The following is a 50606-nucleotide window of genomic DNA, read 5'->3' on the forward strand; positions in this document are numbered from 1 at the left end:
ACCTCGGAATAAGGAGCTCATAATCCCAGGGGAAAAATATCTGAGCAGCTACCTTCTGCGATGGTCTCTCTCTCTCTGGATGACCAAAATGAGGATGTTTGAATACAAAAAAGGAACATGTGACGTGTAATCCAATACAGAAAAAATGGTGGAGAATCAGATTTCCATTGGCCATTCAGTAAAGTGGATTTTCAATGAGAATCCAGAATTGTGGAGAGTAAAACAGTCACCTGGCTATAAATACCTTGAGCAGTTAAAAATGTAGTGGAATGACTCCACTAAATGTTGCATTTTTCAGGCAATAACTTTATAACCCCCCCCCCACACACACACACACACACACACACACCTATACTTAACTGTGATTCCGTGGGGAACCCAGGCTCCCTCAAACCCACAGTCTTACAACCTTTCCTTCGACATTTGAGGCTCTGTCACATTTATAGGTTGCGCTTCATATCCTCCCTATGGAAATGATTACCTATGATGACATGCGGGACCAGTTTTGTTTGTCACATTTCACTGTGTCGCCCAAACTCTTAACTCAGGAGAATTCTTTACAACTATTTATTATCAACATTGCCATATGGTTCTGCTATAGATTGTACACGTGACTACACACAAACATAAGCAGCGGTTTTCGCACGCAAAGGACCACACATTGGTAGCTACACAGCTTTACAGCTTTAATTGGTACATTTGATTATATTTCAAGTTTAAACTATAGAAGCAGTTTTAACGTTTCGCTCTGAGATTTATTTTGTGGACCAGACCATTCTTTCATATTTTTGTGCTTTGCAAACTCACTCCAGGCCCCACTTGCAACATACAGGACAGGATAGGATTGCTAACATCTTGACTCCAGATACATCGGCACACCTACAGAGGTCTGCTGGAGTTCACGCTTCAACAGTTCAGGGCCATTTGTGCAGCAAAAAGGGGAACCAACACAATGTTAGGTATGCGGTCGTCATGTATATAGCACTTTTAGTGAAAACTCAAAGAGCTCCTAACTCTGAATTTTAAAACAGAGGAAGAAAATCAAAAACTGTTGACTTTATTGTATGTCAGTGGTGAAGTCTTTGGGATCACTGAGGTTTGTCTATGACATGATTACGTCCCTACATGCACAAAAGCAGCTGATGATATGGGATGCATATCTCTGAAAGACTCAACACATCACATTATTCTGAGTGAATTATGAAGGCTGCATAGATCCAGTTTTCCTCTCTTCTTTATTCCCCATATGTGTGCTTGTTTTTATTTTTGTTGTGTTTGCGTTTTTGTAGTGAAGGAAGATGTATAGCAGCATAGAGGTTATTTAAATGTGTAACGGCCAGCCCATTTCCTCTTGTCAGGACGGCTGTGCTAAATCATGCAGGCTGAGCGTCACTTGAAATGAGTGTGAGACGGAAAGACAGCAGAGACAGCAGAGTCTAGAGTCTGAAAACACCAGTGTCCATTCAAAGCAGCTGGGTTTCTGTTATTATAAACACAGAGAGGGAAATGAGGCGAGGGCTTTAATTTTATATTCCATCTCCTCCCAAAACACTGAACGAGGGTAAACCAAGGGTCTGGCTGTGTGTCTGTACAAGGTCATGTGCTGTGCTCAGTTTTTAAAGAAACAGACCTTGTTTAAGGTAGGAAGCACATTTTAAGCATCCCTGTAGTGTCATCATATGCAGAAGGGGTTTTGCTTTTCCCTTTTGCACAGATGATACCCAGATATCGCTCCCCATAAAGCCCAATAACACTTCCTATCCTAAAATGTGGAGCAGATGTGAAAGACTGGATGTTTAGTTGAATTCTGAGCAAAGAGATGACCTTGTCATTGATCCAAAAACACTACATGTGCAGACTGGACATTATCTTGTTTCGTGTGGTAAAAGTAAAATTATACTGGTGTTATGATCTAGTGATATAACAAAGTCAGAAGGAATCTCTTTCTTTTTGACTTTATAAACAAATGGCTGGGGTTTTTTTTATTGTTGTGAAACTTTTAGGACTCATCCTCACAGCTGTCAGCCATATGGGGAAAGGACAGAATAAGGCCTGTTTTACCCAATGAGAAAAGGCAAAGCGAGAAAACCCACCAATCCACAACAAGCCACCATCATGTTGCTGCTGTCTTCTTAAGATTTTCTCCTGAATAGTGTAGGGCCTTTACTTTGCACGTAAAGCACCATGAGACAGCTGTTGTTGTGATTTGGTGCTATATAAATAAACCAGAACTGAATCAAAGCTAGAGACAAAAATGTACCAATTTTCAACTTAATGGCAAAGAAACTTTGGCCCACTCTTAAACATATTTCTGGAGTTGTTCATAAGATTCTTTTATTTATATGAAACCACATAAAATTGTGTAATGCCTTGATTTACACTTCTGAGGAACAATTTATCAGTATTTCTTACCAGTACTTTAATGAGAAGAAAGTTTACATTGCAACTGTCATAAACAGACCTTGACAACAGACAGCAAGTTCACTGGAACATCAGCGTGTCAAAAAATAAAATGCAGACAAAAATGTTCTCCAAATGTTCTCCAGCTGGTCGCTGCAGACTAATCCTCCTTATTTGGCTGCAGCTTCTCTTAAAACTTCATAAAAACACATGGTTATAATAAAAAAATGGGGGAAAAATCATGTTCCTTTGCAGCTATGCAGAGCAAACAAACTTATAATACTTTAATTTCATTTCTGGATTAAATGTAAGGTTACTTATTGAAATAACTTGACTTGAGGGTGTCTGCAGGAAGCTGGATTTTTAGCCGAGCCATTTCTCCTCCGGGGGAGTAAAAGTCTTAGAAAGTGGATTAAGAGCTGGGCGAATGTTCAAGGTAAACAGGTGTGTAACATGAAAATTGAAGTCTGTGTTTTCGAGTGAGTTCTTTGTTCTTTGTTCATTTCTTTATCATTACTACATAATTATTTATAATTATTTACATAACTATACCATGATAATCAATCCAATATATCATTACTTTCCTTCCATCTAATAAACATACATTTACAAACTAAAGAGACCTTAAACAAAGTTAACAGATAGCCATAAATAAAGAAACATCACCATCACAAAGATTTCTCTGTAAACACTGTCTTCTAGGAATTACATGTTCAAATATGGGTGTGTTTATGTATTTGATAAGTTGCAAATATTGGAGTGAAACATTTAGTTGTAGAAAATGCAGGATTAAACTTTATGAGGTTATCTTTAGAGCAGAGGTGGCACTTCATAATAGTCACAGTCTCCTTCATGGTTCTTTCGTTCAAGTGTTGCCTCTTCCAGGCACAGCAATGCAGATATACATTTAGCTGTATAGTAACAATCTTGGTGTCATGGTTGTGGGTGAGTCACAGTACATTTCCACAGTCTTTGCTCTCCTCCTCTGGGCGGAGCCCTCATGGCTCCTCCTGGGAATCCCACCTGATGGAAATCAGGCCAACAACATTCTCAACCAGTCTCCACCAGAATGTCAGCTAATGCATGTTAGTGTGTGACCGCTCGCCAAACCCTGCTAATCACAGAATTTGTACTTACCTTGCTTTCCTGTCTTGTAGTCGGTTCACGGAAGCGATCATTGCAACCATGCCATGGCCTTGCTTGCCTGGATGCTGGTCTCATTCATGCTGCTGCTGCTGGTAAAACCTCTCTGTTACTCACCACTCTCACCTGCCTGCCTCCCTATTCTACTGCTTGGAATTTTGGACTCACCCAGACCTCTGTCTCTCGGCTTCCCCTCCTACTTCTCTCCACCTCCAGACAATGCCTTGGCCTGTCACATTTTGCCTCGTCAAGTTCCCGCACCCAGCCGTCATAGTGTCCCCTTGCAGTTCATGTTATTTGCCCCTTCCCTCTTGGCTATGAGTTTCTAGTTCATGTTCATAGTTCGTGCTCAGTTCATAGCTTTAGCTCTGTTTACCATGTGCACTTCATCACTGTTAAATAAAGTTCTTTGCTTATCACTTCCTGAGTCTTTGGTTGAATCTTTGTTTGAGTCCATCTCTCATCTTGAGCCTCTGAGCCTTGAAACTTGGCAGAAGTTGTGTCACAGACCTTTCCAGTTTTCTCCTTAGTCTTTACATGGTGATTCACTTGGTGAATCTTACCTTAATGTAACCATAGTGTATTTAACAACTGTATTGCAGTTCCATATTTCACACACACATATATGTCTGTCTGTCTATCTGTCTGTCTATCTATCTATCTATCTATCTATCTATCTATCTACACATATACATGCATATATATATATGTATTTGAATTTATATATGTATATATTTGTGTGTGTGTGGATACATGAAATATGTATATACACACACATATTGTGTTTTAATATAAATTATGTGAACATAGAACATTTCTGTGAATTCTCCTAAAGTCAGAGTTTAACCCTTTTAAAGCCTGAACCATGAAATTATGACCAGATAAATCTCAGTTTTTTCAAACATGAGTGTTATTATCAGTGTTTATGTGTGACTCCTCCCACCAGAGGATGGCTGTGGGTTTTTTCCTTTTCTTTCTTAGGGTGTGGGCACCTGGGCATGCCTGCTGAGTTGTTGGGTGGAGTTTGTTCCTGTCCTGGGATTGTGTTTATTGAACCTTCTGACAAATAATTAAAATATATATTGTATATTCTACAGGGATGGAGGAAGTATAGATGTAACTTCAATTTCTTAGCAATTGTTTGTATTTGGGCAACGAAACAACAAATCACATCAGTCAACGCAATGCATGTTTTTGGGCTAGTAGGCACTGTGTCAGGTTTCTGGCAGTCAAGTGTGTTGGTGGACATCTGAGGCAATAAAGAGAACTGTACACTGGGTGGATGTGAAGGAGCTGAGGTGAAACTACTCTAACTGGGCCTCTAACTTGCCTCAAAATGTCTTTACCACATCACTGGTGACGATTTTGTGTGTGTGTGTGTTTTCCAAGTGTAAGCCAGTATGTGTTTATTTAACAGTGACTTGTTAATCACACATTGCAGCAGGTGTGATATCTGTCCTCTCTCTCACACACACAAACATAGTATGAGTTACCTGAGCCACAGGGAAAAGCAGAGTGTTTTTACAGCTGTCTATGTAATGAATTCTTTGGGGGCCTGTCAAATCAACAGTTAGCTAACGTCTCAAATGTTGTGGTATATGTGCGTGCATGTATGTGTGTCTTGACGAAGGTTAGGTAATGTCTCTGTATGCTACCTCCCACTTCTGGCAGGTTTAATGTCAATATGCTTAAAATTACACAACCCGAGTTGTCATACAGACAGAAAGCTAAAAGACCCGCCCCACCCCTCAAACAGACTTCTTAATGGAGAATTTTATCTTAAAGAGACAAGTGAAGATTGAAAAGTAAGTTATCTAATTTATAAAGCTTTTATACTTACAGAGGTAAATAGTTTCACTGCTTGAGGTGCCAATCTTAATAAAAAGGTAAGCATGTTTAAATTAAACATGGCCATTAAAGAATTACTTATGGCTGCAATATATCACCTGAGAAATGGGAGGGCAAAGAGGGCTGAAAAGACAACTAACCCTAACCCTATAATGTGAATTACAGATGTTCAGGGCTTTTTTTCTACATTACACAGTTCAGCCATGTGCAGGCATGACATCACATCACAATCAGCAGAACACATTGGTCCTGTGGGTTTTTGGTAATAAACTGTTGCCCACATACAGCCTTTTACGACTACTGAACCTTCTTTATCACCAGCCAGTTGTGGTGTGGAGGGAGGGAAGAAGTGTTACATCCCCCCATTAATGATTTTCAGGAAAATTTTGAAGTTGGAGCTTTTACTCTGTAAAGTGAAGTTTAATTCACTCTGAAGTGAAAGCAAATCTGGTGGGTTGATTTATACTGGTCAGTAAGCACAACATGCCTTGGTTTGAACATTTTCTCATAGCAGACAGCTCCTTATTTATGTTACAGCGTCACTGAGTGTTGTAATCTGAAAAAAAAAATATACAACTTTCAAGTGAATCAAAACTTTTCTACATCTACTAGATAAACTATAAGTAGCAAAAAAATCAGTTAGCTTTACTTGGGCACCAAAAAGACAACAGTAGAGTATTTTCACTGGTAAACATGATGAATATTTGTTGCTCTTTTGGCTATGTGTTATTCTGACAGGAGTCTGGGGTTAGAGATGCTGAGCCTTCATAATATGTAAAGAAACTGTAATTAAAATCCCCCCTCCAGTGACCTCTGCAAGTTTTAGGTTTAAGGTTCTCAAATATACCTTCCAAGTTAGCGTGTGGTGCAAAGTGCAAACTGAAATTAGCAAATAATTCCTGCCATTGGATACAGAGTGTGTCCAAGCACTTGATGATCCTGCAACTGACATCAAGGGTGGGCGGTAGTAAGATCGGAACATTGTGAACAAGGTAGGCTATAATTAAATGATAATTGTTTAAATAAAAAAGCACAATGAGGGATGCGTATGTAAAGTATTTAAAACAAATAAAAATGTAGCATAGTTGCACAATTGTTTGCATGTCTGTTAATAGCTGTTTGTGGTGATATCTTTAATACTCTGCCCTGCAAATTCCCCATCCATCAGTTTAGCATCACTGCTAATGATTTATGGCTCTACATATGGGAAGAGTTTAGACATGTCTGTTTTAGGGCTTCCCAACTACAAAATAGAAAGACAAGAAATGGTTTGAATTATGGTGAAGAATTTCTAAATGATTTAAAAATGACAGAAATTCACACTTTTGCTTCAGCTTTATAGGAAGGAAACGCTTTATGCTTATAACTTCTCAAGAGACTGAAGGAATAAGGGATTTTTGGTGGCTTTCTGAAGGACGTTTTTGTTGGAGGTCAGGTTTCTTTAACATCCCACAAGGGATGTGATGTTCCAGCACAGGGAAAAAGAGGGCAAGGCTGTGAAAATATAATTCAGCAGGAGATCAGGGCAGCCACAGTCTTCTGCAGGGAGGTTTTCATCTGGTTTCGTCCACAGCTGCACAAGCCTTTCTCAGATATCAGTGCAGATTGTTGATCGTAGTCACATCTAACAGTCTGATTTACAGTGCTTTGTGGTTGCATAAAATAGGTGATATTTAACATTCCAAAAGTATTTTTTGTTGTTGACTCATTTGTGCACAGCTTTGTACTGCACTAATTGCACTATAGACTTTAAATTTATAAATTATCTGTGTTTTAGATAATACATACTCATGTTAAAATACCAGGCTATATACAGACAATTGAATCAGGCTTAAAAATCTAATGGGGAAGGGTTGTGACATGTCTTTTGATGCAGGGATGAAACCAGTCTCCCTTCTTTACATAATCTTTGGAAGTTCAACAGGATAGTGACACGGTAGAAACTCTACAATAAGCATTTATTGAAGTTCAATGCAAGCCAGTCGCATTTCATTACATCATCCAGATTTACAGACATTTTATGATATTCTTTTTGTTAAACTTTCGCTTTGACATATCAGTGATTATTTGTGTTTCTTAAGACCCAAACACCATTAAAAAAACATATATCTATCATCAAAGTGTAAAGAAAAATTATCCCTAATTTTGGTGTTTTTATTTTTAATACTTGATAAATTTATATAAACTTCTTTAATTCTGTGACCTGTCAGGCATCATACGTCTTAAAATATTAGTAGCGCATAAAGTGAAATGAGCTTATTTGCTTTCTTTCTAGATGTGAGAAAAATAAAGCTCTCTCAGTGTCAACATATACGAGGTGATGCACTTATGCTTCTTTTGCACTAGTAACAACTCAGTTCCGCTCAACTCTACTTGACTCGGTTTTTCGGGGTTTTCCATTAGGTGGTGGTACCTGGTACTAGGTGCTTTAAGTACCTGCTCGGCCAACGTTCCAAATGAGCTAAGTCGATCTGAAAATGTGACATCAACAGACTGCATGCCACTGATTGGCCAATGGTGTGATTTGATAAGTCATGAGAGTGACTCCATCACAGAAAGGACAAAAAGCCGTAGACAGAGAAGCAGGTAAACCATCACCTAAGCGTCCTCCATTGGTGTGTTGGGCTTGTTGCACATACAAATCAAGTCACTGGACTTTCGGCCGCATCGCTATCACGACCCCATGTACATTGAGGTGGTGTTCAAAATGACTGACACTAGAATAGTGAATAGAGTTGAGTCAAGCTGAGTGGATATTAGTGGAAAATAGCATTAATTTAATCTCCAAAGATCAAAAAGCACATCTGAATCTGTTTTTTTCCATATTGTATCTTGGAAAGACTTGAGCTAGCTTTCCTCTATGTCCCCAGTCTTTATGCTAAACTAGATTTATCACCACTTTAAGCTCTATGCTGTAAGATATAGGAGTGATATCAAGCTTCCTATCTTACACTAAGAATTATCACAATTATGATCTCTAATGTCAGCAGCAGTTGTTTTAGCTTTCATTTTTACTATTTTCAACTAACAACTTTACCACAAAAAAAAAATCACTGCATGTAAGAGACATTCACATGAAAAATAAACCCACAACAAAACAATTCATCACCTTTGAACCCACTAAAGGAAAAAAGGTTCTCAGAGTACCCGCTCTGAACCTCCAATGAAAACTGATTTTGGTTTTAATTGTGACACTTTAATAACAGTGCCCCCCATTGGCAAGGTTATGTCAGCAATGCGTACATAATCTCAGAACGAGTGGATATTTTTCCATAGAGTCGTGAATGACAATGTAAACCTTTGGCTAGTCTGGATGGAAAACCCCACTACTTAAGTCCAAATCTGTGGTTAACAACCCTTCCATTTATTATGCCCCAAGAGGTTTTAGCGGCTTGACAACAACCTCAAACACATTCTTTGCTTCTGCTACATTAAACAGGCAAGACTTCATGTTTAGTAATGGATGTTTTTTTTTCTTTTTTTATATTCCTACTGATTTTGAGATTTCGTTTTTTATTTTGTTCCGTAAATTAATTTGTTGTTGTTGTATAATTTCCACTGTAAGAGAACCCATCAGTTATGTGAAGACCATTTCCAAAAAGTCTTTCCAAACACTGTCAGCTTATAGGCTTGGTCATTTTGACTTCTCACCAACAGTTCAGTTTGTAATAGCAGTTCTGTCATAGTTTTAGGCCTTCCTTTTTAGTTCAGCACAGGATCAGGAAAACCCTTTTTAACTCCCCCATGTTAAATTTGATTTGATGCACTTGTTCATTAAGTTCTTCATTGTCCTCCTCAGTTTCATAGAAATTGATAATTGGGCATTGGACCATGACCCCTTCAACTTCTTCGTACGAGACAAATTACATTGGACTCCATGTTTCTCTCTATTGTCTCTTGGAACCAGCAGCAGGTGCCACAGTCCCTTGTGTGGGGTTGTTGATTCGGTCATGGCTGCACGCCAAGCCAGGAGGTCCAGAGACTCCTGGTGGTCCATGCGGCCCCACTGGCCCCTGTTTTCCTTTGGGTCCTATTGGCCCGCTAATGCCAGGTATTCCGGCCTGGCCCTCGATCCCTGGAGACCCTGGAGGTCCTGGGAGACAATCTTTACCAGGGGGACCCATATCACCTTTCTGGCCCCTCTCACCCTTTGGGCCTGGTGGACCCATGGACCCCTTATCTCCTTTGCTACCTTGTGCCCCTCTACTGCCACTAGGGCCTCTTTCACCAGGTACTCCTTTGGGACCAGGTGAACCTTTAGGTCCAGCAGGTCCACGATTTCCTGTAGGGCCTCGGTCACCTTTGCTGCCAGTCAGCCCAATGGGTCCTTTTGGGCCACTTTCACCACGGTTCCCTTTGGGTCCTGGGGGTCCAGGAGCGCCTGTTGACAACAGATGGTGTTGTAAATGTAAAAGGAAAAAACAAATCAAAGCAAAGCATTCTTTGCTATTCTTGTTGTTTATACACAGCAACATCCACCTTTAAGTATAGTGAAGTTCTGCATTAGCTGTGTATGGTGAACATCTACTAGTTTCATCTCCTCCATCACCATAGACAAATTCCTGATGTCCATGTCCAGTCGGACATTCAGCAACAGGTTCTGCTGCCTTAGAGTGTCAGCTAAGTGCAGCAGTAGCAAGACTGTGTTGTTCAAGTTCTGCACAAAAAAAGAGAGGAGGGGGGCGCATAGATAATGAGAAGCAGTTGGAATTTAACAATGGAAGGGCTAAATATTAGAAGTTTATGTGGCAAATCAAAAATCAGCTTAACTAACCTTAAAGCTAACTCACTAGCCCAAGTGATCATGCAAATTACAACAAGCATTTTGCTACTGGGAGTCTTTTGTGTGTACTTTAAGAATTTTCACTTGCTGACTCTAAATCTGAAAGCTGTTAGTATTGGACAACTAGTACGACCCAGACGGAAACTGCAATATGTTTCAGCATTTCGGAAAAACGCTTGGTCTCCAGAAATAACTCCAAAAACTACAATATAGTTGTTGTGTTTTTTGCAACCTGCAGTTCATCGGTGTGTCTGCCCAGGCGAGTCTGGCATGACGAGCTCTCTGTGTTGATGTACTTATACATGCTTTGGACGTGGCTCACAGTAGCATTGACGCTGGAGGAGATTGAGACAATTTCCATCTCAATAGAGTTCAAGCGACCATCCAAGGCAGAGAACCGCTCACCCGTCCGGTTCTCATAGTACCTAAAGAGGACAGAAGTTTGTGATGGCTGGAATGATATGTCTCTCTGTGTATATAAATAAATATATACACATATAATAGACTTCATGATATGTAAACATCACTTGTTTCAGTATTTAACTTTCACATAAGTCAGACTAATGTAAAAATCAGGAAGTTGATAGTATATTAAGCCTTAACACGAGAAAGTCAGTGTAAGGACATTGAGTGTTTTGAATGTTACCTTGAATGGTAGTGAAGGTCATGCATGTTCTCCTCATGTTCGTCCGTGAATGTTGACACGTTGTCTAGCTGCATCTGTAAGTTCATCACCTGCAGAAAACACCCAAACAATCTGGATCCTATCCTCACACGTCCCCAAATTGCTTGATTTACTGATTTACAAGAGATTAGACTGTCCAGCTGCAACTTGACCATTTGATTCCCCAAAGGACAAGTTAACTTAGAATCCATTTAAATCCCGATAACTGTTCCTCCTAACTGATTTATGGCCATGTAAACAACCATATATCTTCTATTAATGATTAATGATTTTTTATTTAACACAGTCTGTTTATGAATATCTAAGAACAATCAAGCTTACAAATGCACTAACCTGGTGAGTGAGATCATAGTAGAGCTCAGTGGATATGGCGATCCTTTGGTGATCTGCTACGATGTTGTTCTGTAGGAAGCGCATGGTTTGCATTGTGCTGCTGGTGTTGGACTTGATAGCACTCAGAACCCGGCTGTAGTTCTGCCAGTCACTGGTTAATTTATGGAGGACATACGTATCCTCATCTGCTTTTCTCTGCAGGGCATCTATCCACTGTGTACTAACAGGTAGAGGGATCACAGAAGATGGGAGTTAGCAGCAGTGTTGATAATAAGGGCAAATATCCCTGATAGAGTTATTTCAGACACATATGCACACATGTACATGATGTTCTAATAATTTGTTTATCAAGGGCAACCAACAAGAACTTTGGATATATTGAGAACTGCACCAAGGCCCAATATAACCTAAATCAGGATTATTATGAACCTTGAATCGCGCAAAGCTACTCTAGTAGAGTGCAAGAATAAAAACACTGAGTTATAAATGAGCATCACCCTTAAAGGTGAATACACGTAGAGTTAAGAAAAAACTGAAATAATCCGGCAGGCTGTGGATGCTGTATAGTTTAAGGTTACTGGTGTTGCAAAATGCTTTCCTCCATTCATAAATCTGAACACTGAGCATGCTCCATTAAGTGTATGATCTAGTCACATCTGTCCTTTCTCAGCTTTTCATTCACCTGTGTGCCACTGTTGTATTAACTTGATGCGCTGTAGCTTTGATGTCAAACGAATCCTCCAGCAGTGTTTTTATCTTCTCCTGAGTTTCTTCAACCACGTCCTTCCAGCCCTCCACCCGATCCAGGTATCTTTCCAGTGACTGATTGAGAACTTTGATTGACATAAGGTGGTTTTGGATGTCACGTGTCAGCCGGTTACTTGTATCCTTTAGTGTCGACTGGGTCTTGGAGGCTTGGTCCAGGACCTGGAGAAGAAAGAAATGGTGGTAAATTTTCTTTGGGCTTTAAACTACTGGTCCCCTTTTATTATTTGAGCTTTTTTTGAAGGCCACCATACCTGCTCCTGTGCCAGTATCATTCTCTGAATGTCTTCAAACTCTTTCTTCAGTTTACTGATCTCCTCACTGTACAGAGTTGCATCCAGGCAGCCTGAACAGTTAGATGTGGTCCTCACATCTGGGATGGGAAGTTAAAAAGGACGTGAGATGGCACAGGAAAAGAGGCAGGATGCTCTAAATTACTGTATTTGACAGCTGACCACACAACCAAGTTCCTAATGTGTAATCAGGTGAATAGAAGAAGAAAACTAATGTATAAACGATCAGCTGAAGCTTGTAAGGTAAACCTTCCTGAATTCCAATATGTTAAAATGTGCTGATCCATGTGATAATATTCACAGACAGCCAACTCCTGTCATGCTTTAAATTGAAACACAATTAAAGCTGTTTTAGGAATATATAAAAAAAGTTAGTAGGAATGTAAGTAAAACAGTTCAATTCAACAAATGTGCAAAAACTTTGTTATCTGTGAAAAAACAATTATTCCTTGATATTTTCTCATAGTTCTTATAGGATCAAAGTGAGTATTAAAAAAAGTTACTTTACCCTCTATTCCTTGCTGGACCTTTGTGATCTTTTTGTAGTAAGCTGACTCTTCTTCAGAGAGGCTGTCCACCTTCCTGAACACTGAGTACACAGAATTACACATAAATATTTCAAAGTATTTTTAAACAGTTGTACTTATATATATATAACTTATATATAAGTAAAGGAACAATAACAGTGAGCGATCCGAGTGCTCTGGGGTAAATGGGGAATGAAATCATTAGATTTAATCATGTAAGGAGGAAATAATTAACAGCAGTAACTTGGTGTTAACAGGAAATAAGAGATATTTAAAGGAGTAAAAACAGGAAGTTGTCATTTAAGCCCTGACAACAAAACACCTAAAGTTTTCATTGGCCTAAACACTAATTATGTATGATGGTTTATCCAGCTGGTCAGGTTATAATCCCTCAACATATTTCCCAAGTGACTAACAGCAGTTTAGCAACAGTTAGCTTTTTAACATCCTAAGCTTTGAGCCAGGGCAATATTAGAGGCCGTTCTGTAGTTTGTTTGCATATATAAATGCTTCCACATGTGCGCATACTAGCAGTGCAGTTGAACATGGCCTGTGGCTTCTTCTATTCGTTGAAGCAACAGAATATATTTTAAATGTATGAATGTGAATGAGTAAATCTTTTTTTTATGGGTATGCAGGGGTGTGCATCTGGTGGCATATGTTTCAAAATAATGCTTTCAGTGTGACAAAACACATTTCATTCCCCAAACTATTTTTTCCATAAAGGGGTAAAACTGTGTCCATATTTTGTGCAGAAAAAAAACTGTTGCTAAAAAACAGATGTTCATCAGGGAATTGAATATCAAAGGTTACTGTTTCTCTTCTTGTGCATATTCACGGATGGGATTTGCGGCCAAGTGCATGACTTCTTCCAATGGTATTAAAGTTTTAGTACTTTGGTGCTGCACAGCTGTACTGGACGTTGACACAGTGTCAGTGTGTGTTATTCAAATGTATTTTGCAAAGCTAAGCCATGCTGTGGTGCACTTTTTAAAAAGAACTGGATTTCTCATAGCAAGACTCCTGGCAACTCTTGCAAACAAGCCATACGTCTTCAGTCTTTTTCTAATTGCGTTGTCATTAACTTTAACATGTAACATACCAAATGAGGGATGTAGAGTCTGAGATGTAGATCTTGGGTCTTTTGCAATCTTTCTGGCTATTGCACAGGATACTGCTTCTCTAAACTTTGGGTGAATTTGCTTAGACATTCAGTCCTGGGAAAATTGCAACATTGTGTTAAGATATGCAGTAAACTTCCAAAACTGCCCTTATAGAAGTGGTTAAACTTGCTGATGATCAGGTTTTAAAGGAAAAAGTGATATTTTTTATTCTTTTTGCGATTTGAGAACCTTTTGCAACAGTATCAGCTGTCAAATTAGTCAGCTAATTGTCCTTTATAGTAGAAAAAAACAAATGGTAAAATATGCATTTGATTTTCAGTGTAGCTCTGTATGAATTAGAGACAAGAGAAATACTTGAGGTTTCCTCTTTTTAGAGTTTGGAACAGTTTCTGGGGGAACAGTTTTGCTTCAGTAAAATAGTATTTTTGTAAATATAAAGGGAGAAAACTAAAGAAAAATCAAAGGCATATTTCCATCTGATATTCTGCTAAAACTCTTAACTAACTGTGGTTTAAATCCTACACTGAAAATGAATGGTGTCTGATTTGTGTGCTTTTCTTTACATGCAAAATAAAAAAAACATTATTAGGTGCAGAAATGGTCTAAAAAGAAGGAAATTAAGCATAAAGGGGTCAAAAAAGTAGTTTCTCCTAACAACCAAATGTTTGCTGAAACCACTTGCTGATGGCCGATGATGAACATGCACACTCCGTCCAGGTTTCCAGCACACGTGCAAATGAAAAATTACACAAAACGCCCACACGCATTTTGTGGCACACCTAATTCAAAACTGGGCTTTATTAGGATGTGTATCTGAATGCAGCCTTCTGTGTGTTGAGGGATTTTGAATCAGTTCTTGCCTGACTCTGTCCTCTGATGTCCCTGAACAATTGTAAACCATAAAGATTTACGGCTTTCAAGCCCAATAAAAAGTGATGCTGATGTAAAAAGCACCTGCTGCTGCTGAGTAACTGTCAGGTAAAACATGGGCAACAGAATCCTGGAACACATTCACTTGATCTATGGGAGTTTGGGGAGTGCACTATTCAGGCAACTAAAATGTATGTAGAGAAATTTGATGTGCTTTTCACTCATTTTAATGCACAGAGCTGAATGTGTCCAACCAATCTCTGCATGAGGAAGACCTCTGTGTTTTCATTTAGAGCAAATCAAAAGTCAAGTTGAGCTCACCAAGTGAAGCCAGCACTGCAACAGTTATGATTAGGAAGGCAACAAATCCATAGAGGATTTTGACAGCCAGTTGAAGAGAATGGCTCTGCTGGCACCGCACACAGCCACCTCGACTACGACCTGGAGATCAAATCACACGAACAAAGTCAACAAAGTGAGTAAATTAGCAAACGAAAAACAAAATTGATTTTCTGATCTGATCGTTTAGTTGTAGCTACTGTAAAATGAAGCGCTCATAAAAGAAGTATCCAGATTCTTTAGTTAAACAAAACAAAAACAATAGTAGCTAAAACATAGAAACCACGTTCCTAAGGCAGAGACTGAAGCATCTCCAAAACGGTAAGGCTTGTCGGAGCCTTTAGTTGGCAGATACTGGAGGTACATGTTGAACTGATATGTATAGTATTTAAAATATCTACAGCTAATACCCTGGTCCAAGATATCATCTCCAAAGTTCTTAGTGGGACAGATCAGATTCGGCTGCAGGGACTGTCGTGATGTTTTGGCTCATCAGCACATGATTTTAACATTTAAATCTTTTCATTTTATTTATTTTCTCCTGCTTGGGGGCAACAGGAATAACACCAAACTGACTTATTCAGTATCATCTTAGAGTTAATATGAGAGACACACAACTATTCCATTTGTGTTTGTATTCATATATGCATGGAAAATGTAACTCCATTATTTTTTGTTCTTTTTTTCAATCAACTCCTGAGAAACAAATGTGCTCTTCAGCCTCTATCGTCTAACGATGTTCACTTAATCTCTGAATGTGCTACTTTAGAGGGTTTTTTGTCAATATTCTGCCATTTATTGACTCGACTGATGCAACTGATCTATTTAGTCAGTATATAGTGAATAATAATGTCCCAAAGCTAAAACTGATATAAAACTTGAAAATTGTTCACATCTGGTATTTTATTCTCTACGAATAACATTTTTGCTAAAATGCTTCAGTTAATTGTAACTTAACTGGTACGATTTCAATTACAAATAATGGATTGATTGGACTGACGTTAGGCAAACTTTAAAACTGTATTACTGGACTGGAGCTTTTTAACATAACAAACTCACCAAACCTACAATTTGTACACAATATGTCACTGCTGGGGGAAGAAAAAAAAAGCCCATCCTAAGATGATGCTGTTTTTCATTGTTAGATTTGTTCATGTGGCCCTTACCTCTAAATGAAGGCATTTCCTCCTCCTCTCCAGTGAAGTCCTCCTCTGAAGAACAAAGAAAATGCAAACAAAAGAAGTTGAAAAGATAAAACAAGTTTTATTCATCATTATGTCATTTTAAATTCTTTAAATCTTCATTCCATGTCATAGAAAGGCTTAAAAAGAAGCACATAAGGGTTGAAAGGTGATGGATAAGTTTTCATATCTGAATAGTCAATGTTGATCCATTAAACAGGCTAGTTTCCACACACTTGTTATTAAACAGAGCTGTAATCATAGGTTTCTTATGATAAATCTCACAGGCTATGGATGTAATTACATCAGCCGAGAAGTTTACTCGAGGCCACTATTTGCAGTCAGTGTGAATGTGGTTTATGTCAACAGAGCCACATAACCTCCAGTATAGGCAGAAAGACCATTTTTAGTCCAAAGATATCCAACATGATTTGTGGAGAAACCCAGCAGGTAAAACAGTATTCCAAGGGACCCTTAAATTAACTGACTGGGTTCTGACAGCTTGTATACATGCTGTCCAATAAAAATGAGGTTTCTCTGAGGCTTCTTACCAGGAGCTTTAAAAAAATCCTACTTGTAGTTATGATCTGGATGTCAGTATCACTGCTTTTACAAGTCAGAAAGAAGTAACATGAATACAGCACATGGCTTATTTGCTTTTCTCTGAGACCAGTTAGCTTGATTTCTCAGGAGAAAATTAAACCTGCATCTGTTCAATGTTAAATTTGTGTCTACAGAATGTGAATACAAGTGAGGGCAAATTGACAGTCGTGCATAATGAACTGGTTCACATCCATGGCTCTTCACCAAGGACAACAAAAGAGCTTGATCATTACCTTTGAAAAGCTGGTTCTCATATCCACCATAGTTGTCTGTCAAAGAGACACAAAAAGCAGACGTTTAAAAAATGAAGCTGAGTGAAATTCAGCTCCTCTGGAGCCACAAAGAGGTTTTATTACTCCTCTCATAAATCACACAAACCAGCTGCCTCCCTGTTTCCCTTGAAGTGTGCATTGTACCGAGTGCACACAGCATGAAGCTGCTGTCCCAGAAAATGCATGTTTTTGTTCTTTTTAGATGTTTTCTCTGAATTGTTGCTCACTCAGGACAAACCAGTCCCACGGTGGTGCAAAGCATGAGAAAATGTGTTTGTTTGTGAGTCTGAGAAATTTGTTATCACACACAGTCATGGAAAAGGCTGGAGTAAGCATGACTTGATATGACCACAGAGTGCCTAACAAACCAAATGAAGCTAGATTACTTAAAAATCCCCAGATGCATTTGACTTCATGTTTTCATAGCTGTAAGTAAGTGCTGGGGCTTTATTGCACGTTATTAAATGTGCAGCATACAACTGCACCTGGGACACTGTGGGTGTGGAGCTGGAAGTTTAGCAATCACTCATGCTGACCACAGGGGAAACTGTTTCTGAAGAAGAGGAGCTGGAAATCACAACAACAGTCATCTCAAGGTGATTTGTATTGTAAGGTAGACCCTACAATAATACATACAGAGAAACACCCAAGAATCATATTATCCCCTATGAGCAAGCACTTTAGCGACAGTGGGAAGCAAAAACTCCCTTTTAACAGGAAGAAACCTCCGGCAGAACCAGGCTCAGGGAGGAGCAGCCATCTGCAGCGAGAGTCTCCTGTTTGAATGATAGCTGTGTTTGTCGCACCTCCATCCTAACCGTCTTCGTGTGGAATCCTTAGAGTGAAAAACATCTCTATGGATTGTTTTTGGAATGTGACATTAAATGATTACTTTGACTGTTTTGTTGGTGACTTATTAGTCCCTGAATGTTTCCTTCAGCAGCAACGTAGCATGTCTAGTATTTCTTTTGTGACATTTTGACAAAGATATGGACATTTATTTAGACTATGTAATGAATGTTTAGAGCTATAAAAAAACAGTGTTTTTAAGGAACTACTCCTTTGCACAATACAGCTGTGGGGAAAAAGAGTCAGAGGTTGCAGCATTTAGTGAAAGGTTTGCCACATGCTAATGAGCAGGTGTAAGAGTTGTTTGGTCTGAGATTTCCACTGTGCAACATAACTTTGGTCTCTTTTGTGAATTGTTATATAAGTGAAAACTGCCTTAAATGTTTCTGTGTTGCAAAAACATGTTGGGGAATTTCTGCTATGGATCAGTCTCTGCAGTTAGCCACAAGATCATCTCAACATCAGGCGAGGTCTGGCCTCCGCTAGTGAGAAAAAATAGGACAAAAAACAGCAGGAGAATTAAACTAATGGTGGACTGTAAGACATTAATTTTTTTTAAACTAGAGAAACGGTTTTAGTACAACTTTTGTTGAAAAAAAAAAAAAAAGAAATGTCTGTGTAATGCAGACACACACAGTTGCCCTTAGATGACTGGGTTCTGGTTCCACATGGCACAAATGAGAAAACAAACAGTGATTCAAGGCTTGGATGAAATTAGGGAAAATATATGTTAGGTTAGGTCAAATGAAATTAAACCATGGGATCTATTTGGAGAACAATGTTAGTGAAGTTTTGATAGAAGAAAGTATACACTTGCAAAAGCAGCAATGAGGTAAATGTTTATGTGAGTCAGTGCTGAAATGGCTGAGGTCAGGTCTGGGTGGACAAGTCACAAAACACTGAGGCTGACATAAGGATGGGTGGAGGCAGAGAAAAGGGGAGGGAGTAGAAAGGGGAAAGAGTGAGAGAAAGAACTTCAGGTTAATATGGACTGAGGCCATGCTTACAGTGGCAAGAAAGACTTTTTATAATAATCTGCACCTGGTGGCCAGCTACTCTGATCAGCAGAAAATCTTTTTCATTAGCTTTCACAAATGTGTAGCTGTTACTGAAGTGTTCGATGTGATCTGCAGCCTGTGCTTGTTTAACTAAATACCTGCAACACTTGGCACTTACTGGTATTTTTTTTTTCTCTAACGCTCTTTATAAGTTAAAACCAAACCCGTATTGAGGGCCACAAGTGCCAAAGTGAATTAACTATATTTATAAATAAATAATTGATTGAACATGTCATCAGTTAAATTAAATTAAATTTGTGTCATTCAAATCATTTAATTATTTATCGGTAATTTTAATTAATTAATGATGCATTTATTGATGTCCCTATTTCAGTTAATTATTTCCCATTTTAATTAATTAATTATTTCATGATTTCTGTGCTGTATGGAGGGCCACAAGTGCCAGAATGGGTTAAATAAAAACATCATTAAATAAATCATTACATAGTAACACGGTGGTTAGCACTGTTGCCTAACAGCTTGTCCCCTCCATATCTTTCAGCCATGACTCATTTGTTGAATTTGTAATTTCCACTACTAGTTAAACTGGGACTCTGAAGTCTCTTCTGCTGACCTAAGTTGGCCAAAACACTAAATTTAACCCTGCAAACAGCAAGCAATTTTCAGAACTTTGTGTTCAGAACTTTACAACATAAGGTAAAAACAGAGTTTGTGCAATTCTATCTCCCATTTTCCTGACAAACCATAACGAAATTACGGATTGCTCAAAAATCTTGCAACTGGCTTCATGTTGTAACAGTGAAATTAAAAGTAGTAATACATTTAAATGGGGGTTTTAGTGAAGAGCCCTCATGTCTGTCTAAAAGAGGTATAAATCCTGTTCAGAGACCTTCCCACCCTGACTAAAGCACATACTTGGTGGAAAACTGAATTCCTGGAATTCTTTTGGACTTTTGTGGTATAAATATGTTTGAATGCCAGCACACTATCTGTTACTGGAAGTTGAAATTCAAATTCTAAAACTGTATTCAACAAGAAATATCGAACAACCCTACATGTATGACTCTCCTTTGCTTCCTTTGACTTGCGCCTTTTTTTAGTCGTGTTTTCGCTTCTCTCAGTGGAAAAAAAACCCTCTTATGTCTGTCTCATTAGTGGGGAAGCTGTCGTGTCCAACACACACACAGACCAGAACTGAGCTGATCTGACAGCAGCACAACACAACCCTGCCATATTAAAAGGATGTTTTGGTTCAGTGGAAAGGCAGTCTTATTAATTTGCGGTGCTTCACAAACCTACCACCTATGGTCTGAAAGCATTTCCCTCCAAATTAAACAAACACAGAGCATCTGCATAAACAGCTCACATAAAACCCAACCCTTTGTTTTCCTGTCACTGATAAGGTCAGATTATTCAAAAGCACCCTTGCAACATTGATTCAGCTGGTTCAAATTTCATCATTAAGGGAGAATAACACCTTCAGGGTTTAGGATAACTGCTGCGAGGTGTAATAAGATAAAAGTGAAGAAAATAAAAACAGATTTCTATCTAATAAACCAACCAAAACAATAAAACCTTCTGAAGGGTATTATGTAGGTAATCCATGCTGCTAAACAGCTGTGGTAATGGACACCTGTACATAGGTACCCCATCCTCCAGTTCATTCCAGTACATCCCAGGCATACTCAGCAGCAGTCAGGGGTTAGATCTCTGGCTAGACCTTTCTCCCTGAGGATGTGGTCACATGCAGATTACTTTTACACCCATAAAAATCTCATTGCTTTCAGATCCCAGTGCATTTATACTTCACATAACTGGGCATTTCCCCCCTGGCAGGTAAGTTATCTTGAAAGCAGCTGGCCCTGATTATATGGTAACTGTGCTTGTGACCTATGTAACAGAGTTACAGACCTTACATGGATATAGAGTAGTCAGAGTTTTCAGCATTGTTAATGTACATGCAGTTAGGTGTATATATTTTTGGACATGTGAAAGCACAATTTGCGTATAAAACATATTCAGGTCACAGTTATTTGATGAATGTGGCTATTTGCATAAAAAGTTTGAGGTCCACAGAGGACCAAGGTCGTGGATGATCATAGGATGCTTTCCATGGTCAAGCAAGGTGGTCGAGCCTTATCCAGGAGGAAGCCATGTCAATTTTCTATTTTTAAAAAAAAGTGTGTAATACAATACTTCACTATAGAAAATAGTTCAGAACATTCGCTCATTAGACAGATTAAACTAAGATAAGGATCAGGAAGATTCAGCTGGCTGCAGCTGGATGGTGCTCCACAGCACAGATTGGTAATGACCCAACAAATACAGCAAAAGCAAGCCAGGAATTTTTGAAAGATAGGAGGTGAAATATGCAGCGACGCTGGAGTTAATCAACTGATCTCAAATCGATCAAGAATGGATTTCACTTAAAAGAGAAAGCTGAAGGTAGAAAGACAAACAAAGAAATGGAAAATGAGGAGTTAGAGTTAGGAGAGAAGAACTAGAGGCCTGGAAAAACATCATAGTAGAAATCCCATTCTTTGGTGGTCCCCTGATTCCAAACTTCAAAGACCTCATTCACAAAGGATTTAAAATAAGTCTTTTGAGCCATGGCTGTGAAGGCATGGTGGTTAATACAATATTTGTTTACAATCTTTCAAATTAAAGCAAAGCCCATACTCATTATATGACGTTAGTATATTTGTTAAACAGCTAAAAAAAGGTGTTTAAAAATGTGTGAACCTTATTATATACAACAGATTTACACAGTTTAGGTAAACAAACATCACTGAACTCTTTGCTTTTTTAGAGGAAACATGTGAAGGACAGAATATGCAACATAAAGATGCATCATAATCAGAAAACAATCATAAACCAAGGACTAGAAATAGAAATAGATACATTTCGTGTCCAACAAGATTAAAAATAAGAATAAAAGTACAAAACAATCAAAATATATTTATATTTTGGACATTCTTTGTGAGACATTTGAGACATTCGGTATTTCTGTGCGCGATGAATAGTTCATGTCCTCAGTGTGAACACTAATAGGAATAAAGATTATAAAACACAGCCAGAAATGCCAAAAACCATCTGCTGCTACAACAGCCTCCATTCTTCTTGCAAAGTTTTTCTTGGTCCCGTTCACACAAAGTGGTCTCGCAGTCTACATTCCCATTTATCCCACAGGTGTTGGATGGAGCAGAGATCAGCTACACTTCCACACCAAACTCTGAAAGCCACCTCTTGGTGGACTGGTTTGGGGGCATTGCTTTATGCTGTAGCTTTACCATGTAAGCCACAGACAAAAACTACTGAGTCATGCAGACAAGCATCCACAGGTAACTCCTGTTGCTGTCAAAGCCCTCGTGTGTAGATGATGTACAAATATCAACACTAGCAGTTTTGAACAGCCTTTCCTGTGTCCCTGATATACTTCTAAGGGAAAAGTGTGCAGAAGAAAGGTTAAAATATATATAGAAACTTTGTGAAGTCTAACAGTCAGATCTCAGGATGTCGTTCTGATCTTTTACTCTCTGACTTTTAGTGTTCGTGAAAGCAGCACCACTTCAGTTTGTGGTTCCTTTGCTGAGGTTTTATCTCAGGGGGCTCTGGACTTTCCAAACCCCATACCCACCCTTTTTCTCCCTTTGGACTTTACTTTCGCTACAGGCATTGTGCAAAATGTTATCCTCTGTAAATAACAGGCTCTGTATGCCCTCTGACCTCCCCACATCACTCACTGCATTATCCAATTTTCTGTTCAAATAGAGATGCCTACTCCACATCATAATAGTTTTTCATGTTCCCATCCTTCATTGGTTCATTCTGCTGTTTTGACCAGTAAAATCTCCTCCTCCTGCAAATCCAAGCCTTAAGTGGAACCAGAGTTAGGAGATGGGGCCTCCTCCAGATCAGAGTGGAGGTCTTGACCACAACTCATAAAGTAAAATGAGTCCCTTTCTAAAGCTTTGTTGACATCTCAGCCATTTAGGTGCCCTGTGACTGGAATGCGTGGTTTCTGCAAAAGAATATAAATGGTCGGTATGTGTCGCTGCAAACTGTGAACCAGAATGTATAGAAAGGCCATTTCAATAGAGCACTCTTTTATTGTGGTTAGGCAGTAAAACACAAGATCTTTGCAGTTAACATCCAGTAAATGGATGATGTTTTTTCTAGATTAAACTGCTTTGGAAAACCAGGCTGAGAAAGTAAAAAAAAAGAAGCAAGAAAGGCCTGGTTAGTTTTATACAGTAAGACTGCAAGGCCAAAGGAAATGTACAATCTTCAACAACTAAGCCTTTCTGTATTTACTCACCCTCATATTTTATAATCATTTCTTCATCTTTTCACTCCAAAGGTTTTCTAGCCAAAGTGTACAGTTGACAGCTTGGACATCATTTTTCATTTTTTATTCTTTTTGTTCTGGAGTCTAATTAACACCAGTGTTTGCTCAACTGTACCAAATCAAAATAGGCCGCACCACAGAAACTAGTACTACAAAAACTTGAATGCCTTTGTTTGGCTCGACTAAAAACAACAGCAGCATAAGGAACAAAACAGTAATGGATCAAAATCCTATTAAATAATAACATCTCTGTAAGGATTTCAACTAAAACTCATAAAAATTAATCCAGTATACCTCAGAGTCCAAAAACTTACCTGCAAAGCTAACAGAATAAGCTAAATTAGCTACATTACTTGCCTTGGATAACTAAGAATCCATTCAAATTAACCTGCTTGAACCTGGGTGTTTTTTTCATCGTCATCTTAGTTTCAACTAGTGTGTTTATCCAGTCTTGTTTGCACAGATTAGAAACATGGCTGAGGTCAGACTAGTTGGTCCATGTAATATGACAGCTTATTCACACCCTCATCTCCTCCAGATTCGACCACTGTGATCACTGAGTTGAGATCAGATATGTCTGTGCATCTGTGCAAACATTTAAAAACAGACTCAAAACATTGTTGTTCATAAAGGTCTACACTTACTAGTCGTGTTTTTGCTTTATTATATTTTGCTGTTTTTACTGACATTGTCAATTAAGCTGCTGTTAACGCACACAGGATTTTATGTTTTTATCTTCATCTACCATTGCCATTGAAACTCACTGTATACATGCCTAAATGATCCAGCAGTTTCCCATTTATAGTGTACAAGACACTGGCCTCCCATTCCCTACAGAAACAATTTAAGATTTTCTGATTACTTTTAAATCTGTTAATGGTATGGCTCCATTTTATCCATCTCAAAATGTCTAACACCATGTACTGCCACATACCCAAAAGATGGTAAATAGACCAGTTATTATACAGCACTTTTCCACAACTTGCCTCATTCACCAATTCACACCCACTCGCGCAGACTGGGATTGAACCCCTGACCTTCCAGTTAGTAGGTGACGCTACCACCTGAACTGCACTGAGCTACTGTTACTGTAGTTACTGTTACAGGTTCGACCGCCCAGGCTTAAAACAAAGGGGGACCATGTTTTCACAGTTTTAAGCCCAATGCTGTGGAACAAACTTTTTCAGCTAATATTAAACAACCTAAAAAAATCTATATCTATCTATTTGTATTTGGTTTTTTAAAATGATGTCATCTTAAATTTGTTCTTTTGTGTTCTTATTTTAGCTCATTTCATGGATTTTGGAATTTTTTAATGCTATTTTTTGTCAATTCTAGGAAGCAGCATGTAACTCTGATTGTGAGAGATACTGAGAGATGTAGAAATAAAGGTAATTAATGCTATTATTAATTAATTACACTAAAACGGTAAACAAGAGTTTTTGGTTTTGTTTTGGGTGTGGCATGGAAAGTGAGCAACATTTCAGTCAGTAGCAGGAGGCTTTGCTGTCTGTCTGACAAATTCAGTATCAAATTCTATTTGGGCACTGCCGTTACCTTAGTTTTGGCATTGTTTGTGTTTGTGTGAGTTAAACTGTCAACTACAACTAGAAGAATCTAGTATTTTGTGCAGTCAGGGGCTCAACAAGTTGCTATGACCCTGTCAAAGGTTTTTCATAAACAACTTAGTATGTAGTCCACATGGTTCATCGAAGTCCGGTAATGTAAGTATCCAAACTGTGATGCAGTGAAAGAATTAAGCTCTGTTTGCACATAAAAGTGGTGAGAAGAGGGAAGAAAAATAAACAAACAGCCACTGTTATAGCTGGAACTTATAATGTTGCTAAGGTCTTAATTAAAGATCAAGTTGCAGATTCAACATCACAGTCAACATTTTGTGCTGCCAGCTCTAGTGTGGAAACATGAAAATGCCCAGGAGAAACATTTAGATTATGAATCCAAGCTAGTAAAAACAAATGAGGAAACGCACTCTGAATACAGTGACAAGAAGCCAACACAGCTTCCAGATACTCAGTGTCCTTGTTCTCCTTTCACTTCAAATTCATGATGCGTTGACTGTAAATTTATATAAAGCTTCCACAGCAAAAATTGCACTCAGGCCTCCACTTTGCTCACTCTTTCCTTTTCCTTTGCCAGCCATACACCTGTCTGCCTGCTTTTCCTTTCCCTGCACCTCCTTGTTTTTGGACTCTCCCTCTCCTCTCCATTCTGGGAGGAATGTATGAGGCAGCATGTTTTGTTCTGGCTGGGCTGGACTGAAACCACTAACAGACCTCCTGCATTGTGTGGCTGAGAAGAGTACTGTTCTTGGAGTTAATTTGCTGTGTCGCCTTGTGGTTCATGTGCAGCTTCTCCCCCATTTAAGCTCGATGTACCAGTTAGAGGTAGAGATTGATATTTCCAGTAAATATACTCTTCTTATATGGTAAACATAAAACTTGAAAGTTAAAAGAGATCATTCAAAGTAAAAAAAAAAAATTATCAGTTATGATAATGAATATGTGAGGACATCTCCACATATTTTCAAGCTGTTAGTTCTGTTTGGCTTCTCCCTCTCACTCCTGCTCAGTCATTCCCTCTGTATCCACTCCCCCACGTGACTGCTGTGCATACTGTATCTCTGGAAACTATCTAAGTACTTCTGCTTTCTTCACAGCTGTTGGCAGTTTTCCTTGCATAGACTGTTGTAAAAATACTCAAATTCAACTCGTATATTTTCACCCGCCCTATCTTAAGCGGAATATTAATTCAATCTGCGGTAGATTGGCATGGCTAGAGAGTATCTAAAGTTTTATGAGACCAGGCTGTGGTGCACGCATGTACGCATTACAGAGATTTAAAGATGACTCATCAAAGTGTCACATCCAACAACAACACACGTGCACTTTCTCAGGATCTGCACTGCCAGGTTTCAGAGATGATGAGAAGCATATGTGATTGCTAGTGCCCTGCGCAGGTGCCTGTCTGCATCTCACCATGAGACATAATGTTTCTCACTACATTTCTAAGTGTTTTCCACACTGGGAAATTCACCTACGTTTTCATCAGATGGATCTTTTGCATGTTCAAAAGTTGGTGAAACAGGGCAAAGTTGCATTTCTAGATGCTAAGATGTAATGTTGTAGGTGAAGTCTCTTTACCTTTCATGATTTCTGGCTCCAGATATCGTCTGCAGTATTGCCAACTTGTTGCGGTCTATTTTTTTTTCTTCTCAAAATCAAGTGCAAAGGAAAAGCAGAAGTAGTCAGCAGTGTACCAATGGGTCATTCATGCGCATCGTTCCAGTGGTGACCAAATTTCCAGAGAAAGTGAGAAAAAAAAAGCACTTCCAAATTTGAAAAAAAGAAGCAAATCATGCACAAAAGATGTTCATTCACATCCAGTGTAGTGAAGAATAAAACAATCTTTGTTAAAATTTAGAAAAAAAATAACTATGCAATATCTGGATTATTGGAAATATTCTGAAAAAATTGTCGATGCTGAAGGTAGGTGATCAAAGCTCATCTAACTTTTGCACATTTGCCTGCAGCTCTCTGGCATCATCCCTTCCCCATCCAGAGCCTGATAAAGCTAAACCTCCTTAGACAGAAACCATGTGTAGCTTTATAGAGGGAGGGACAACTGGAGCATGGCAGGATGAAGAGAAAGCACAAGATTGGTAAGAGAGATATAAGCAAGAAGGCAGGGAGGCAGAGAGAGAGAGAGAGAGAGAGAGAGAGAGAGAGAGAGAGATGGGAGGGAAACAAAGAAAGTAAAAAACGAGGGCGGGACAGGGAAAAGGACAGAATGCAAAGGCAAAGGGAGGGGGAGAGAGAGGCAGGGAGGGTCCGTGTGTTTTGTTGAATGTCAGTTTTGTGGCCGAGGCTAATTGCTAACAAATGTCAGAACACTGTGGAGTGAGCACCTTGAATATCTGTGGCCTTGGCCTGTGAGACAGGAAAATAGTTTCTTTGAAAACACACCAGTGCACACACTACAACACACATGTCGAGGCCATAATCCAGACCTGGCACCAGTTTGCAGGCCTCTCAGTTTGCTCCCCTTAACCTTGACTACCAGCGAGTTAGACTAACAGCAGGTGTAAATTTTGCACCAACACACACACACACACACACACACACACACACACACACACACACACACACACACACACACACACACACACACACACACACACACACACACACATCCGGCCAGTCAGCTGACGAGGCAGCTCCAGTGGCCGTCTGTCAGACTTACAATTTTCGCTCTGTCTTCCCTCTCCTGCACTCACTGTGCAGTTTAATATAGCTGTTTACTGTTAAATAAATAGATAACTGTATTAGTTTTGAAAGGCAGGAAATGAAAAAGTCTCATCACATAATTAGTCTGAGCTGCAGTTCAGAACAGAAGGTCTATTAACTGTTTATGGTGTACTTGCTGATATTATTACTGATAAAGTATACACTCACGAACCACTTCATTTGGCTTCATTAGAAAGGTGATTTAAGTGGCTCTTGGTTATTGGTGTCAGATGTATTTCAGAGACTGCTGCTTACTGACATTTTCTCTCACAACCATCTCTAGGGTTTGCCGAGAACCATGTGAGAGAAAAAACATCCAGTGAGCAGCAGTTCTCTGGGTAAAAATATCTTGTTGTTGATGCCAGAGATCAGAGGGGAACAGCCAAACTGCTTCAAGTTAAAAGGAAAGCAACAGTAACTCAACAGGAAACTGAGACAACGATTACCACAAGCTCTCTAACTGGACTATAGAAGATTGTAAAAACATTGCCTGGTCTGATGAGTCTTGATTTCCGCTGTGATGTTCAGATCGCAGGGTCAGAATTTGCTAAAAATGATATGAAAGCATGGCTCCATCAAGCCTGGGTTTAGGCATTTGCTGGTTGTGCAATGGTGTGGGAGATATGGACTCCCCTTTATGACCACAGTGTAGTCATTTTCTGATCGCAAAGCTCAAACCATCTCAAACTAGTTTCTTGAACATGATAATGAGTTCACTGTACTCTGATGACCTTCACAGTCTCCAGATGTAAACATTTAGACCCACTGGACACCTGGAGCCTAATGAAGCCTGGGGCTAAGCGACAGGCTGCACTCTGGAAAGGTCACCAGTACATCACAAGGCTAATAGAGAGAGACAGAAAGCCATTCACACTCATAGCTCCTGGATATGGCTGACATGAAAAGGAATGTTGAATAGGTAAGAAAAATAATACGAAGATGTTTTCATATAAATTGTGGCAACTGGGATAAGCTCCACCAGGATAAGCAGTTAAGAAAATGGACGACTGGACTTTCCAGTACAGAAATCTGTAACAACCCAAAGGACATTCTTTGCAGTCATTACTATGGTAAATATTCTTATCTGGATACTTCAGTGCTGCCAAATTGTCATTGTCTAAAATGTAGCCCCGGGAAATGCTCTTTTTCATCAGTATAAAGGTAAAAGATGCTACAGTTTCTAAAAAGCTTGAATTCCATGAGGTTATTTATTGTATGAACCCACCGGGCTTTGATCACACTGTGCAGTTTTGGGTTTTTTTAATCAGCTTCGTTGACGCACATTCCAGCGCACTCACACATCCATCCACACAGAAACACATTCTTCCCTAAATTGATACCAGAATCATCCAAATGTTTGAAGTTCCATGGTCTGTTAGCCACGGTTATTCAGCACGCCAGTGGGACCAATTAAGCCTGTTGATAATGATATTTTGTGTTAGACATCAGCGGAGTAAGCTCTCTGCTTGCATGTGTATATACTGAAATACTCAAAGTCATGGCACCAACTGAGGGTTGGCTCCAGTGCTGGATGGTTTCAGTTCAGTAGTTATCCAAGTGAACACAGCCGCAGCCCAGCAGTTGGCACACACACGCAACAGTACACCACACTTTGTCAACACCTGTATGAACTAACGCATATTCACACTGGGTGTAAAGTACATTTGCTATGGGTCACGCAACAGATAATTGGTTTAGCAACACTAGATCAGTTGCTGGTAAATCATCAAAACTGAGGAAAACAAGTTGAACATACGTGAGCGCTGCTGGTGTGCGTGAAGTTAAAATGTTGAATTTGCAAAATGGGAAGCGGATTTATCAGTTAACTTAGACCTAAACTTCTGGTCTCAGATTTGCTTAAAAACCTTTCATCTAATTAGAAATCCCAGTCTTCAATTAATTCAATACAAAATATTACATAGAGTGCACTATACAGGTCATCGGATGTTCAAGATGGGCTTTACGTCTACCAACAACTGCTCACACTGCCAAACCAATTCACTGGACAATTATATCCACGCTCTTTGGTTCTGTCCACCAGTTCAGAAGTTTTGGCGCGAGATATGTGAAGACTTATCGAAGTGTCTGAAATGTAACATTCCAACTTCCCCCTTAGTGTGTTTGTTGGGCAGCTTAGATAATGTCACTTCAGAAAAGAATATCGCCCATATGGTTTTCACTGCCCTATGCATAGCCAAGAAAACAGTCCTCATGAACTGGAAAAATAAAAATAATCTTAATTCTAACCAATATAGAAATTATCTATTAGATTACATTAGTCTTGATACAGCCTCTGCCACCACATCAGATCAATTGCTCTGGGCTCCTTTGATCAGCTCCATCACCTAGTGGGGGTGGGGGGTCATAGTTTGGTCCCGCCTTCACTGTTGTGATTGGTGTGGGGGTAGGGACAGGCTTAGGGCGTCGGGGGGTTCCCCGGAGGCATCTTCCTTGGGGGGCTCAACCCGGGGTAGCGGTCATGTCCGGTTAGGGGCTCTGTTGGCTCTCCGGTGACTGTTTCCTCGCGGCTGCGTGCAGCAGGGCTAGGGGAGGGTCTGTGCTGACGGACGTGGGTTACTGACCTGGTAGCCTGGCTGCCCCTGGGTGGGTCCGGGATGGGCGTGAGGTTCTGGGGGCGCTCCGTCTCTGGGCTGGGACCCGGACCGGGCCTCCGGGGCTTGGGTCCTGGTTGGTGTGTTGCCGGGGTTGTGGGCGGGTGGGTGCATGGGGGCCCAGCCCTGGAGCAGGGTGCCGCCGGTGCGTCGAGCCACCTGGGGGGCTCTTCAACTGGTGGGGGAGATTGTCACATCTTGCAGGAGCTTTCCTCTCCTCAGGAGCTGCCTCTGCAGGAGGGGGAGATACAGGAGAGGTGGAGGAAGATCTCAGCCTGGGTGTTTATTGTCTTATGTAGTCTGGAAGATGAGTGGATGGTGGGGTGGGTGCAGTTTTCTCTGTGGTGGGGTTGGGTGGACTGTCCCGGGCTCTGTGGGGCCGGGCGGCGCTGCTGCACTGGGCCCGGTCTGGATGGGCCTGGGCCCCCTTTCCCTGGCGGGTCGCGGAGTATGGGGGTGCCTACTGGGGTCAGCGGGGGAGCTGGCCCCAGGGAGGGGTCACTTGCCCCTCCCTTCCTTCCCTCCCCATCTCCAGCTGCCTCCCTCTTCCCGCTCCACCACAACCACCCACACATGCAGGGCCTTGGAGTAGGGGTATGTCACCAGGGTGCAGAGGAGGCTACCCCCCCCCTCTGTCCCCTTCTGGCTGCCTCTGCCTCAATTTTATCCCACAACTTAGACATTCACATTACTCACACTCTCATTACACATACATATAGGATCTTGGGGGTGGGCACGATACACGGAGTCCAAAGTACCATCAGGGTGTACACCCCACCCCTGGCATCGTTGCCCACCTCTCAATGTTAAATACACGTAGACATTGAGGGCTAGCAGGAGGGACCATGCGCTTACCTGCTGCTCTCTGGCAGGTAGCTCCATGCCCTCCTGGGTTTTAAATGCACCTTAGAACACACATGCATCAACATTACAATGAGCGGGTGGAGGGAGGTTCGGAGTCTTCTCTCACCCCCGTTCTCTGCGACCTGCTGGAGCAGGGGGGCTAGGACTAGGAGGAGGAGTTGGCCGTCCGACTGCGGTCTGGAGTGTGGAGCCTTCCTGCTGCTGCGGAGTCGGGGCGGTCTGCCTCCCCCCACCGCAGGGAAAAGGGAAACACCACCTGGGTCTGGGTGCAGTTCCCCCCTCCAGGGGCAAGGGTACCTAGACCCGGTTTGTAGAGTACGCTTGGGGAGTGTGATCGTGTGTACAACGTCTCTTTATGTCTGTCTCCACGTTGGTTGAGTGTGGAGTAAGTGTATATGAGAGCATGAGGGTGGGAATGGATGTTTGTATCTGTGTGTGCCTGTATGTCTGTGTCTATATGTCAGGTTGGGTGTCAGGCGCCACCTCTCTGGGGACATCTCAGGCCCTCCAAGGTTTGGAGGCCTATCTCCCCCCACCACCACTTCCCCTGCCAGTGGCGGACCCCCTCAGACATCGGTGCGTTGGTGGTTCTTTGTGTCCGGGGATGGGCGTCCAGGTACACACCGGCTCACTCCTTGGCGGCCGCTTATCGGGGCCTGGAGCCTGGGGCTCGCTCAGGCCACTTCGGAGGTGGGGTGCCCCCGGCCTCTCGGCCTGGGGCTCGGTCACTCAGGCGCAGCTGGCTGCCGGCGGAGCTCACGGGCGCGTCACTGCAACTCCCCCTGGCTTCTGCTCCGCGGCTGCTGAGTGAGCCCTCATCTGGGACTCTCCTCAGCTCTTTCCGGGACAGTGGCGCAGCTGCCCCTCTGTTAGTCTTCCTTGGTCTCTTGTGTTCTGGGGGCCTCTGGATGTCTGGAGTTTTGATCTCCTCCACACCTGCTTCACGCCCTGGAGGACGGGGCTGTGGCCCCCCCACACCCTCTAGCAGATTATTACATGAAGGAACCTTTTAAAAAAACAAAAAACAAGCGCGTCCATGCTCACAGGTGTACACACGGGTGATCACACCCACAAACTACACCCTTTTTGGCTCCTACCTCAAAGCACACTGTGTTCTGTTGATCTTATGTGCTGCACAATAATGTTTAACATTTAGTATTTACTGTCATATTCCCATATATCATTGTGATGCTGTTTATTCTATTACTCTTGTTCTCTTCTGCTTGCTTTCTTTTTTCTTTCTCAGCAGGTGATCCAGGTGATTGATAGATGCTTTTTTTTTTCTCTGCCCGTTCTGTTGGTTTTTGTCTTTTGCCCTTCTCCCCCGTCCCTCTTCTCAGCTGTTTCTCTTTCCCTCTTTCTTTCTCCCCTTCTTTCCCCCAGTCAAGTCTGTCCCGTATTCAGTAAGTGAAAATAAAATAAACAATAAAAGGTGAATCAAATGGACCATTACGGCAAGGCTGGGATGGTCAGTTTGGTAAAGTAAATCCGTTGGGCATCTTTCTTTGCCTTTAGACAACAATTCTGATGGCAAAAGAGCCAAACGGGACAGGCCAAAAAAAAAAAAAAAAAAAAAAAAAAAAATGTTGAATTTGTGAAAAACAAATTTGCAGCCTTGTAGTGTTTGGAACTACATCACACAGCTCAAACAAAGGAAGCAGCAGTGAGTGCGGATGGTTTATCTCACATCATCTGTAGTGTACAAGTCAATTAGGAACTGCATTTAAGTCTGATTTTGATCTATAAAATCGGTTTTTGGCCACTTAGTGCCAAAAACTGAGTAGGGGCAGGGTTTGGTTGGTGTCTACTCCTTTGTGAAAGGAAAGAGAAACTGTAAACCACAGTGTGTGAGGCTTAATTTGAAATGTAATATCTTCTCTTTTGAAAATATGCGTATGTGGCTAAAACCAATTCCATTTGTTTGAAGTTGTGTTTTTGACATCTTAGCAAATGTATGGCTAATCTTCTTTTACCTCTGTTTTGGTGTTCATCAGCTCATGTGGCAATAATAATTACAGGGCACTTTTTGACCAAAACAAAGATGGTTGCTCAAGCAACACAACACAAACCATAAAATGTTTCCCTGGAAGCTAAATGCTTCACTGGATGTGTTCACCAATCAGTTGGTGAAATAATGAAAGTTCAAGTATTAACCAGTGTCACGCAGGTCATGTGTAACCCAAAAGGCTTAATGTGAGTTGCAGATGACAAATTCATCCGACCTTTCTGACCTGGTTTTCTATTACAAATTACAAATTGTAAATTTAAAACACATTTCCCAGAATGCCTGAGTATGATGTTTCACTGGTATAGTATTTCTCTCGCTTTCACTCTCTGTTACCTCTCATTGTCAGGAATTCTGAAGGATGAGGTCATTGCTTTCTTACTGTTGTGTTACATACAGCAGATGTCCTGCATGCCTTGTCTAATGTCAGCCCACCACTCAGAGGAGCCAGATCTTTGCTTTGGTTCTTTCAAAGGACTTCTTTAAAGAATTTAAGCACAGCAGTGTTTAATTTGGTTGCTATATTTGTCTTACCAGCCACTGGGGGCACAATATGGGTAGGAAGGACAGTAAGTGGAGGAACTGGTAAAGGGATGACGTAGTGTTTGGAGATGGTGGTACTAACAAAAAGACAGGAGGCAGAACTGGAGGAAGATGCTAAGACTTTGGGGGGAATGACCGGGAGCAACAAATTTAGAGCGACAAGGCTTAGGTGGTTTATCCATGTGTAGAGGAAAGATGGAAGAAATACTGGACAAAGAATTTTGAAGATGGCGCTGGGAGAGTAAGGTGGAGGCCAATGAGCCCCGATGTTGACCCCTAGAAGGCAGCTAGAAGAATGTGCTATCCTGAATACATCACCTGCAACAGAGTTCAGAACACTTCATTCGCTACACCTTGCAAGTACCAAGTTGGACGGAGTTAAAATACTCAGACCAGCGCATTTGGCACCAAGAACCATGCCACTTTCAAAACTCTTAAATTAACTTTTTACCCAATTCTAATGCTCAGTTTGAACTTCAGTAGGTCATCTCCAGCGTGTGTACATGCTGAGCCGCTGCTATGTGATTGGTTGATTAGATATTGTTACGGATTCAAATATTGGGGATGGTGTTACATTCTGGGAGGCTGTGGGAATGTGTGGGCGTGGTGTTGTCTTCTCCCTCTCCTCCTCCTTCGTTCTGGCCCCTCCCCTTGTCTCTCTCTGCCCCTGCCTTCTCCTTTAGGTCACACCTGCTGCTCATCTGCTCTCGTTACAACCAATTACCCTCAGGGGTGATATAAGCTGGAGAAGAGCAGTGTGGAAGAGGAGGGAGAGGTTTCTGGTGGATTTCCTCTGTGCTGGTCAGAGTGTGCTACTGGCTTAGGTGTGGAACAGCCTGCTGTGTGTGACCAGCCTTCTGGTGTGTGGCTCTTTGTGAGTAGTGCTTAACTGAGCAGTGATTGCCCATGAGTGACGGCGGCCTTCACTAGTTTGTGTGGCCTGCCTGGATATTGTTTGCTAGCAGCGTTGCTGTCTCTTTCTGTTGAAGCCTTATTGTTGCTTTCTTTGTTGAAGTGGTCATTACCACTTTGGGTTGACCTCCCTGATTTCTCGTTAAAGCAGCGGTGCTGTCTCCTTTTGTTGTTGCCATTTATATGATTATTGAGGTGTTTGCCTACAATAAAGATCTATTTTATATTAAATACCTCTGCCTGGCGTTCTTTTCATTCCACCTGGATCTAACTGTTACTGCCCCCCACCCTCATCGCCTAGCTTTTAAGTGGGGACGTAACAGATGGATACAAGAGGAAAACCACAATAACAAGACTGGTCCGGCCAGGTTGAGTCAAAAGATGATTTTAATGATGACACGCGTGGGAGATGGACACCGTACGCAGACAGCATCAGATCTCAAAATGGTGGAGCATTGATCAAACTCTTATAGCCTCTAGTGGCCCCCACCTTATCATAAAAGCCTAAACATTCACATGCTTTCTCTCACACAGCGCCTAAGCTACGACCTTGGCTCCCTGTTTATCTGCTCCTGCTGAGATGGGGCAGAAAACTCCAGTATGTTCTGTTCTCTTCTAATCAGACAAATAAGGCGATGACTTTCTGCGAACAGTATTTCTTATAACTCAGCAGTATAATGCATCATAAAACAATATCATTCATTCACAATAAATCAGCAGTCTAATGTAATGCAAATCAGTTTAACAAATGCAATAGTTATCACCTTCTTCTAATCCAGGAGAATAATGCAAACTAAAACTACATAATTCACAATCTTTAATTAGGGGTATAACATGGCATAAAATAATATTATAATCCAACAATATTGTGTTGAACTTGAGCTTAGATAAAATAGTGCATGTTTTTAAAGACTGTTTATCAAAACTGCTCTTCCTGTCAATATATTCTCATCTCATCAGAATTGTGTGCCTATTTGCGTAATAACCAGCTCTGGCTTGTAACTTCACAGATTAAATAGCTTAAATATAAGACTATTTAACATGTTTATATTTAATATAAACAGGTTAAAAAGAAATAAATGCCAAATGTGTGTTGTCATCTGAATTTTTCTATTATTTCAAGGTCAAGATGTAAAATATTTTAAGTTGGAAATGTAACCACGAGTGTGCTAATGATGTTTGGAAAGCATTAAACAATCCAGTCAAGTACCCTCACTGTAAGTCTTCAAACTTTAAGTCCTGGGAGGAGGAGACCTTATAAGAATGGAGTTTGTGCCACCTAGTGTAGCAACTTTACTTTTACACTTTGTCACAAAAAAGCATGGGAATTTAGTATACTGTGTGTTTATTGCTGTTTCTAATCTATGAATTTTAGTTACATACAGCTGTATTTTTCCAACTACAACTCCTGCCTGACCAAAGAGCTTTACACCAGTTTGATCAAACCACTCAACTGCTGTGACTCTAAGAGGACACGGATGCCTCTATGAACAACTTTACTAAGGAGTGTCGAACAGGTTAGTCTGTACTTGCGTTACACTGATCTAAACCACACAATTTAAGCTGCAGAGCTGTTTAAAGACTAACATCTAACTAACACTGCCGATCACAGCTCTGCAGAGACATGACTGCAGCTGACGCACAACAAAAGAATTTGTGTTTTACCCGCTGTGTTTGTGTGTCTTTGTGCGTGTCCATGAGATTTACTGGAACATCCGTGCCCTGAGATGACACAAGCCCTTGTAAGTTGTTTGTTAGGAGGATTAATTGTGTTTAAAGACACTAGGACTGTAACTACATTTGTATTTGACGTGCATTCATGAGCAGATTCTTCTGTTTTAACTTTCCTACATTCCTGGGTCATATGTTTCAAATTTCCATAATCTCACACTCTCACACTTATGGAAAGCAGGTGCAGAATGACTAGTGTCAAAACAATCTCGGTGACCTCTGAGTTTTTTAACTAGAGTTTGTATTACATTGCTCTCCTGGGACAAACATGCAAGTGCAAAACATCAGCTGTAGATCAGCAAATACATGCAGCTCTGTTTTTCAGTTCTGGGAGCTTTTGTTTTTTAGAATGATCTATTTTTAAGATAACACTTAGTCCTTGAATTTATCTGAAAACTCACTGTCATCAGCAAAACAGGAGCCTACTCCAGCCTTGTTGGGTCTTTGTGTTAAGTGAAGCTTTAAAAAATAGAACGATAACCCCCGGTAACATTCTTACATTACACTAGTATTTTCTGTCTTATAGAAATAAACAAAGCTTTTCAAGTCTTTTCAACTCAGCCCAAATTCATTTAGCAAAATCAACCACATTATATATTTACAGAAGATCAGCACAAACGTCATTTTTTTCTGAATTCATTCATTCCTCATTCATTCTTATTAGTAACATCAGGAATCCTGTTTCTTTAAACAGTGTAAATCCTTTTGAACTGCATCTGTTGCAGAGAAAGTACTGCAGAAGAATCGTGTGATTATGACTAAACACAAACACTGTATATACAATGATACAGCAAACTAATTTAACCCAAATATTACATTGTGTACTTTTATATTTATACTTATATAATAGTATATCCATTAGGAAGCTTACATCCTCAGTAGTTTATTACAGGCAGTTATTGTTGGTTGTTATGAAACAGTGTTTTTCCAGTGTGGTTTGGTAAAATGCCAATAAAGAAACGTTTTAAATACTGAGTCACTGTCAGGATGAGTCAAATGTTTCTGTGTCTGCTCACCACCTCTGAGAGGTGCCAATAAATGACAAAAAACTTCTGGAAAAGTCTTCTCACTGATGTCAAGTCAGAAGCAATTGAACGCAACCATGACAGGAAACATTTTTTTATGTCAAAATAAAAGTCTGCTTTCCGTAATTTGTGGAAGAAGCATGTGGGGGGAAAAGTACATCAAATTTATGAATGAATCTGAATTTAATTTAAATAGCGCGTTAGTGAACACAATAACATATAATCAGTTATAAAATATTAATTGAAGACCAACTTGAGCATGTGTGTTACATCTTACAAAAAAGGTATTCTACACAAAAAAAACTCAACATAATTAATTGGCCTGATTTTTATTTTATTTTAGGGCCCTCGTTCATTCTGGGATGTACCACGTTAAAGGTGTAGGAGTCTCATATTGTTATTACTGTTGTATTAGTTTTAATACAAATACATATTATATGAAGGTCTATATATATGTGTGTGTGAAAAGTTTTTGTTATTAATTTTATGTTACAGCCCAAAAATATTATCTTCTTACACTCTAAAAAGTAATTAATGTGACCTTTAGTCATTACTTACATATATATGTTGTTGTGAAATAAAAAATCAAGTTCATAAATACTGTTAGACTTCCTAATTAAAATTTTTATTTTATTGAGTTCGGGTGACACATAAATTATGCCTCTTTACTCAATATATAATCGTGATTTGTCTGAATTTAAAATCTTCTTTTAATCAAAAAACAATATAATTTTAAGTTCTGTCAATGTAAAATACAACTTGATGACGTGTAAACAGCTCACAGTTCCCTTCTTCTACTCAAGCGGACATATTCAACAGCACGTGTTCAAGGTTTATCAAGAGCTGTGTTCGTCGCGAACGGTGAGTAATTTTATGCGAAATTACACATATTTGCAGTCGCTCTGGATTTTGTTAGTTTACTTTAAAACAACGACGTAACATACATAACATACATCTTAGCTTGCCCCCGCGTTTGTGTGTTTTAATATACACACAGCAGCTAATTCCACGATAGCATAAATTGTTGGGCTCTTTTTGGAAAATTTAACACTGACGTTATAATGTCAGTGTTAAATTTTAACACTGATGTTATAACGTCAGTGTTAAATTTTAGAGTATACTCTAATGCAGACCACTGTAATTGTCTTATAATTTTTAAAAGATAGCGGACGTTGTTAGCCCCGGCGCAAACTACTATGCTAACGTAGCTAGCCAAGCTAAGTTGTGTTCACTGTGATTTTATTTTTGAAATGTGAAATTTATTTTTTGAAGGGAAGCATTTTATGTTAGTAATTGTTAAGAAACGCTTCTAAATTTTCGTAACGTTACGGGGTGAAGTTGAACCCCATTGGCTTCTGCGCAGGAAGTGCCGTCGCTATTAGTCCGGTGTGTCTGTTGACCGCTAAGAGCGGTTCTTCACCGGCTGCTCGGCCTATTTTCACAGGTAAAAGACCAGACTAAAGTGCACTGTGCCGCATATGGTAGGGTAGTTAGCTGTCCCTAATTTTTGGGGACTTTCCGTGTTTTGTAGAGACGTAGAGGCGACGTGCATTGGCACTGGCTGTAACATTGATATGCCTCAATAAAGTTTGAAAGTAAGAAAAAAATCAATAGCGGGCCACCATCTTGGTTGGGTCCCCATTCGCCGCCAGTGCATTTTTTTTCTACTGAGGAATGTATTCACCCATGGTAAATAAGGAAAATGTTTAAATATTTTTCCAAACAGATAAGGCAAGAAAGGTCAATAATCCCACATATGGTTTCAGTAGTATGCCAGTTTTTGCAACACTAGGGTGCACAAAAATGACCATAGCTGCTGACTCAGCACTGATTCTAATTTGGTTTTGGAAAATGAAATGAAAACAGATCAAGTGGGATTATTGACATTGTAGCTTGTGTATAAAAAGTTTGGGTTTTTTTTCGTATTTACTGTCAGAAATGATTCTGTCCTGTCATGCCACACCTTATGTTTGCTTTTGTTGATAAAAAAAAAAAAAAAAAAATATATATATATATATATATATATATATAGTTTTTTCTTTTTGAGTTAACATATTCCTCAGTAGAAATACATGCACTGGGGGCGAGTGGAGACCCCTCCAAGATCGCGGTCGGTGGGGATACACGCTCCAACAGACTGGCCCAGTCCATGTCACCTCTATGTATATTTGATCTATGGAAAGCCACGTTAGGCTTTCCAGCACCCAGTGTATTCAGGTTTATGTAGTTTTGAATGTTTGGTTCTAGCTTACACAGCTTTGACAGGTGAAACTGATTCACTGTATTGAAGACTCACAGGTGAAGTTGAAAATACCATCTTTTGTATTTTTGTGCAGGCACGACTTTCTGGTGTTATACACTGTCCTGGCGTTGCAGATCTAGGGGTTCCAGTTAAGACGTGGTCAGCCTTCTAAAGAAAGTGGGAATCTCACCAAAATATTCAGTTACTTTGCTGTGTTTCTTGCCAGGACAAGGGCTCAAACCATCATCTTCTCCTGGTATCGAATACCAAGGGACCTTCTGAAGTAAGCTTTAACAAGTAAGCTTGAATTGAGTAATTCAGAATCATGAAGTATGGATTGGCCTTGCAAAATCTGTAAATTTGCAACCTCCACTAAGGAAGAGCTGATGAAACATTATAGGTTACGCCATATCCCCAGTGTACAGCCTCTGCCATGTCCTTACCTAGATTGTTTTTGTTCATTTAAGTCATGGGGTAGCCTAAAATCACACATATCAAGGAAACACTCAACTCACTCAACAGTGAGAACCTCTGAAATACTCAGTTTCTGTTGCCAGTTCTGTAATGTGGGCACATTTTCCACTGAAAAAGAGTATTTTGAACACCTTCGTCAACATTTGAAAAAGCAAGAAACTGTGTCCTGTGTTTTCAAAAATTGTAATTTCAAAACTAACATTTATGGAACATTTGCGTCACATAAACATCGCAAGCACACTCCCCACTCTTTAGATGAGTTTAAAGAAGACGTTTTAAAGAGGTTTGAAAAGCCTTTACAAACAGATCAGTGCAGCGATGTAGTTAATCAGGAGGGTGAACAATCTGACATTGAGGAGTTTAGAGATGATGATGTGAATGTACTGCCAAAGTTGATTGAAAGAAGCTTGGCTCATTTGATGTTGAAATTAGAGAGTTCATTTCATGTTCCCAACCAATGCATTGATGAGCTTGTAGAGTCATTGCATTTTATTTGTCATTCAGCTTCCGCTCCCATCATGAAAGACATTTTACAGTCCTGCTTGAAGAGACACAACTGTGAAGTTGATGAAGCCATTGTGTCTGAAATGGTGAACAACATATGTGTTGCTAACCCTGTTAGCGCTGCCCTTTGTGATGGTGGTCCTCTCTCTTCTGCCTTCAAAAGAAGAAAGTATTTTAATGAACACTTTTCTGTCGTGGAGCCGATTGAGTATATTCTTACTGGAGAGAGTAGCTTCCAGTATGTTCCCATTCTAAAGTCTTTACTTCAGGTTCTTAGCAGGAAAGATATACTAGACCTGATCTTGAGTGAAGCAGAGGTGCAGAGAACTGTGTACAACTCATTTCATGACGGCACCTTTTACAAAACCAACGAGTTGTTCTCAAAAAATGACCTTACAATTGCGCTAAATCTCTATGTGGATGACTTTGAGATTTGCAATCCTCTCGGTACATCCAGGAAAAAACACAAAATCACATCTGTATATTGGGTGTTAGCTGATGTCCCTTCATTGCTCAGATCTGAGCTAAACTCAATCTTCTTAGCAATTCTTTGCAAGGCTGAGGATGTAAAGAGATTTGGTTACAGCGCTGTGTTAGAGCCACTGCTCAAAGATCTTGTGGTCTTAGAGGAGGAAGGACTGTATGTTCCATCACTGGGTAGAAGAGTCAAAGGCACAGTGTTTAGTGTAGTTGCAGACAACCTTGGTGCCCATTCTATGGGGGGATTTGTTGAGAGCTTTTCCAGTTCATATGTCTGTAGGTTTTGTCTTGGTGAAAAGTCACAATTTCAAGATGGTGAAGTGAGAAATAAGGCATTCCCACCCAGAACAGCGGAACAACACACACTGCATGTCCAGGCTTTACAGGAAAATAACAGTTTGATGCATGTTTATGGAGTGAAGAGACAGTGTGCACTGACGGCAAAACTTAAATATTTTCATGTTTTGTCTGGATATCCACCTGATGTGTTGCATGATCTCTTTGAAGGTGTAGTGCCCCTAGAAATAGCACTGTGCCTAAGACTATTCATTCACAACAAATACTTCACTCTTGAAGAGCTGAACAAATCCATCAAAGAGTTCCCCTATAAATGGTCGGACAAAACCAATGCACCACAGCTTGTTCCTGTGAACTTTGCCCAACGGAAAAGTGTGGGGGGCAATGCCCACGAGAACTGGGCTTTGCTTCGTCTCTTGCCACTCATGGTTGGATCAAAAATCCCTGAGGCTGACCCAGCATGGGAATTGCTTCTTGTGCTTCGAGACATTGTTGAGCTTGTTGTGAATCAAGTGCACACAGAGGAGACCATTTGCTTCCTGGACAGTAAGATATCTGAGCATAAACACAGGTTTCTCATGGTTTTTCCAGAGCAACGCCTCATTCCAAAACACCATTTCCTAGAACATTATCCAGAACTTATCAGGGCTTATGGTCCTCTGGTGTCACTGTGGACAATGCGGTTTGAGGCAAAGCACAGCTTTTTCAAGCGTGTTGTCAGACATACTCGTAGTTTTAGAAATATTCTGCTGTCACTGGCCATGAAGCATCAGTTGTTGCTTGCTTATAACCAACATGATTCCAGAGCTGTCAGACCATTACTACAGGCTACAACACTGTCTACAATGGATGTTAGTGTGCTGCGAGAGGATATCCAAGAAGCACTGCAGGCTAAGTTTCCTGGTGAGACATGTGTCCAGATAGCCAAAAGTGTGTGTTACAGAGGCACCAAGTACACTAGTGGAATGATCCTGGCTTATGGTTCCACTGGTGGTCTACCAGATTTTGGGGAGTTGATCCAGATTGTGGTTTTGAAAGGCAATGTGGGATTCATAGTGAAAGGTGTAACTGCTTGGTCAATTGAACATCTGAGGAGCTATGTGCTTGAGAAAACTGGTACAGTGAAAGTCATAGAGGCAGCTGAGTTATCAGACACGGTCCCCTTGATTTCTTACATTTGTGGCGGAACAACCATTATGACTCTTAAGTGCAGCATTTATGTTCCATAAATGATTTCCATACTTTGTGTGGAGATTTTCAGCTGAAAAAAGACAAACCCAAATCTCAGTCTTTCTACTATTTTCAGAGATGGCATATAGTTAATTGGCTCCTAGTTTCCATACATGGAGATCAAATTTTATTATATTATGCACTATTTCGCTGTTACTAAGAATTACAGAAACATGTCAAAAATTTGGTCTACAGGTTACCTAATGTCACAACCGTCTCAACTTCGAGTGATCCTTGCAGATCATGATGTCCGTAAAGTTGTACTACCATCTGGAATCCCAGAAACGGTGGATGACCTTTATTCAGCCATCCGTGATACCTTTTCCATTACAAGAGACTTCTGTCTTCACTATAAAGATGCTGATTTTGGTGATGAGTTTTTTACCCTTGTTTCGACAACTGACCTTAAGGACAAGGACACAATCAAGATTGTGTTTCTCCAGGACCAGGAGCCTACAATAACCTTGACCTTAAGTGATGTGACCAACGTGACTGATAATCCATCTGAGGAGGACTCTGTTGACACCTCATCTGTGTCAACTAATGACACTCTGATTCTTTCCACATCTGAAGATAGTCCAGGGCACCGTTACCAGCGCTGGCCTGTTCAATTTCAGATTCCCAGGTTTTCTGACCTCACAGAGATCCAAATTCGGTCAGCCAACGAGCGCTTCCAAAAAGATGGGACTCTTCTCCCTACAAAAGATTTAATTCCACTGCTTCCTGACATACTTAGAAAACTAGCAGAAGCTATTTATAAGTATACTGCTTATCCATCCAGTCTGCAGATCAGTGAGGTTGCAGAGGCCCTGACTCTAAAGCATCCCTGCCTGAAAGAACCAGGGTCCTTCAATGGATGCTATGGGTGGGCGCAGCGTCTAAAGTACAAGATGAACAATTTCAGAAGCAAGCTTAGAGGTCTCGGCTGCCCTGAAGTTGAAGTAAACTCACTTAAGAGGAAAATGACATGTGACCAATACCCGGCAAAGAATGTCAAAAAACCAAAGAAGGCTGAGGTGAACTACCTACCCCCTCATGCTCAAGGTGAAACTAGTGAAAGTTTGGAAAAAGAGAGAATCGAGCTACTGAGTGAAGTGATGAAAAGGGACAACTCCAGAATGGTAGCTCAGAAAATGGACAAGACGTTCAGCCTTCGTCGGGAGGAAATAGTGAAAGAGGCCCCTGCCATCAGTGACTTCATGAAGCGCTGGCCTGCTCTTTTTAGCGAAGTACAGGTGAGATAAAATGTTTATTAAACCAGTGTTTTTGTGTTGGGGATTGATGAAATTACAACTAGAAGTCAGATAAATAAAAAATTTAGAAATGCATATATTTACACCTAATACATTTAAATGTTTACAAATGCACATTTGGATTTGGAATTATTTATGCTTATGTCTCTTGTTGTATTTTATTCTGGTGTGCCCTGCAGATATGTGAAGAATTTAAGAGGATAACAACAGTCAGCCTTGAATCAACCTTTCTGGCCAGGCTTGACCAATGCACCCCAAAACTGATGGCCTTGACCCTGTCAAAAGGAGGAGCTGCAGGTCTGAGGATGAGGCAGATTAAGGACATGCTTCTGCAGGTATAATGAATAACTTTATGAATAGACCTTTATTTGCATCTGCCTTACTTTTTTCATGTGGGTGGCTGTAGCTCAGGTGGCAGAGCAGGTCAGCCACTAATCAGAAGGTCGGTGGTTCGATCCCAGGCTGCATCCTGGCTGCATGCCAAATATCCTTGGGCAAGATACTAACCCCATGTTTGCCTACTGGTGGTGGTCAGAGGGCCCGGTGGCGCCTGTGTCCGGCAGCCTCGCCTCTGTCAGTGCGCCCCAGGGCCGCTGTGGCTACAATGTAGCTTGCTATCGCCAGTGTGTGAATGTGTGTGTGAATGGGTGAATGACTGAATGTAGTGTGAAGCGCTTTGGGGTCCTATGGACTAGAAAAGCGCTATACAAATGCAGGCCATTTACCATTTACCATCTCAAATGTTGATATGGCTGCTTTGAAGAAGGTCCATTGTATACTAACACTATTTTTTTCCAAAATTGTTCATATTTTGGTTACACTTGCATCTAGGGCAGGGCAAAAGAAGAAAATATGTCGTCTGTACAATATACACTTTTTATTATTTTAAAATAAAGCTCTATGATTTACATAAAGTGTTTCACACGCGCAAGAACGTTAACAATACATAACATGGAGGAAGACTGTATCTGTGCCAGTTACATTGTAATTGAATGAATGGATATTTATTGTTATTATACAAGTTCAGAGCACAAGTACAACAAAATGTATCTTTATTTTAGTGTTTTTACTTATGAAGAAGGAATGTCCAGGTTACAAGCGCAGCGTTTCTCAGGTCTCCGCAGAGTGAGACAGCCATGCCCCCACTGTGTGCGGAGTAAGCAGGTCCCAAACAATAAGAAACTCAGGAGAATAGCCAGATCACCTTTTCCACCTTATTCCAAATGAACTTTTTTATTATTTAATTAAAAAAAATGCTATATCATTATGGATATAATTTTCAGTATATGAAGTAAGCTACTTACATCTGATTTTTTTTTAACACATCTATTTTTTTCTATCAATCAGGACAACACAGTTGAAAAGCGCAGAGAAATTGCTATTCGCTGCCTCATAGTCTATCTTGGAGAGAAGGAGGAGGATCTTTTCAAACAATACAGCGTAAGTACTTGAGTTGGTTTTTAATTTTTTGTTTAGTTTTGAATGCATGTCTCTGTAGGGTCTTTGTGTTTTGTTCATTGGATTTTCTGTTCAGGGTTGAGTATTTAAGTCATTCAGTGCCATAGACGTCTTTAGACGTCAAAATGAATCCGAACGCTCAGTGCCATAGACGCCTCTTGAGCTTTTTATTGAATTGAGAAGGTGGTGGAGTTGATTACATGGATAAAATCCCACCAGCGTGACAGTCGGCTCTACTGAGAACGAGTATTGTGGCACGATTTTTGATCCAGCTCGTCATTTCGAGCTTGAGGTGTCTGCAGCCTGACGTCATGGTTTTTCTAGCAATTCCAGTGAACATGAACCGGATTTATCTGACCAGTATCTCCTGTTAGAAACTTCTGAAGGCGTGAGGTTCTGGGGGCGATCCGTCTCTGGGCCGGGGCCCTGGCCGGGCCTTGGGTCCTGGTTTGTGTGTTGCCGGGGTTGTGGGCGGGTGGGTGCATGGGGGCCCATCCCTGGCGCAGGGTGCCGCCGGTGTGTCGAGCCGCCTGTGGGGCTCTTCAACCGGTGGGGGAGATTGCCACACCTTGCAGGAGCTTTCCTCCACTCAGGAACTCTCTGCAGGAGGGGGAGATACAGGAGAGGTGGAGGAAGATCTCACCCTGGGCGTCTATTGTCTCATGTAGTCTGGAAGATGAGTGGATGGTGGGGTGGGTGCAGTTTTCTCTGTGATGGGGTTGGGTGGACTGTCCCGGGCTCTGTGGGGCCGGGGGGCGCTGCTGCGCTGGGCCCCGGTCTGGATGGGCCTGGGCCCCCTTTCCCTGGCGGGTCGCGGAGTATGGGGGTGCCTACTGGGGTCAGCGGGGGAGCTGGCCCCAGGGAGGGGTCACCTGCCCCTCCCTTCCTTCCCTCCCCATCTCCGGCTGCCTCCCTCTTCCCGCTCCACCACAACCACCCACACATGCAGGGCCTCGGAGTAGGGGTATGTCACTAGGGTGCAGAGGAGGCTACCCCCCGTCCCCTTCTGGCTGCCTCTGCCTCAATTTTATCCCACAACTTAGACATTCACATTACTCACACCCTCATTACACATACATATAGGATCTTGGGGGTGGGCACGATACACGGAGTCCAAGTTATCATCAGGGTGTACACCTCACCCCTGGCGTCGTTGCCCACCTCTCAATTTTAAATACACGTAGACATTGAGGGCTAACAGGAGGGACTATGTGCTTACCTGCTGCTCCTTGGCAGGTAGCTCCATGCCCTCCTGGGTTTTAATTGCACCTTAGAACACACATGCATCAACACTACAATGAGCGGGTGGAGGGAGGTTTGGAGTCTTCTCTCACCCCCATTCTCTGCGGCCTGCTGGAGCGGGGGGGCTAGGAGGAGTTGGCCGTCCGACTGCGGTCTGGGGTGTGGGGCCTCCCTGCTGCTGCGGAGTCGGGGCGGTCTGCCTCTCCCCACCGCAGGGAAAAGGGTAACACCACCTGGGTCTGGGTGCAGTTCCCCCCTCCAGGGGCAGGGGTACCTAGACCCGGTTTGTAGAGTACGCTTGGGGAGTGTGATCGTGTGTACAGCGTCTCTTTATGTCTGTCTCCACGTCGATTGAGTGTGAAGTGCACATGAGAGCATGAGGGTGGGAATGGATGTTTGTGTCTGTGTGTGCCTGTATGTTTGTGTCTATATGTCAGGTTGGGTATCAGACGCCACCTCTCTGGGGACATCTCGGGCCCTCCAAGGTTTGGAGGCCTATCTCCACCCACCACCACTTCCCCTGCCGGTGGCGGACTCCCTCAGGTGTCGGTGCGTTGGTGGTTCTTTGTATCTGGGGGTGGGCGTCCGGGTACACACCGGCTCACTCGTTGGCGGCTGCTTATCGGGGCCTGGAGCCTGGGGCTCACTCGGGCCACTTCGGAGGTGGGGTGGGGAAGAGAGACTCATTTTTGTCATGGTGGTTTCAGAATTCACATAGTCATAGAACAAAATATTCTGTGAGCCTTCAAAATCAGCGAAAATGCTAAATATCTCTGGCACTGAGGGGGGTATGAAATCTGAGAGTGGCTGGCACTGAATGAGTTAAGGGACATTCCAACCCTAAGTGAAGATATGTCTATTGCCATGTATAAGTGAGAAAAAAGCATTTCAGAATTACAATCCAAAGATGTTTATTGCCATTGTCATTGAACATAATTTGCTGAATAGAAACCTGTTTCCGTGATAAGGTGCAACATAAACACACAGGATAAAAAATTTTGTAGCCAGCGCAGTCATTTTCCTGATCTGGCAGCAGCTTTAGCAGAGCATAAACAATGGAAGTGAATGGCAGGTACTAGCATTTTGTGTGCAAAAGTGATTAAAATCACTCAATAATGATACCAAGTATTCCTGGGGAGCTCAACAATCATGCTGACTGCAAATGAAAAGTATGAATTGACATGAAGGATTTTCAGGAGCCGATTTAGACTTGGGACTACATTACGACAGAGCACTGCTGTAAGCCTCCACATGGTTATAACACAGCAGTTGAAGCCACTGCCGACCAGTGTCTATAAACCAACATGCTATTTGTGCAATATTTCTTCAACAAATCAAAGACCCATCCATTGTTACTGCAGCTTACTATGCTTGTATAGTAGTGGCTGTGTGTGTTTGTTTATGGAAGCTGGAGGCTTTTTCAACTGTTGCGTTATATCCATGCACCATGCAGTGGATGTTTACAGCAGTGTTTGTCGTAACTGCAATGTAGTCTCAAGTCTAAATCAGCTTCTGCAAATCTTCTGTGTTACTTTTGCACTTTTCATTTGCCGTGAACATGATTACTGAGCTCCCAAGAAATATTTGTTTTCATTACTGAGTCATTTTAATCACTTTTGCACACAACATGCTAGCACCTGCTATTCACTTACATTGTTTATGCTCTGCTAAAGCAAATGGATTGCTTCCGGATCAGGAGAATTAGTGTGCTGTTTACAAAAGGCATGTTTCTCACTTTCTAACTGTGACAATATGGCAATAGATAAAATTTCACTTAGAAGTGGAATAACCCTTAAAAATGATTTATTAGATTTTCTTTTCAAAGTGGAAAAACAAAACTGTGAAAAACAAGACATTTTTTATTTTAAACGTGGATTATGGTTTAATTTAGCTTTTAAAACTTACAGAATGACAAAGTAAAATCACTGAAAAACACAAAAGACAACCTGTTTTAGCTTATTTTCCTACCTATAGTGGTTCATTCCCTTATGCACGTCATCCTGAAGTGCTTGAGCTATGTATTTTATACATCCTAACATTTAATTTCTCCTACAAGGATGAGGAGGAGCTCAACGCAGACCTTGCAATGCAAATCATGAAGATTGCTATCATTGGTGATGGGCCTGCAACCATCATCGTTGAGGGATCCAAGATCCTGGAGAGGATTGATGTTGCCAGATCCTGTGCTTTGATGATGGGAGTAATCTACGCTCTGAACCTTACCTATCCCAAGCAGCTGAAATTTACCTTTGAGGTATTTCAAAAACTATGCCTTGAGCTTGATGGACAAAAAGCCAGCTCTAAAGTAATGAATCTTAAGTTTGGTATTTTCTAGAGCAGACTTGATAGACCATTCGTGAGTGAGTTTCACAAATCCTTATTCCTGCATTTCTGGCACTACTTGAATGTGTTTTACTAAATTTTAAAGCGCTGTTCTTAAGTCTTCTGAGTTAATGTTTTGCCGTGTCTTAAATGCTGTTATTTGCACATTTTTAAGGAATGCGTTTAATTTCTCCCATGACCTGTGTTCTGAGGGTACTGGTGTGTTTTAAAGTTTGTGTAATACCCTCTTTAGCTGGCCTTAATCTTGAGGGTGAAAAGTCAAATATAGAAGAGAATCAAGAATACTTTGTAAGAGTGCTGACAAAGTTGAATGAAAGAAGCTTTGATCATTTTATGTTTAAATTAGTGCATTTAATGTATAGCAGCCTGTCATCTTTTGTTTTGATTCACTGTCACATGTTAAAGTAAAAAAAAAAAAAAGAGGATTCAAGTAGTAGGTTGTATTACAATTTCAATAAACAGTTCCTTAAGTTTCAGCGGGCAATTTGTGTTCTAGGAAACTGAAGCCCACAAATCTTGCACTTCGCACACACGTTAAAGAATTGTGATGTTTGTTATTGTAATTAAATGGGTCTAACTCATTGGAATACATCTGTCTGAATTTCTATTCTTTCTAAGCACCAGGTACGAGTCCCTTAGCTGATGTCCAGGTATTTGGCATCACATCTGCCGCATTCAAACAAATACACACAACATCCATTTCTTTTTCTGAAGGTCATGACACAAGAGCACACAGAGCGCATGTTAAGGCTGACCTTCGTTTGGGGAAAAAAGTGATCGACAAGTTTCTAAGGTCTTAGAACCTTGACTTCTTTGTGGGCAGGCACCACCATGCATGAGCCTGCCCACGCGGTAGTCATGGTTATAAGACACAGCTTTTGATCAAGGTTGTATTTTGGAGCGACTTAGCCTGCTGGGAAACAGGTAAATGCCCTTATAGAATCTCCTGTAGGACCAAAACATTACTACACTGTAACCAAAATATCATATTTGACCAATATAAATACTATTTATGCCGACAGTTAAGTTCATTTTAATTATAAATGTGTTTTATTTTGTTCAAAAAGTTACTTCACCATACATAAATATAATCTTGGATCAACTTAAATTCCTGTGTATTTGTTGACAATTATTAAGTTCATGTTACTCAGAATGTGTTTTTTTTTGTGGCCAAAAAGTAACTTCACTATACATAAAATTCACGTTGGATGAACTTAAATTTTTGTGTTCTAGTCGAAAATTATTAAGTTAATTTTACTTAAGAATGTTTTTAATTGTGGCCAAAAAGTAACTTCACTATACATAAAATTCACGTTGGATCAACTTAAATTTTTGTGTTCTAGTCGAAAATTATTAAGTTAATTTTACTTAAGAATGTTTTTAATTGTGGCCAAAAAAGCTACTTCACCATACTCAAAAATATTGCTTTGAATTAATGCTATTCTGCCAGAAGTTGGCTTAACTCAAAAATTCTAGTGGAAAACGTTAACATGTTTTTTTTATTTGAACCAATGTTTTATTTATTAGAGTGTACTAAATGCGTCATTTTAAAAATATCAGTTTGTTTTAATTGTTCTTTTTTGTTATTGTTGCTGTTCAATAATTTATTTATTATTTTGTTCTTTTTTGCCTTTTTTTCTAATCAGCAGAGCAGATGTCAGTGCCAGCTACTGAAATGTTGTGCTTTTATATTTTGTAGTGTTGT

General features: G+C 40.7%; 2 protein-coding genes across 7 annotated transcripts; one reads left to right on the plus strand and one right to left on the minus strand.

The window, feature by feature from the left end:
• Positions 1–7330: 7330 nt before the first annotated feature.
• On the minus strand, positions 7331–27046 carry scara3 (scavenger receptor class A, member 3). Of its 2 annotated transcripts, none has more exons than XM_004550559.4 (12): positions 26544–27046; positions 17128–17163; positions 16277–16321; positions 15093–15212; positions 12759–12839; positions 12212–12330; positions 11875–12119; positions 11193–11412; positions 10821–10909; positions 10407–10599; positions 9871–10048; positions 7331–9772 (listed from the first exon to the last, which is right to left on the minus strand). In XM_004550559.4, exons 1-12 carry the CDS (start codon positions 26548–26550, stop codon positions 9279–9281), a joined length of 1827 nt encoding a protein of 608 aa, XP_004550616.2. In that variant the 5' UTR covers positions 26551–27046; the 3' UTR covers positions 7331–9278. The 2 variants fall into 2 exon arrangements, with proteins under 2 accessions (XP_004550616.2, XP_076730149.1); XM_076874034.1 differs by lacking the exon at positions 26544–27046 and adding an exon at positions 19439–19446 and having other exon boundaries at positions 17128–17164.
• Positions 27047–37973: 10927 nt separating this feature from the next.
• LOC143412375 (uncharacterized) lies at positions 37974–49482 on the plus strand. Of its 5 annotated transcripts, none has more exons than XM_076874041.1 (6): positions 37974–38822; positions 39715–39917; positions 42801–43840; positions 44038–44193; positions 45206–45298; positions 48615–49482. In XM_076874041.1, the coding sequence occupies exons 3-6, from the start codon at positions 42809–42811 to the stop codon at positions 48891–48893; spliced, it is 1560 nt and encodes a 519-aa protein (XP_076730156.1). In that variant the 5' UTR covers positions 37974–38822; positions 39715–39917; positions 42801–42808; the 3' UTR covers positions 48894–49482. The 5 variants fall into 5 exon arrangements, with proteins under 5 accessions (XP_076730156.1, XP_076730153.1, XP_076730157.1 ...); XM_076874038.1 differs by having other exon boundaries at positions 37974–38239; XM_076874042.1 differs by having other exon boundaries at positions 37974–38239; positions 39715–39903.
• Positions 49483–50606: the final 1124 nt, after the last annotated feature.

This window comes from Maylandia zebra, linkage group LG15 (assembly GCF_041146795.1).
Source record: "Maylandia zebra isolate NMK-2024a linkage group LG15, Mzebra_GT3a, whole genome shotgun sequence".
Lineage (NCBI taxonomy): Eukaryota > Metazoa > Chordata > Actinopteri > Cichliformes > Cichlidae > Maylandia > Maylandia zebra.

What these genes read in the sequence shown, in the direction of transcription:
- scara3 (XM_004550559.4), bottom strand. An exon ending in GGAAATGCCTTCATTTAGAG is followed by an intron (nt 15,213 to 16,276) that starts GTAAGGGCCACA and finishes TTTGATCTCCAG; the next exon opens with GTCGTAGTCGAGGTGGCTGT. An exon ending in GAACTTCACTATACTTAAAG is followed by an intron (nt 9,773 to 9,870) that starts GTGGATGTTGCT and finishes TGTTGTCAACAG; the next exon opens with GCGCTCCTGGACCCCCAGGA.
- LOC143412375 (XM_076874037.1), top strand. Translation starts at nt 42,719, where the DNA reads ATGGAGATCAAATTTTATTATATTATGCACTATTTCGCTGTTACTAAG. An exon ending in CTCTTTTTAGCGAAGTACAG is followed by an intron (nt 43,841 to 44,037) that starts GTGAGATAAAAT and finishes TGTGCCCTGCAG; the next exon opens with ATATGTGAAGAATTTAAGAG. An exon ending in ATCTTTTCAAACAATACAGC is followed by an intron (nt 45,299 to 48,614) that starts GTAAGTACTTGA and finishes TTCTCCTACAAG; the next exon opens with GATGAGGAGGAGCTCAACGC.